The sequence below is a fragment of the Gymnoscopelus microlampas genome, assembly GCF_963454915.1.
Source record: "Gymnoscopelus microlampas genome assembly, chromosome: 8".
Classification (NCBI taxonomy): Eukaryota; Metazoa; Chordata; class Actinopteri; order Myctophiformes; family Myctophidae; genus Gymnoscopelus; species Gymnoscopelus microlampas.
Window position 1 is genome coordinate 36,505,658 of NC_139945.1, and position 71,288 is coordinate 36,576,945.

At 41.1% G+C, this 71,288-nt stretch overlaps 7 protein-coding genes across 8 annotated transcripts in view; 2 read left to right on the forward strand and 5 right to left on the reverse strand.

Annotated features, from left to right (window-relative positions):
* LOC311050562 (putative E3 ubiquitin-protein ligase HERC6) overlaps positions 1-1,386 on the reverse strand; it is a gene marked incomplete at its 5' end in the record, with an annotated part of 15,774 nt that extends 14,388 nt beyond the window's left edge. Inside the window, one exon of the mRNA XM_084064648.1 lies at positions 1,134-1,386. Coding sequence (XP_083920774.1) covers positions 1,134-1,386 — 253 coding nt within the window. The remainder of the gene's footprint in view (positions 1-1,133) is intronic.
* Positions 1,387-4,583: 3,197 nt separating this feature from the next.
* On the reverse strand, positions 4,584-16,871 carry dqx1 (DEAQ box RNA-dependent ATPase 1). The gene is made up of 12 exons (XM_084065440.1): positions 16,640-16,871; positions 13,526-13,918; positions 13,248-13,441; positions 12,275-12,731; positions 11,074-11,355; positions 10,811-10,910; positions 9,705-9,863; positions 8,484-8,675; positions 8,025-8,150; positions 7,117-7,307; positions 6,444-6,634; positions 4,584-6,029 (listed from the first exon to the last, which is right to left on the reverse strand). The coding sequence occupies exons 2-12, from the start codon at positions 13,853-13,855 to the stop codon at positions 5,828-5,830; spliced, it is 2,424 nt and encodes an 807-aa protein (XP_083921566.1). The 5' UTR covers positions 13,856-13,918; positions 16,640-16,871; the 3' UTR covers positions 4,584-5,827.
* A 1,082-nt stretch (positions 16,872-17,953) lies between these two features.
* LOC311051062 (putative E3 ubiquitin-protein ligase HERC6) lies at positions 17,954-37,694 on the reverse strand. The gene is made up of 23 exons (XM_084065439.1): positions 37,338-37,694; positions 34,684-34,840; positions 33,967-34,043; positions 33,576-33,803; positions 32,847-32,938; positions 32,100-32,227; positions 31,703-31,857; positions 31,302-31,357; positions 31,062-31,171; positions 30,889-30,948; positions 28,349-28,448; positions 27,504-27,684; positions 26,848-26,999; positions 26,557-26,676; positions 26,193-26,297; positions 25,474-25,653; positions 25,190-25,330; positions 24,409-24,575; positions 21,740-21,806; positions 20,727-20,797; positions 20,073-20,256; positions 19,747-19,849; positions 17,954-19,267 (listed from the first exon to the last, which is right to left on the reverse strand). Exons 1-23 carry the CDS (start codon positions 37,552-37,554, stop codon positions 19,047-19,049), a joined length of 3,072 nt encoding a protein of 1,023 aa, XP_083921565.1. The 5' UTR covers positions 37,555-37,694; the 3' UTR covers positions 17,954-19,046.
* Positions 37,695-38,929: 1,235 nt separating this feature from the next.
* Positions 38,930-43,209, reverse strand: mrpl44 (mitochondrial ribosomal protein L44). The gene is made up of 4 exons (XM_084065008.1): positions 43,010-43,209; positions 40,763-41,231; positions 39,547-39,725; positions 38,930-39,241 (listed from the first exon to the last, which is right to left on the reverse strand). The coding sequence occupies exons 1-4, from the start codon at positions 43,186-43,188 to the stop codon at positions 39,070-39,072; spliced, it is 999 nt and encodes a 332-aa protein (XP_083921134.1). The 5' UTR covers positions 43,189-43,209; the 3' UTR covers positions 38,930-39,069.
* Positions 43,210-43,908: 699 nt separating this feature from the next.
* Positions 43,909-45,917, forward strand: dnaaf1 (dynein axonemal assembly factor 1; the record flags this gene model as incomplete). Its single annotated transcript, XM_084064649.1, has 2 exons — positions 43,909-44,845; positions 44,962-45,917. 2 exons carry the CDS (start codon positions 43,909-43,911, stop codon positions 45,915-45,917), a joined length of 1,893 nt encoding a protein of 630 aa, XP_083920775.1.
* A 479-nt stretch (positions 45,918-46,396) lies between these two features.
* On the reverse strand, positions 46,397-56,748 carry mffa (mitochondrial fission factor a). Of its 2 annotated transcripts, XM_084065478.1 has the most exons (8): positions 56,592-56,748; positions 54,075-54,292; positions 51,818-51,996; positions 51,228-51,316; positions 50,174-50,338; positions 47,783-47,839; positions 47,439-47,523; positions 46,397-47,151 (listed from the first exon to the last, which is right to left on the reverse strand). In XM_084065478.1, exons 2-8 carry the CDS (start codon positions 54,286-54,288, stop codon positions 47,020-47,022), a joined length of 921 nt encoding a protein of 306 aa, XP_083921604.1. In that variant the 5' UTR covers positions 54,289-54,292; positions 56,592-56,748; the 3' UTR covers positions 46,397-47,019. The 2 variants fall into 2 exon arrangements, with proteins under 2 accessions (XP_083921604.1, XP_083921605.1); XM_084065479.1 differs by lacking the exon at positions 50,174-50,338.
* A 14,055-nt stretch (positions 56,749-70,803) lies between these two features.
* The window catches only part of LOC311050564 (melatonin receptor type 1A-like), a gene marked incomplete at both ends in the record, with an annotated part of 1,563 nt that continues 1,078 nt past the window's right edge, over positions 70,804-71,288 (forward strand). Inside the window, one exon of the mRNA XM_084064650.1 lies at positions 70,804-71,288. This exon is cut by the window's right edge and continues 293 nt beyond it. Within this exon, the coding sequence (XP_083920776.1) occupies positions 70,804-71,288 (485 nt within the window).

Sequence of the window (71,288 nt, forward strand, 5' to 3'; positions counted from 1 at the left end):
CACACACACACACACACACACACACACACACACACACACGTACTGTATATGCCAGGGGTCGGCAACCTTTTTTAAATGAAGTTCATGTTTTTATTTTCTTGATAGTCAGTGTCCCATATCAATATGAAATTTTATTATGACACTACATCAAGTTGAAGACTACTTTCAAAAGATTTTGATTGTCCATATACATAACAACCTTTATATTTCTTCTTCTTTTGAAACATTTTCTTTCTCATCAGGACATTGGTAATGATCATTAGACTCAAAAACCCCACCTATCTCTCAGACTCCCTCCCCAGTCAGAGTTCAGAATCTGAATGAATGTAGAAGTATGTGCTGTTTTTTTTTACTACAGTATATAATATATACATTGTGAAATAAAACTGCTCTCTCTCTCTCTCACGCTTATGCCAGTGTGCCAGTGACTTTCCTTTTTCAAGGCTAGGATGGACGAAACGAAAGTGAAACTCAACCAGCTCATGAGCTCATCTTATCTTAAGCAGCCCTTATGTTTCATGTGGGTGCGTTAACTGTACAGGAGATGTAACATGACATGCACCACCATGCGCCTTTAAAACAAACAGTAAGACGAGTCTCTTTTAAAACTGTGAGCAGTGGTGTTAAGTAGCTAAGTAAATTTACTCAAGTACTGTACAGTTTTGAGGTATTTTTTACTTTACCTGAGTATTTCAGGACTTTAACTTCATCTCCACTACATCTCTGCATACTGTACTTTTTACTCTACTACAATTATTTGAAAACTTTAGTTACTTTGTTGATTTGGATAATTATTACAAAACATACATGAATCACTTAAGCCCTAAATAGATTTAATCCATTTGAAAAGAGCCGATCTACAAGCTCAAAATAGGTAGTAGATCTGCTATTTTCAAAATATGTGTATACATTTCAAAACTTGTGAAATGGGACATTCTGCATAATGAGTACTTTCTACTTTTTATACTTTAAGTACATTTTGATGCCAATACTTTTGTACACTTACTCCAGTAAATTTTGAATTCCGGACTTTTACTTGGAGTATTGTTTACATTGCAGTATTTATACTTTTACATGGAGAGTGTGATTGACTGTGATTGTGATTGAGGAGAGTGATTGCTCATTTGACTCACCTGGTATGCGTGGATCAGAAACATGCTCTCTGCCCAGCTGTCCTCTGGAGTTGCTCCCACATGAGAAGACCTCTCCGTTCCTAGTGACAATTAAAGTGTGTTTCTCCCCGCAGCTGATCTTGGTGACATGTTCAGGGCAGCTCCATGATGACCACTGCTGCACGGGACTGGTCGATGCCTTCTGTGCACCAGACTGTTCATTTAGACCGGTATCTCCCCAGCAGTAGAGCTGCTGCTCCTGTTTCTTCTCCATGATACACCTCACTCACCCACCCCACTTTCACTGGTCTCAGCCTAATGGATCTTCAACGCTGTTGCCAGATGGTGTGAGAGAAGTAAGCAACCAGGTCTATAAAAACAAGCCCAAAAGAAGCCACATGACATGAGCACTCTCTAATGGACGTTGTTTACCAACATTGAGACTGGACGCACAGGTGATTTCACTGGTTTCAGCACACGCACACCCCAACCCCCTAGTGTGTTGGCTAGTGAGGCGCGTCCTAGCGACACCTGATAGAATGGGTTACATTGCGCGCATACTTGTTGCACGCATACTGGTTCTTATCATAGACATATCGCGACGCGTTGTGCGCATATAGATCTGCTATTTTCTAATAAAAATCTTGGTGAAAAATGAAAATTTAGGAATATTTTCAAATCCACAAAATGTTGTATGGGGATCTGGCACAAAATATTTTCAGAAGGTTGGTTGAGGGTCTACAAATATATATTAATTTGAGGGTCCTCCTTGACATGAAAGTGTTTGAGAACCACTTGTTTAAACAACATGAGACAACAAGCCCAAATAAACAACTACACTTTAGAAACAAGCGCAAAAAAACGCAACCCGCAATTACCAATAATAAACAAGGAATTTACAGAAGAACAAGCCCAAAGTCACTTATAATAAACGGACATGGCAACACTCAACACATGTCCCAGGCGTTTCTTAAGAATGGGCGTTCCCGAAGCTCAGCTGTGAATATGCTGCAAAAGGCAGTGGTGGAAAAAGTATTCATTTTTTTGCAATGTAAAATACTCTGTTATTAAAAAATAGCAGATCTACAAGCTCGCCATGATGCAACGAGTTGTGAGCTTGCAGATCTTCTATTTTCAAATTGCCCAAGTTTAAATAGGGCAGAACTGAAGTGGTTAGCATATCATGCTTTGTAATAATAAGCTTAAAAAAAGTAACTAGTAACTAAAGTTTTCAAATAATTGTAGTGGAGTACAATTTTAATGTTTGCCTCTGAGATGTAGTGGAGTAGAAGTAAAAGTACAGAACATTGGAAATACTCCAGTAAAGTAAAAGTAACTCAAAATTTAACTCATAAGTACAGTATTGTCTTGAGTAAATGTACTTAGTTACTTTACACCTTGAGGGGGGTCAAAGGGGTCCCCAGCCAAATGTGTTCATGCATCAGTTCAACCACTTTGAGCATTTATACATGTAGACTATTTCAAAAAAGTTTTGAATTGTTTAAAGACATTTTAACAACACAAATCTTGTATAGAGGTCTGTAGGCTAATACTACATATTAATGTGGGGGTCCTTTGAGAAACCCTGGGCTAGATGAAATACAGAAACATTTATTTATTTATGTATCTATCTATCTACTACTGTATCTATCTATCTATCTATCCATCTATCTACTACTGTATCCATCCATCCATCCATCCATCCCGGGTCATAGGACAGGGATGGGGATTGTTGGCAGATTTAAAAAATAACCACACACACACACACACACACACACACACACACACACACACACACACACACACACACACACACACACACACACACACTGTCACGCACGCACACGCACGCACGCACGCACGCACACACACACACACACACACACACACACACACACACACACACACACACACACACACACACACACACACAGCTATATACATACAAAACAAAACGGTGTGAATCTGCTGATCTGTAATGTGTTAAACCATACAATAGAAAGCAATATTTAGATGTTTTAATGCAAAATGTTGTTTTGTAAAGGTATGTATAGGCCTACTTGGATTCAGAAATCAGAGAAGGGGGGAAGGCTACTGAAGCCAAAAGAAATGGAGAACCACTCTGTGGGGTTCCAATGTTTGTTGTTTTATCCTTGCCTACAGTATGTCAGTGGTTCTCAAAGTGGGGACTGGGGACCCTTGGTGGGGTTCCCTATATGCATTGGCTATTCTAAAAAAATCTTTGAAAAATTTAACATTTTAATAACATAGCGGTAGTCTTTTATGGGGTCCCTGGCACAAAATCTTTTCAGATGGGGGCCAAATCCATATTAATTACATTTGGGGGTAGTAAGCCTTGCCGAGCCATGTGGCCCATAGGGCAGGAGCCTATCTCCTGTTTCTGTAGCGTGAGGCAGCTTGATGTACAAGTACACTCCTGAGTCCCTGGACATGACGCTAGTATGTCGCAGGGACTTACCCCCAATCCAACCCATTTTTATAGGGGGGAGGTCCTTTGGAGGTCCTTGACATGAAAACGTTTGAGAACCACTGGCCTATGCTGTTAAAATCTTATTATCACTTGCTGTTCCCTGTTCCCACGCTGTAATATTAAAGCCTTCTGTACTTTTTCCACACGTCTGTTGTTGTAATTCATTGGACAACTGCTAAGGGTAACAGTAACCCCTGGTAGATATCATCACATTAAACTAAAGAGTGGCATAGTCAGCCATAGGCCCTACTAGTGGGTGATACCTTTATTTCTAAAGCAGAAGCAGTGGACCTCATGCGTGCCTAATATTAAAGATTTTATCTTAATACTTTAATAAGCCATATATGCATGCATACAGTATATGCAATTACAGAGCTATTTGGGTGGGTCTACTTACTTAAAGGCAGGGCAATACATAATATTCAAATAATGTAGTAAAACAAAACCTGTACTTATCTTAGGTTATAATCTCTCATAAACAATAAATATATTTGATAAATGTTCGAAAAAGGTGTTTGAACAGCTTAATCTACCCTGCCCCCAACATTCAATAATCCCAAATCCACCAGTCCACCCTGGTTAACTCACCCAAACTCCCAATAAACAAATACAAGGATACTCATATCATCAAAACACATATACTTTAACCTTTTACAGGAGAGGCTTATTATAGCATTGCAAATATACCTAGTTTTACATGTTAGACATTTACAATGTTCATTTATAGGCCAATATTGTACTCAAAGTAGTCAATACAGTGTACATCTAGAAACTGTATTGACAGTACTTAGTGTGTCAAATGTCTAGAATCTTCCTGCACTTGTGATGTCATCACTGTGCAATAGGCCTACTATTCTGCTACCTTTTAAAAACTTCAGTCATTTCAATATATTTATTGTCAGTTTCTTTATGGAAAAATAAACTGATATTGTTTAGATATCGTTGCTGTCGGGCAGAAACCAACTAACATTTTTCAGCTCCCCCCCCATAAATCAGTGCTATTGAACACCCTTTACGTCTCTGTGTTGATAAAAAAAATATTGAACCAATGAAAAGTATTAAAAAGCGCTTCTGACAAATCCAGCTAACTCCATTGGATCCTCCAACTTTATGCTAAAGCAGCTAAGTCCACCAAAGGGGGGTGGAGTTAGCTGGTTTTGATGACTCCAGGCTCCACACCCCTTTGACCTCCAACCTCATTGTGAGCTTGGAGGTCCATTCAGCCGTTCTTATCAATGATGAACAAAAGCTCCTAACTCCACTTTTTGTTTTGTTTTAGTAATTTCCTGACAAATGAACATTTTGGAGTTAGCTGGTTTCTGTCCGACAGCAGATATGGGCTAGTATGTAAAATATCAGGTATTGTCCCTTACCTGTTTCTCTACCTTTAAATAATTAAACTTGATGCTTACATAGATATATACATTTGTTTAATAAATTATGAACATGTATGATTGATTGTGCATGGATCTTTGACCATTCATACCTCAATTGAATGAAAGGGCAGAATCAAGGTCTTAATATAATACCCACATTTTATTCAAAAAGGTATCAAAGTAGAACAGCGAACAGTGCTGGGATGTTGATCAAAGACCACAGTGAGCCCTGAGAATCACTTGTCCATCACTTGACCCGCTCTGTGATTGGACATCTGCATAGATCTAAGCTCATGCAAAAATAGTGTCTGAGTTCAATGAAGTGACACGTCATCATTGTTTGCTGAACTTTGAAATATTCTGATGAAAAAGCTTATAAATTAGATATATTATTGTTTTCCAGCTTGGTTTTTATACTCCCCGTGAAATTCCCTTTGCAATCACATCAAAACCATTAAAACTTGAGATTGCCCAGACAAACATTTGACTATTAAGAGGATCAACTGATAAACACAATAAAGCAAGAGACGAAGTTGTTGAACGTGCATGCATGCATGGCAGGATATTGCTATCGGTGTGCCTGTGAACAAAATAACTTGAGAGTGGACAGGCATGGAACTTGGTGGGAATGATCAGTAGGCTATGACCCAATGAGATGATTACCTATTGGGTCAAAAAGTCCAAAGGTCAAAGTCACAATCAAGGCAAAGTCAAAATTACATAATCAGTCATATCTAAAGGAACAAGCGATGTAGGTGAATCCAGGATTTGCACCCCCCTCCCATGGCGTGTTTTTAATTAAAATATTGAAAACATAAAGAGAGTGTCAGTCATCACAGGGAATCTCCTCACTGGAGGACACAGAGATCAGTGCTATTATGGTTGTGAGTTTCTCCAGGCCGTTGATGGTCTGCAGTTCTGTGGGAGTGGTATTCGTCTCCCTCTGAGTCCTCTTCCTGCTCCATACTGTGTCTCAGCTCCATTAGCAAAGCCTTGCCTTCGCTGGAAGGCAGGTTCCCCAGGTAGTACTGAGGAGCCAGCTCTACAAGCCTACAGCAAGGAGAGAAAGAGACATTACAATGGAAGCCCATTTCCACAACTGAATAAATATAAAAAGGTTTCTTTTCTTTCTTACTTTTTTTCTCACAATTGTGACTTGATATCTTAGATTTATTTTATTGTCTCATAAATGTAAGATGGGCAATTGAAAGAAAAAAACCCTAGTAAGAATGATGATTGTGAGGGGAAAAAACAGTATAGTTGCACATTTTGTTTTGTAAAAAAAAAAAAAAAAACTGTCTTGTATAAAGTTACTTAAAATTTCAAAGATATAAAAAATCAATTGACAACTTGTCACAATCATTAAAAAAATCAGGGCAAAAGCTAAAGACTAGGACAATATTTATTTGCAACGACACCATTTCAAAAGTGTCACCCTAACAAAATGCTCAAGAGGAAACTCACATGTGCGGGTGGACTTCTGACACGGTGCGGATACAGTTGTCATGAGAGATGGTGAAGTCGTGGTACAGGGCCCAGGGAGGGGGGCTGGGGCAGGGCTGGCGACACAGGTAGGAAGACGCGGGGTGGAGCTGAGCCACATGACGGTGAGTTAATAAAACATAGTTCCCTGAGCCGTCCACATCATGGGCCACCTGAAGACAAAAGAGCATTTCAATTCCAACAGGACCGTAAAGAAAACAATATGAAAATCATTTGAAGTCAAGCAGGATTAGCAAGTATGCGATGGAGTTACATAATCTCAGACAGCAAAGACTTCAAGGCGGGCAGCGGTAACAGATGAAAGTTTGTTTTGATATTCTATTTTGAAATATCAAAACATAACCTTCAATGATGTTAAATTGAAGAACCTTGAATCACTAAACATTGAGTTGTCCAGTGATTGTCATAATGTCTTATACCAGGACATTTCTTGATAGTATATAATAAATACAAACCTGATTTAAAACATCCATTTAGAAAGTATTCAAATAGTAATTAAAATACCTTTATTTTTACGATTATTTTTCAAAAGTAACCTTCCAACCCTTAATTAATGTGAAAGAACAGAGTGGAATGGCCACTAAAATAAACAACATGAAGGATGAATTCCATGTGAATAAAATAGTCTGTTTACTTTCAGGAAGAACCCGGAGATGAGAGCCCGCTTGATGTTAGTGCAGTTGTCCTGGCAACCGAATGCAGGGGGTGATACAGGCAACTCGATTCGCTGCATCACCTCTAGCAGCTCCGCCCTGATTGCCACAGCCAATCGTAAGGCAGCAGAATTGAGAAAGTTTGTCGCACACCATGTCTCATCCTGATTATCTGTAATGTCAATATCACACAGACGTATTATGTCCATCATAGTTAAATAAAGTATAGTATTATATACAGTATGCAGAAATATTTAATAATGAACATGAACACTTTAAAGGTCTTTAAAGTCATTCAGGAGTGAGTGTGGTATTTCTCATTCAATCCAGTGGACTTGATGTTCGGTATATTAGGCTTAATGTGACTTTTTTAAATGCAAAAATGACATTGTATTAACAAAATAAGTAAATGAATAATCTAGGATTTTTTTGTTGTTGAATATTTAAAAAAAAAACTGGTACACCAAAACCCTGCTCTTTCAGATGTACATAACATTGCCCAACAGATTTACTTAAACAAGTTTTTCGATTTTTCTAGACTATACATTTTCAAACACTGGAGTAATATACTGTAATTTTAACTATGGTGTTAACATGAAGATTGGCATTGCTTTTTAATACTGAATTTGACCTGAATTTAAAGCAATCCCACTACACAAAGCACAATACATACTCCTTCGGAAGACCGGACTTTTGTTCGGAAAGGGAGAACTTTTCCTCAGAGTATGTACTGCGCTTAACACTGTGTCCGTGGAAGGGTGCTATGGCAGCGATCACACCGAGAAGCATCAAAAAGAAACGCCATAGGTGATCAATGGTTTTGTACACTTGTAGCGAAGCTTCTCAGTGGATCACCCCAGTCTGTGTCCTTTCTTGTGCTCAGACGTACGCTCTGTGAAGGCTTTGTAAATGTTAATGAGAGTCAGGTGGTCGCCCTCTGTGTGCAGTAGAGGGCGTCGAAGATTGGCTGCGACCTCCTGTTCGTTTGGAGCTGGCTTGGCGAAGCAAGGTGGAGCTGGTGGGACACAGAGGACACAGAGTTAATGTGGTTCATGAGTCCATATCGCTGATCGAGTCATTTGATTGGAGGCATTCGTTGAGTACATGCGGTACAACCAAGCTAGAATTATTCACTGCTAGCTAGCAAACATTAGCCTGTCAGTAGGAGCTGAATTTACACATTGCTTAGCAATATTTTAGGGTTATTTGGAGATCTGGGGATTACGGGTTATATTTATATTCATCCTGTCGCTTTGTACTGACGGTCGGATCACAGCCATGCTCACAGCACAACAGCACTCCCTCTAGTGTGTGACACAGCATAACTATCAGATTTTTATTTTGTTACCTGTTAGCATGGCAGCGATGGTCAGCAGTTCATCCACACAATCGTACTCGCAGGCAGCAATAAGGGCCTTGGCCAGAGGGGGCTCTAACGGAAGTTCTGACATGATGATCCCCACCTCTGACAGATTCCCATCGTCATCCAAAGCTGCCAGGTAATCGAGGTCCTCCAGAGCCTGCATTAGAGCCTCAGGGTCTGGACATACAACAAATACACATCTACCTTACAATTGGAATCTACAGTCATGCGCGAGAATGTTTGTACGGCACCAGTGTTGCCAGTGTTGCCAGATTGCGCGCGAGCAACAAGCAACCAGCTTCATGCAAAAACACCGCGCTGCGCACTGCGCATCCGTGGACGCACTTTCCCTAACCAATTACACGCCACTTCACGCTTACAACTCCTGGACATGGCAACCCCGGCAACCCCGCCCCCCATCCAAATACTGTCTGTCTGACTCTTTGGGAGGGTTGAACGCAGCGAACGGCGTCTCGCTGGGCTGAGCGGGCTGCTTCATCAATCTGTGCCGCACATTCTGATCCTGCAAGAGCCTGTGTCAATAGATAGATACATGAACGGGTGAAATGTGTCCGTCTCTCAGTTTGCTTTCGTTTTCGGTTTGCGTCTCGAAACAAACACTGCTGTTGCTCTCGCTTTTGGTTTGCGTTTCGAAAACGTCTACAGCCTACTACACGAGAGCCTCGCGCCAGCGACTAGACGGAAGGGTCGCGTAGCGACCCGCACCTCTAGTTATTTAACACTTTGGCAAGTCTGCCCTGTGAAATAATAGAGGACTGAACCTAACTTGATATTTAAGCATTATTTTCATTTTAATCCACTCATTAATGTCAGGCATACCATGAGTCAATGTCAGTGTACTCCAGGGACTCTCAACCTTTTTTACTTCAAGGACCCATAGTTTGATATGCATTAGGCAACGGACCCCCATTTGAAACGATTCTCATCTCTGGGACCTCAATCTACACTGGAAAATCATCTGTGTTTATTTGACTCTGAGAGTGTACAACTGGAAGCAAATGGACCTGTAAGGGTTCATTTGGTTCCATTTGTTCATTCTCAGAGTTACAGACTCATAAGGGTCCATGTGGACTCCTGGTGGTCCCCGGACCCAGCGTTGAGAAACAGTGGTGTACTCAATATAACAGACCACTGCTAAAAGAAGCTCAGCTTCTTATTTGAAGAGATAGTAGCATTGTAAGGTACCTGGTCTGTCCAGGAACTTGCACTGTCCCATGTCTGCGATGTCCAGTCTCTTGAGCAGCAGCACTAGGTGGCTGAGGTTTTCCTCTGCCACACCTGGACAGCGAGCGTCCTTCATTCCCTCCTCATACAGTGACTTGGGGTACAGACGTAAACACAGTCCTGAAGAAGAAGAGTGGTATTAGACAACAAAATCCAGTGTGCTAATTGAACCATTTCTACAATCTCAGAGTTAAATGAACCCTGTGAGCTGATGTTTATATTTTCGTGGATAACACAATTGAACAGTGGACATTTAATTAAACAGTGCACATTAAAGTCAGTAAATATCTATCTAATTCAGACTTGACGCCTCGCATTGCAGGCATCACAAGTGGCTGCAGACCGCTTTCACTTTTATATCTGGCTAGCTCTTTCTGCAGTACCACACATTTGCATTTCAAACATTTCATCTTAGACTGTCCTGAGTTCCCTCTGATGTCAAGCGTTGAGACTTTACTCCCTCGTTTTGCAACAGAGATTGTCGACACTAAGCTGAACCATTTTATTTTCATTTTAATTCAGAGTAGCCAATAATGTTTTACCCCCCTTTTCTCCCTAATTTAGTCGTTATGCCAATTGATTCCTCCCCAAACACATTTCTGTGTTCTCACTGCTGTTAGTGTGTGTGCTGTTAGTGCTAGTGAGGAGCCCCCATCGGGAAAGCCTTCGTCCTACTCCTCCCGCCCAACAATACCCACTGACAGATGCCGCCCCAGCCCATAGGAGTACATGCAATGTACCAATATCTCCCTCCCCGCCCGGCTTCCATCCCCCAACACGGGCCAATTGTGTTCGCAAATTCGCATAGATGCTCGACAAAGCCGGTTGCACCACGGTGGATTCGAACCCACAACCTGGTATTGTTGTCTCTATTTTTATTCCTATTTTTTTCCTTTCCTTGCCCCCCCCCATCTTCTTTCTTTTTTTCTGTTTCTGGAAACAATCAAAACGATGGAGCTTGCACAAAAACGAATGTCACCCACATGTGACAATAAAGGTGATTCTAATTGTGACCATATTCCAATGTGACTGCCATGAAAACCATGAATTCTGAATTTCTGACGTACCTGGCAGAAGACTGTTGACCCTCTGTGTGCGGATGTCTGCCTGGTGCTTGCTGATAGGCTGCAGGACCTGAGAATTTGCTCTTATTTGTGGATTGTAAACCTATACAAATAAATAAATAAAAAGTCAGTCATTGGTCACAGATAACAAATCATTTTTGATTGTATCCTGGAAATGCTCATTTTTGGGCTCACTGTAATCATGTGAATAATTTGTATTACATTGCAATATAATTGATTTTAGTCATTGATAAACATGAAGTCACCGTTCTGAGCTGAAGGCCTGTGTCTATGACGTAGCGGATACCGGTCAGAGAGAAAGACGCCTCAGCCAGGGTGTCTGAGAGAATAACCCTCCGTCTAACGCATCCTGCTGGGTCTTCAGAACTTTCCGACTCTCCGAGGAGGCTGGCGTCAGGCTCCTGCTCATAGACTCGCTGGGTTGCAGCGCCCAGGCTGGCATGGAGGGGCATGATCTTCAATGGACCCAGCTGAGGACTTAGTGCTATAGACTCCTTCTCTAGCAGTAAACCGCATTCTTCTATTTGCTGGTGTAAAGGGGATCAGATGAAGAGGAATCGTTGTTTATTCAACTGGTTCTACTCTGTATTAGTTTCCCATATGGGAGAATAGGATTCATATCCAGGTGGTTACACTAACCCAATTTTCAAATGCCATTTTTTCTATTTCCGCATAGATCAAGCATAGATCAATACTTCAAGCCAGATGAATAAAACAATCAATAAATAAAAAAATGAATCAACCAGTTACAGTAAATCAACCACGTCAGCATGGGAACTGATGTCTAATAGTCTGATCACGTTGAAATATGCGTTTATTATTGCACTATAGCGATGGGTCGTTCATGATCGATTCGTTCAAAAGAACTAGTTCATTGCCGTGAACGTGAACAAGCTCATTCACTTCCTTCAACTGTTGCGTTCACGCTATCGTTCATGCCCCCCATCCCCTCCCCCATACACAGGACGGGAGGGCGGGCTGTGCGCGACATAATCCCTAAACACTATCGCTCCCGCATTAGTGTTTTTAACTAGAAAATAGCGCTACTGAACGAGAATGTGAACAAATCATTTGAACGAATCATTTCCGTGAACGTGAACGAAATCGTTCGTTCGCTGAAATTAACGTTTTTTCCCACTACTATGCACTAATACCCTAATATTTGAACATTTACTTCATAAATAAAGCTTTACTCCAGGGAGTAATTTCTCAAAAAATAGTCAATCTACAAGCTCACAATGCATCCCAGCACAACACGTTGTGAGCTTGGAAATGTTTTATTTTGTTTTTCTATTTATTTTTTGGCTGTAATGACAAAAAAAAATAGATAAGCGGTTAACATATCTCAAAGTGACATAACTAATAAAGAAAATAAAGACATAATGGTGCAATGATATTTAGTGTGCTGGGTGACCTATCTTAGAAAGTGTCTGTGCGTTGCTTTACCTGTCTGCTTGCCAGGAACACCATCACGTCTCCTGCCTCGCCCCTGCGGTGCACATCCAGCACAGTGTGACAGGCTGCAACCAAGGGTTCTCTCCCCTGTGGGGGCTCACGGTAAACTATCTCCACCTCACGTGACCCCCCTACCGTCCTTTCTGTGGCCCCAGTGTCCACCTCCCCTCCCTGGTCCCTGGCAAGCAACTCAGTGCTTAAAGTGTCCAGTGTGAGGACAGGGACGGCTGGCCCCAGGAACGTGGTAAGGCGGGGGACCAGTGTCGGGTGGCTGAGCAGGACCACTCGGAGGTTGTGGGGCCTCTGATTGCAGACGTCACAGAGCAGGCCGAGGAGGACATCGGTGGGTAAGGTGCGCTCCTGGAGTTCATCCAGCACGAGCACGCCGTACTGCCGCAGTAGTGGATCTGACATCATCTCCTCCAACAGAAGAGAGTCTTTGACAAACCTGAGTGCGAATCAAAGACGAGAAATAAAGAGAAACAAGAAAAAAGATGATATAAATATATATAGCTAAAACTCATTGTCGATTTGTTCATGGCAAGAGCTGGCATCTCTGATTGGTTCACGTATTAATTTGTTTTCATAACGCATGTGAAAAATAATCTTGAGTCCCTGGTTTTAGAAGTTTCAGAATTTGAGGTAAGACCATTCCCTGAGATCTAAGAAAAGAAAACATAGGTAAGACATACATCTGGGCCAGATGCCACAATATGATTTGGAGCCAAATCATGCAGTAATGTTTTTAAATCAGTGTTAAAGTGCTCAATAGGGGGGCGACCCGATGTGGATACCATATATGCACAAAATACCCTGATCAACGAGATCCCTTTCTGCTTCACGTTATTAATTCCCCCACTCTCTCCGCTATCACTGTCAAATAATGTCTCAATGCTTTATATGGTTGGATTGTTCCTTTAACACCGCTCTACAGTACGTCAAAGTATTGACTACCCTTCCTAACCTGAGCAGAGTGTCTGGTGTACAGCTGTCGTCATGTGGAAGCCTGTAGCCCACCTCCAAACCCAGGCTCAAGTCCATCTCGTCAGCCACTCGCAGTGCCAGGCTCCCGGCCGCTACAGAGTACGGCTGCGAGCAGCACACCAGCCCCTGAGAGAACTCGTGGGACAAAGCATACTCTACACACCACTGGGGCACCTGGAGGAAGAGGAGGGAGACCATTAGTTCAACCTGAGTGTAAACGGCCAGCATGTTACTCATCTTACGAACATCCTGCCTTACCTGGGTGCTCTTGCCGGCGCCGCTGGGTGCACTGAGCAGCACCATGCTGTGGTCCTCCAGGTGCTCCAGCAGGCTACGCTTAAGCTTCGACACGGGCAACCGCTGCCTCTCTTCCAACAAGGCGTAGTAACGTGACGAAAAGGGAAGGCCGTCATACGGGTTCACCTCCAGATCTCCAAGATCATCCTCCTCCTCCTCCTCGCCGGGGCCTTCTCCTCCGCTGCCGCCGTCATCGTCGAAATCCTTAGAGAGCAGGGACGAGACGGACAGAGAGTCCAGAGGCCCGGGATGAGCCAGTGAAGTAGAGGGGCTTGCTGGATGCAACGACATCGTCGGCAGAGAAAATTAGAATATGGATAAAAGGAAAGGCCTCACAGAGAGACTTAAGATTACCTGAAAGAAAAACAGAAAAAAAGTTTGTTTCCAACAATTGAGTGATCACTCGTGAACTTTCAACCTTTCAGTACTCTATCGCATGCAGCCGTCATGGCTGCCATTGCAGGAGAGAGTGCTGCAGGGGGTACAATTTTGCCTCAGGCGGTACATCATCTCAGGATGGCAGTAAGGATGTTCATCTCAATGCAATATCGATCCAAGTCATTGAATATTTAGTACAGAGTCTGAAGCTGTTTTTTTTAGGATAATTGTGTAATTTGAACTGATTTGTTTTTAATCAATGCAACTTCTTGCTACGATACAATCAGCAAAACCAACCCAAGCTAGTAAAGATAAGCTAAATATTAAATTGTAATAATTGCAGTTTTATTAAATGCAGTAGATACACGAGACTGACGTTGCCAAACAACTGGCCTAATGACAGTTTAGTTTGTTAATTAGACAGCTTTGTTGAATGCTTGATTCCAATTGGCCAATCAAGCCAGACATTCTGTAATATGTTATTTCCTTATATCAGACCTTTGCTCTCAGTTAAAGACCACTGCTCTGCCTGTATTTCACATCACATTATTGATTTTCTTCGTAAGTAGCGGTGTAAAAAGCAGGATAATGTAAGGTGAGGCGGTCATCATTGGACAATGTGGGGACACGTGAGGCCTCTTGCATAGAATCAATCCTACAAGTCAGTATAAGGACAAATTAGGAAAACATTATATTCCTAAAATAGTATCTGTGCCTATAAAATAACAACCACAAGGTGTACGTGCTTGAGTTCCTCAAATCCCACCCCAGTAACTCCCACTACACATAGGAAGTTGAAATGCCCTTCAAAATATTTACATCCACATGAACCTGTTGTTAGAAATCTCCGAATCATGAGTAGACAGGTACACGGAACCATGCTCACTGAGTGGATTGGTTACAGATGGGAGCAGACTTATTCATGACAGTTTTAGTGTTAGTGTTGGTTGGACTTGCTGTGAGAGGAAAATAACTATTCATTTTTCACCTATATATGGTCAGGTGTTATATCACGTTTTATTAAACCACAAAGTCATGGTTGACAAAGGAATATGTGAAAATAAACCCACAAAAAAGAGAGTTAAATATCCTCACATCTACTGTGGCTAGCCACTTTTCCTATGGAAGAATATGGGGAGAGGGCAAATTTGACTCTGAGAAATACACTTTCTCTTAAAAAGTGCCAGGCTAAACTAGACCACAGAACAAGTTCAGCATATATGAAAGTTCTGTATTTCCACAAATTACCACTTTATATAAAATATATGGGGGGGGGGCATTGCCCAGGTCATAACCAGCCTTTAGAAATAGATGTGAGCAATGGAGTGACCGCCGAATGGGAGGAGGTTGCAGACCAGCAAGGAGTGCGTTACAGTCTCTAGTAGTCAAGCCTGCTGATGACTGAGGCTTGTAAAGAGCTGCGTAGACTCCTTTTTTCCCTGTTGTCATTGTGATTGTTCAGAATCAGAATGAAAGGGATTTGGATTTATATTTGGACAGACCAACAAGGAGGACTGAACCTAATGATTTGTTGATCTCAAAAGCCAATGCCATAAAAAAAAAAACAACAACACATGCCTCTTTGTCAGTGAACTGGGATACTTAAAATGATCCTACCGTAATCTGCTTTCTGTTTTTACAGTCTATCTTACAAAAATCTGAATTGCAGCGAAACTCATTGGATGGTCTAAAAATGCATATTATACAGGTTACATGTACACTATAGTCCCGCATAGTGAATGACAATGACAGCCTTTGGTGCAAGGGGGCAGAGATCACTGTTTCACAAGCCTTTTACAACACTCTTTATCTCTGATGGGCGACACAAGCATCAAGGGACTCCAGACAGAGGGACAAATAAACGCCAGCTACCCTCATGATGTGATTTCCTGTAATGATGTCACCAGTCCAGTGAAACTGAACTGAACCTTTTAGCTCGAAACCCAAACTAGTGAAAATAGCAGATCTACAAGCTCCTAACGTGTCAGAATGTGACGCGTAAGGAGCTTGTAGATCGTCTATATTCACTACTTCTTTAAACATTTGTTTTCTAATTTGTGAAATTTCTTTGCGCAAAGCCAGTTGAGTTGACTGTTGTGACCTCACTTGCCCTGTTAGGGTTAGCCTATCAGTGGTCACTATGGTGAACTATATAATGTCTGCATGTATGCCGCCTCCCTCTCGATTTAATTTTTTTAATGACATTTAAATACAAAAAAGCATTGAATGTTTCTAATTAAAAGAAACAATTCTAAAAAAAAATGTTTAGTTTTTCTTTTTGAAAATGTTTTGAAATAATAATTATAAAAAACTAAATATACAGGAAACCAATAACAAATTATGGGATATTTATTTTCTCGTGACCCATAAAAATGTGTCCGCGACCCAAAGATGAGTCCCGACCCACGGTTTGGGAAACAGTGATCTGGATCATACACATTCATGCACGCGCACACGCACCATGGGCGCTTTTCATCAGGATAGGGTGCAATCATTTGAGCTTCTTTAATAGTACGTCTACTGACTGGTTGCAGCAGCAGAACAGAACAAACATGATACACCATTCGTCGTCCATGCACGCACGCACTGAAAACAAATGTTAATGCAATTGTGCTGAACATTGCAGTGTTTTACAGATTATGTATCGGGTCTCGGGACACCCAGAGACCAGGACATCCCGGACAGTAATCATCATACCTCCGGCTGTCTGTCTTGTCTGTAGAAAACAAACAGTGGTGTGATGTTGATCTTATAGATCTGTTGTCATGTGACGTCTAGAAGAGCCATGACGGGAACAACAACCACCGGGTAATCTGTCCTTCACGCTCCCGTTTGACCATTCCTTGTGTGTCCGTGCAGTTCACCGCTGAGATCCATTAAACGAACAGACCGATCATAATCGTTGATATTGTCAGGGTTTCCGCCATGTTTGTGGTGCCGTGTCACACGCGTGACGCGTCGTGCGTGTCACAGTGGGGCAGGTGGAGTCCACAGTGGAATGGGTGGAGCTGTGGTGTAATGTTGTTGTGACCGTATCCTGGGAACCTGATGAATCTGCGGGCTCAGGTTTCATTTGCTCTGATGCCAGGGGCTACGGTTTTCCCCCAGATAAATTAACCACATTCAACCTGCGCGTCTATATTTTGGTCTTACGTGAAAATGTTAAACAAATGTATTAAAATTAAATAATGAAACTAGAAACAAAATGTCTTATACATTTTAAGTGGTTTGACTCCCTTTGATTATTTGTAAGTACTTTTACTCAAATACAGTACAGTAATAGTACACTGCATCTGGAGCAGCAACAGAATACATAAAAAAATATTTTACTTTTTATTTACTTTTAAATATTTCTTGCTCAATTTATTTACAAGTATTTTTTACTAATTTAACTTTCAAGTATTTCTACACATTGTATGCACTTTTAAGTATTTTTTTTACTGATTTTAACAACTTACGTATTTTTACTCATTTTATGCACTTTTAAGTTCTTGTAAGTACAACTACGTTTACATTTTATCCATATTTGGGAAGTGTGAATTTATATTATTATGAATAGGACAGGGTTCACGCTCAATATTCTCACATCTACCTACAGCCATCTTTTCTATATCTAGATGTGTATATTTATTTAGAAATATTTGATTAGCTTTTAACCAACCTATTTTGAAATGAGTACCACCATATCTCGGAAGTCCCTTGTGACAAGTTTGACTGTTTCAGTACCAATTGTATTTGTGCCCACTGCCCAGGCAGTTCAGAGGCGGGCACACTCGATTTTATACCACAACTTTCCGGCCACAGCCAACTCGGCGTACTGTATGAGTAGCACGGCTTGGGTAACAAAGTCATGCAGTGAATACTGGGAACTGATGGTAGGTGTGGCACTCCATCTCAGCAATCCGTCTCCCAGGGGTCAAGTGCATTGTCTTACTTGACCTATTTATGGTGTCAATACAGAAAATATGTGCAACAATTAAATAAAGAATACATGATGCCATTTTTCCCCAAACTTTTATCAAGCAGTTTATTTCAAGGTACAGTATAACTTCATAAAAAAAATTGAACATGGGTCAATGCAGTGTACATCACAAAAAAAAAATATTAGAAAAAGAATTGACCCTAACCCCGACTGTAAAATTTGCCTAAATACTCCAGGCCATAGAGAATAAATGTTTACATTTACTGTATCTTGTTCCGTTTATGGCACGTTAACTCAAGACCGATGAAGCTACTGTACTTGATTTATCTTTTATTCTGAGGCCTTTTCACATGGAGGCGACGATTTTCAATGAGCGGCATGTGTTCAGGTAGGGAGGCGTGGGTAATCTTATAGCATAGCGACAAGCGGGTTCACTCCAATGAAACAGTCACGTTCGTGTTTATCTCACGCACACGCTCGCCTGCCTGCGGCTAGAGTTTAAATGCTGAACTTTTTCTATCCCAGTGGTTCTCAAACCTTTCAATTTCAAGGACACCCAGACCTGTAAGGGTCCATTTAGAACCCCCGCAAGGAACGCTGGACCTCACTTTGAGAACCACTGTTCCAGGTGATGCGTAGAAACGCATCTATTCACATGTGAACGCAAAGGAACGGATTGCTCCCCAGCAGATTCAAGTGAGTAGGCAGACATAGTGTCTGTGATAAGGCCTTTATTTTCCTTCCAATACAGCAGAAAAATGTTTTGTCCAACAGATGCTAGGAATCATAAGTAAACACAGAATGATAAAAAAACTAAAACAAAAAACATCTTATACTTCTGAAAGATATGTGCATCTTCATTATCCATAAAACCAGGCTTCCCTGGTTCAGTGGTTTCAACATGACTGTCTGGACACCGTCTAATCTCTGCGAAAATTTCTAAGCTTATATGGCTAAACTATAAACTCAATTATACCACATCATAAACATAATGGAATAAAATAGAAAAATGTCAGAACATAGAACATGTAAGTGTGCAAGAGTGTGTAAGTGTGCAAGAGTGTTATCAAAGGGGTCAAATGTTTGGTCAAATCAAATAAAGCTTACAATGACATCTGTAGCTTCCATGATATTGTGTTTTCTCAATGACCCTGGTTGTGATTTGACTAATTCTATACGGCATCATTCCATCCAGATGCCTCTCTTGTGGTTGATAGCTACCATAAGTCTGTTATGCAGTGTCCTCTTGACTGGGTATCTCTGATAGATGGGCAGTAGCAACAGGGAATCACAAGGGAGGGATTCTGGGAAATGTAGTTCAAAGGACTGGGGCCGGACAGCAATTTTCATCTTAATCTGGTCCATACCCAGAATGGGTACACGGTCACAACCTGTAACAAACACTGGGGACAAACAGTGGAATAGAATATTACATATTTCAATATCTTAAATTTCAGCAACAACAACTTTTAGATCAATGACTTTACCGGTACAAGTAGGGAGGGATGTACACAACTCAAAGACTTTTGATGGTTGATTAATAAGTGGGGGGTATAAGCTGGCTGCTACAGTGCACTCACTAACATCAATAGTGTATTATTGTGTAGCAAGCATGCATTTTGTGACTGGTGGAAATCTAATAAAATGTATAAAAACAAGGATTAGTGGAAAATATTATTCATAATCATTTGTGAGTGCGAGCCCCACACTGGTCTATCAATATATGCGATCCTAGAATAGAGAGAAATTGGGAAATGCAAAAATAAATATGTTGGAGAAGTAAGATTTAAGGAGAGGAGATGGATCTTACTTTTAAACATGAGGAAAACCAGAGTTACCATTGTTCAAAGTAAATGAAAACTACAAGCAAAATTATACTTACAAAGGAAACCCTTCTTCTGATCTTCTGTGAGTTCTTCAAACACCTCCCAGAATGCGATAATGTTGGAGTGTTTGGAGTGATACTCCCCTTCATATTCAGTGGTCTAGATGGAATCACAATAAATTATAGCTATTATTGCCTTAAGTTTAATTCAACATCGTCAGTATAATATCATTCAAAATCTAAATCACTATGAAGTCAAGCTATTTTCACTGAGCTATTAATAAAACCACCAGAGGACAGCACTATATCATAATTACCTCCCCATTATACTGCATCTTTCCTGCCTCAAAAGTAAGACGAAAACAGCTTGCAGTCAAACTAACCTTCTTCAATACATGCCAGTCGTAGGTTTCTTGTCCCACCATCACTGCTTGTAACTCATCTGGTTGGAATAATTCCACTGCATCTCTGTCACACACCTTGTAGAAGCCCCTCTTGAACTCCTCGAAGACTTTCCCCACAGATGTGTTGAATGTGTAGTTGACAAAAGCCTCAACAAACTCCTTCCTAGTAAACAGCAGACATAGATTGAAGTCAATCAAAAGTCAAGGGATCAATTCAGAATAACAAAATATAACTAAGTAAATGTGTCAAAAAGAAGCTGTCAGGATATGAGTATGTAAGCTGTTGGCGTCCAAAGAAATTCTTAGTTGACTACTAGTCAAGGATTTTATCGACTAATCAATGAGTTAATTTAATTGACAAATCTGTAATGAGTTTGCAACGTCCAATAATGTCTAAGCATCTCCTACTAGAAAACCCCCCATATCTACTAGAAAAAGTGCTTATTTTTCAGGAAATTTAAATTAGTTTGCTTGGTGATTTTGTCTGTAAACCAGCATATACCTTGTAGCAGTGACAATCAGCAAATGCTGAAACTATGTGATGCCCGTCTTAGTAGTTCTTCATTCAGATAAAAGAAAAGCTGGAATGAGCCTTACGGAAATCTCCATATCAATCACATATTCTTTACATACTTGTTTGCGCTTGTGACAGGCTTTCCTTTTAGTTTCGGATCAAGTTCAACATTACCGCCGTCCCACGGAACCTAAAGAATAAAATGATTAGATGTACAAACAAAAGGACCATTGCACCAATCTAGTATACCAAAGTTAGTGGAATATATCACCTATTGTGTTACAGTAAATGCACAAAAGTAGGAAATCTATCTAGTTACCGTTAACATTTCCCAGTATCGTGCTAAAGGTATACTGTATATTCCCATAGTAAATCTATAGATCTACAGACTATATTTCAATCGTTTACCAGATACAGCATTGAATGCTGATGAAGGCTTAAAGGAGGAGTTCACCCAAAAAATGACTTATTTTCTATTAATTGCACACCCTATGAAGCCTTGAATCCATGGATTCTTTTTTGTTTTTGTCGCATTCCTAAGCTAATAATTTGATTCCCGTCTCCTACCGGCTAAAGTATCCGGTAGGAGACACAAAGTAGATTATTTGTGTCTCCTACCGGAAATACACACAGTCATCAAATTATTGTCTTAGGAATGCCACAAAAACAAAAATAAATCCATGAAATCAAGTCTTCATGTGGTGTGTAATTGATAGAAAATAAGTAATTTTTTGGGTGAACTACTCCTTTAATACCGAAATGTATACGTGTTGTGCCCTCACCCATGCCAACTGAATAAAAGTGCCATAAGGACATTTCTGGGAATTCTGGCATTTCCTCTTATTGTAAGGAAATCTATCTCCCTGTAAATTTGACAGAATCACATCTCCCAGTAACACATCTCTAACGGTAACCCCTTACCCAGCAGGTCCATAAATGTACCTACATTTACCAAGGGAAATAATCATGTGGGACATTTACTGATAAATCAATAAACGTACATTACCATGCCACTGGTTAATGTACCCCTTTCCCAGTATATCTATAGATTTCCTGCTTTTCTACTGTATATTTACTGTCACATGCATAATAATCATATGTACATGATTGATGAGAAGACAAGTCAACCTACCGTGAAAGTCATCAGCATGTTATCAACGACATTGCCAGTGTAGTCCTCCAAGATGCAACGCAAACTCCTGAAGGTATAGAAAATGTTCAAACAGAAAGAGGTATTCATTATTACTTCTGCTCTGTGGGGGGCCACATTTACTTCTACATGACAGAAATACCTTTATTGCATGCACAATAAATTATCTCAATTGTGTTAGGTTGTGTTCAACCTTCCCCTAAGCCCTAACTCACAAACATCAATAAAAAACGTTACCAGGTGTGAGGTTTATGAACAAAGCACCAAAGTTGTGCTAATGTGAGTTAATGAGCATGAGGTAAGCTGTGATTGATAATACACACATTTTCTTGTCTTTTCTAATTATTAGCTGTGTCACGGCTTGACCTAGCTAATATGGCAGCCGCAATAGAGCACCGAAGTCTGACGTCACTGCCAGTAGAGGGGCAGTAGAGGGCGCTGTTTCAGGGTTTGTGGCTTTATTTTTTGTGTTGAAATCCCCATTTGGGAATCTTAGATCACGTCATACAAGAACTGTTCCAAACATAAACACACCACCCTGGCGTTTTTGTCAGGGGTGTGGCTCTGCATCGTTTATGATAGTCTTAAGAACTACTACTTCCGGGTCTGAAATCACTGTCCCCACAGCAGCCACGTTCATGGGAAATGTAGTCTTTGGGTTGTTTGACTCGTTTCTAGTGTTTATATTGTGCTACTCTTTGGGTAAATGTGTACATTTATACCTTCAGCCGATGCTTCATATCCATATGAGTAAAAACGCCAGGGTGGTGTGTTTATTTTTGGAACACAGTTCTTATATGAAGCGATCTAAGATTCCCCAATGAGGATATCAATACAAAAAGTAAAGCCATGAATCTGCGGAATGCGTCCTCTACTGGCAGTGACGTCAGGACTTCGGTGCTCTATCGCTCCAATGAACAGCAGCGGCCAATGAGGCATCTATCCTCCTATATTTCTAGTAACCTCACGATGGTGGCGGCGGTGTCTTGGTTCGTGGTTCGGGGGACTCTTGATCAAACTGCGCATGCGTCGTTGCCAGGTTTCGCGAGACAGACAAGCAGCAAGGTCTATGAAAACGAGGCCAAACCAAACGAACCCTATACCACCAACATTGGCCCTACAGCGCTTACAGTAAGCCGACATGGCAACACCGAGACCCCGCCCACTCTCAGCACAATTCTTTCTGTGGAAAGTAAACACACCAGACGGACCCGCGGCGGGCGAGTAACATGCCTACGCCATTCTCCGTGCTGATATATATATGTATATATATACACAGAGATGCTCATAGGCCTGCGTCCTTTTTTCTGTCACCAACAGAAAAAAATATGAAAATAATTTGCGGTAAAATATTTTTTTTACCGCGAATATTTTACAAATCCATGGGACACCACCATTTTGGATGGCCACATCCTACTTTATCCTACTTTATAAACGATAAAATCCACGTAGAAATAGTCTTAGAAAGACGATACAAATGATAATAAGGATCCATGGGAGCCGCCATTTTGCGCATGCTCATTGCTCAGACCGAATTCTTTGGGTAACGATTTTGCGTGTAGCACACACCCACAAGGGCCGTCTGTTGCGGAGTTGAAAAGTGACGTCTCTGCCATGACGTAGACCCGTAGCAGACCTGATGGTTAACACGTTTGAAAACAACACACTTGAATTAAAAATAAACGATACAAATAAAAGAAAAAAATAATAATGTTAGTGTAAAATGGCACCAAAAAAGATTCTCAAGCCTGCTGCAGGGCAACAGAAAATAGCAAGCCTATTTTCTAAACCCAAATCAAGTACTGCTAATGATGATGACCCCATACCTACCTCCATGACTTCATCCTCTGTATCTACCTGTGATTCTACTTCATCTCAAGGTAATAGTTACATAGATACTGTACATGTTCTACATGAATATAACCATATAAGATGAAACACGAGTTAAACGCTGTGCATTTTTGTGGGACCCATAAAATGTCCCTGGGACCCATCTAAAAGACCACCCTTGCATCCCAGGACCCATTACATTGACAACCTAGCAACATCACTGTATATATATACGCCCGTGGGGAGGGGTGACGCAACGCTACCCACGGGGGGGAGGAGGTGGGAAGCCACGACGGGGAGGAGGGGGGGAAGCCACGACGGGGAGGAGGGGGGGGGGGGGGGGGGCGCCACGACGGGACGCGAGCGGGGGAGAAACCGCGCGACAGGACGTGCATTAACCCCAACTTTGCAACTACTTTCACCTGCGCCTTTCACCGGGTATGGTCTAGTGTGTATAAATCTATGGGTGTTACCGCATCAGCTGATATGCCATTGACTGTGATCAATCTGGGAACCCATTCGGTAAAACAAAAATCTGTCTTGAGAGATTAGCTGTGATTAGTCTACTTTTGTGGGGACATGAAAAATAAATCTCCAATTAGCTCATTTGAAAGTTTGGGAGATTGTCCTCAGTCTCTAATTAAGTGAAGCGTTTAGAGACTGACTTGTGAGTCTACCTTGATGGTGGAATCCCACTATTTCATAGATATTACCGTTTAACTTCCCTTCTTTAGATAGACACATAAAGCCTGTACCAAATGTGTGCCTGTACCAAATTTGTGCCAGGTAGAATAAAATATATTTGTGTCATCTAGTCTTACTCTGCAACTGCAGGTTCAAACTCCTTCATGTCATCCAATGAGGGTTTGATGTACAGCAGCTTCTTGAAGAGGACCAATGGGAAGGGCAGGTGAAAGAGAATGTTGTTGAACATAGCCATGCCAACGAGAACCCCTAACAGGTAGTAGCTCTTCACCTCAACTCTGGGCTGTTGGCATAGATGTAGAACATAATTAATCAGGGAAAGCAGTAATAGGATTTTTTAAATTTATATTTAGAGGCAGAATATCAGACAAAACTAATCTAAGGAGGCAAGAGAATATTCAAACATACATAAATAAGAGAATAAATAAAAACAAATGACTACTGTAAATGACAATCACAGGCAAAAATGAAAAAAGCATATTAGGTGATTTCAAGCATGAATAATAAGTATTATTTCCAGGCTAGAACTGTCAGACCAGCTGTTCTTAAATGCTCCTATTTGGAACCTAGATACTTCCTAAATGGTTCTCTGAAGAATCTAAATCTTTCAAAACAGCGTCATGGTGGATATATAAAGTAACAGCCCACTTTACGTTTTGGCTTATACGTCTTGAACCATAAGTTCTCACCAAAATGTTCTCATTGTTCTCTGGATTCCTTGGTGCATGACAACTTCCCATAGAACTTCCTTGGTGCATGGCACAACTTCCCATATAGGACACAATCACACCCATTTCACCTACTTAGATTTTTGGATACGTTTTGAGTGTTGAATGACGATGTTGGGCAAAAATAACAGCCACTATGTCAGTCTCCCACTCATCATCTAGGTCTTACCTTGATAGGGAACCAGGCTAGTGTCTGCGTCTCATTGTACATGAACATCTGGGACTCAGGAGCCATCAGCTCATCAAACACATGGAAGAAAAAGTCTCTTCTGTTGACTTCTGTCAGGTTCAAGTCCTCTTCAAACTGCACCTATGACAAATACATTTGTAGTGGCAGGTGTGAAGGTGATATCTCCTATCGTTACCTTAAATTTGAGTACTTGGCCTGGCATTTGCAAAGAAAATGTTAGATTACCATGTCAAGTCAAAAAAGTAAAAAACAAAACAATTTACCATTAATTCGCCACGGAAAGCAGTGTGGTCAGCTGCACCTAGCAGTTTGAAGGTGTCCTCTACAAGGTGTGGCCGTCTCAGCTTCAGCTGTAAGTCCGGGGCAGGGGTAGCATCTGGGATATCTGGTGATGCTCCAGCAGGCCACAATGAAGACCATTTATCAACCAGAATGTGAACTCTCTATAATCACAAAGAATGACAATTATTAATTTGGAAACATTACGTATTTCACTATGGGAATGCCCCCTGCGTGACCTCATCAGAAGCTTTATTTAATCAGCCAGCTGTGAGTGACGGCATTGACTACGACTACAGAGGGATAGACACTTCTCCAGTATTTTTGGCAGACATATCATCATCAGACACAGGTTAGCCTGATGAGCTAATCTGTGGCGAATTCAACAGTTGTGGCTAATGTGTCCGAGGCACATTTTAGGGGCCCAGGCAAACCATGAAGACTGGGTGAGTGAGTGTCCTAAACAAATATTTCATAGCTCTAGGGCCAGGTTCACACCTGGGGGTTCAATTTAATTACCTTTTATAGTGTCAAATCACAACATGTTGTCTCAGGACACCTCACATACGAAAAGACCCAACGTCCCCCTCCAATCATGATATTCATTCAGTCATGCTCAAATCAGGACTCGAGTTATATCTTTACAGTAAGATATTGAGTACTACTGTATGGTTTACAAAATATTTGATGTGTTTCATCATACCTTATACACCATTGATCGGCGTGTATCAATATTGAAGACTGCAATCTTGCATCCAGGATTTAACAGAAATGGGTAGCGGCAAAAGATGGCTGGCGTCAGTTCATCCTATAAAAAAAATGAAGACATCCATCATTTATCATCAAACCAACTTCAAGTGAAACACCTGTAAAGGGTATTGTATTTTAACCATTAGATGTTTTTTTTCTGCCCCCCCCTCCCCCAATTCTCTTATGAAGCAGCTTTTAGGTCCTTGATAATATGTTCTTAAATATGAGTTACATTAATTTGTTTTGGTTGGCCAAGTCCCAACATCAAGAGGCATTGTTAGTAGTGATGATACCCTGAACATGTTATTTGTTTTTACCTTCCAACTTGCGCACTGACGCCAAGCAAAGGCATCTACAAATGGATCCACATTACCAGCGATTTCCTCCACATAAAAGGCACTCAGTGGGACCTTTGGGTACTTCTCACCTTTGTTTGCCTATAAAAACGAAACAAAAAAATAACTAGCTATAGTATGAAAATGCAAAACAAGTCTATTAATTGACATGAGGAAATACGTTTTTGTTACATGGATAAAAGGATTTATTAAAATCACACAGAATTTCTCAAACATAAATACTAAAGGGAATGATGAGAGATGAATACTGACTTTGTAGACTAGTTTGAGGACTTTTAGCAAGTATTTGATCCCTAGGTTGTTGGTGTGCAAAAGTCCAGTTTTCAGCATGAAGGCCAGGGCCTTTTTGAACACCAGGATGACCCTCATCAGGTTTGAGGGTTCTAGAGATGCCCACCAGCCTCCTGTAGGACAAAGCAACACATGTACCTGTTACACAAATAATTCTGTACTGATGTTGAATGTCTGGTGAGCATTATGCATTTTAGATTCAGTAATTAATACACCCTTTAACCTCTTAAACCCTGTAAACTTAAACCGAGTTGGCTCTGTACTTTGTCCACTTTCCCCCCGCTCTACACCAGATATCTTCACCGAAGATTGGTGACCTACAAGCTTACAACACATTATGTTGCGACGCATTGTAGATCTATTTTCTGCGAATGTTCTCCCCAGAATAGGGATGCTAGGGTTCATTACTCAGCGAGTCAGCGAGAAATGTAAACAAAAAAAGAAAAAGAAAACAGCTCCGTATGTCATAAAATCCCTATTCTATCACCCTACGGAAAACAGATCTGTTGTAAACCAACTATTGTAAACACCTCAAACAGCAGTTTCTCATCCTTACTTATATCCCCCAACCTACAAAATCAATATACAAGGGAAAACAAGACTCATGAATTGTTTACTTAGCGTTTCCAAAGTCTTCTCATTCAGGTCTATTATACAGATGGCCAGGGGCACCACGAAGTTCATGACGTTCTCATCAACTTGGAGAAGTGGACATGTCAGAAGAATCATGAAGATCTCTGGTGATTTCATGACCTCTCTTGCCTCTATGATCAGATCCATTATATGAGCAAACTTTATCTACATGGGAAAAAGATTAACAGTAAGATTAGACAACAGCGATTTGTATATGCCTATACCAATATATGGAATGATGTCCAACAGCATTTCTCAAAATATAGGATTATTAAGGGCCCAGATGGGGTAGAGGTACAACTCTCCCCTAGAGGACCAGGATCCCTGGCTGTGGCGCCTCTGGCTTGGCCGGGCCCTCCATCGAACACAATTGCCAGTATTACTTTCCATGTCAGAAGCCAGCAGGGGATTGCATCCTTGTTGCTGCTACTGGTTGGACTGTTAAGTGGAATGGGAAACTGGAGAAGATGGTGTGAACCTCCAAACACTATGCTCTAATTAATTAAAGCAAATCTCATGACTGAAAGGTTTTGTTAGGCTGTCCCAATCTGTGATTTGTGAAATAGCGTGAAAGTAGTCCCCCACACTAGCACTCTGTTTCTTAAACACTTAGTTTAAACAATATGTAGAATAATGCACCTATGTTCTTGCTGTTCTACATACTGTACAGCCAACATTTGAAGAAATTGCAGATTGAGGCTTTTAATCTTTGCTTTTATGAAATATCTGAGACCATTAGGGTTTTATAGAAGATGCTTCTGAACATGTATTCTATAGCTAGTTTGGCCCATTCTAATACTCTTTAATCTTATAATAAGTTGTACTTAACCTGTTCTTTGAGCCATGGTACTCTCAACATCAGGTCAAAGGTCTGGTTGGCAATGTCAACATCCACTGTTAAGGCATCTATAGCTGGTGGCGGGCCATTGCTAAGAGAGAGCAAATAACATATCAAACACCAGCCAGCAAATATGTGCTGACTAATAATTGTATCCACTCTAGGGCTGACCTTTGATTATGATTTTAAAAACCGAAGTTTTAGGCCAAAAAACGATCAAACTTCGAATAATCGACGGGCGGGTGGGGGGGGGGGGGGGGGGGGTGAGTCGGGTTGCTAATCTTCCATGAGCGCAAGGCTGCGCTGGCCTGCGCTGTTGCCCTATCTCTGCAGTCTGCAGCCAGCGAAATTAATACATTTTACATGCATTGCTAGGTTGGATTGGATATGCTACTTGTCTTAGTTCGATAAAACCCAAACAAGTAGCTCAATATTAGCCACATATTCTTCTTGCTAGTCAAAATGATCTCCAAACTACAAAGCATCCATCCATAGCGACCTGTCATAAAGATCAGCTGTAGTAGAATGCTGCTCCACGACCCGGCAGCGGATGTAACCCGACACCCAAGTCCTCAGCTATACTAGTTGTGTGTTGGTGTTGTGCGCAGTAAATAGCAGATCTACAAGCTCACATTGCGTCACGAATAGGACGCGTTGTGAGCTTGTAGATCTGCTATTTACGGCATGCAACAACAGTTTGCAATTAAGTATGTTGTGTTCCGTTCCCCCTCTCATTAATTTATGACTTAAAGTAGCACGGATTTACCACTGTGAAGTTATGGAAGACACTGGAGTTTTACATCGAAAGTGAATTACGCCACGTAATGGGTAGGATCTAATTATTTGTTGACATGGAAGGACCAGCAGTAATTGACAATAATCGTATGCTCAGGTTCTTTTGCATTAAAATGAGCAGCGGAACACTTTTTGTGTTTGTCAATTGGAGATTCGAGAGGATTTATTTGTCAGTCACAAAAGTCGTAGTAAATGTATTTTATCGAGTCGTGACTTTTATTTTCGTATCTATGAGTGTCTTAGCGACCACCCCCCCAGTTCGCCCTGGAATGTCACCAGTAAAGCCTGTATTTCTCCAAACATGTACAAATGCAAAATATAAGGTGCTTACCCACTTGCCTCAATATATTAGTCCATATTTTTCAATTAAGAAGTGTTTAAATCCCGTCTGTGACCGATTCTGTCGGCGGTAGTGACGGGGCGCATCCGGTGAAAGCCGGAATTCCACTCAATGTACACAGGTATTAAACGAGGGGGGGAAATGGCGTTCGTCCACAGACGGGATTAAAACACTTCTTCATTGAAAAATATGGACTAATACATTGCACAAATACTCCGGAAACCTAGTTAACATTTGGGGCAAGCGGGTAAGCACCTTATATTTTGCATTTGTACATTTTTGTACAAAGAAATAATCAAATAAAAAAAAAACGGCCGATTACTCGATTAAAAAAAAAAAGTTTGAATCTTGTGCCATCGAACGAAACTTCGAATATTCGAGTTATTTGGGTCAGCCCTAATCCACTCTCAGTCAGTGTATAAGCAATCAGTTATTGTTCATTTAAAATGAAGTCTTGTAGTCAAGCGCAAATCAAAAAGAAAAAAGCTCTGTTCAAACAACAGTAAAGATACAAGAGCTCATGCACTTCCAACTCGCCTTTTGTCAGGTCTAAAAAGGCCTAATGAGGTGATGCATCATCACAACTACTCTTCCAGATCCATGAAACATATCATGGCTGTCGGGCAGAAACCTTGTATGTCCAAAACTGTTACTTTTAACTCATTCAGTGCCACTGGACGTCTAAAACATCCTGCTGATATAAGCCTGGGTGCCACTGGACGTTTAAAACGTGGGGGAAAACGTGGGAAAAACATGTTCAGAACCCAAGATATGATGATTTGAAGATTTGCTGCTCCATTCACTCTTTGTTTAACTTCTTACTGAAAAAGGCTGTATCTCGGCTCCTAAGCACTTTCTTTTTACAATGAATTTTGGCTGTGGCACTCGGAGCCAAAATTCCATAAATAAGCTAGGCACTGAATGAGTTAAGGAAATGTAAAAAAGAACCTACGTTCCAATGTAGATATTTAGTCACAATTAGCCACTATTTAGTCACAGTCGCTGTTGTTAATAATTTTCATTGGTTCATTATTTATAAAAACGTACAGACATACTCACTTTGACCTCCAAAATAGCAAATCTACAAGGATACAATGCGTCACAATGCGACGCAAATTAGTGCAATGTGAGAGCTTGTAGATTATCTATTTTCACTACTTTTGTGTAATTGTTAAGAAGTAATTGTATGATGAAGTAGGGTATTAATTTCCTGGGAAAAAAACTAAACATTTAAATGATACAAGGTTTCTGCCCGACAGCGACAATATACTCTTCTGGTACCCTTTACAGTATCCATGATGTGCTTTGCTTGTCTAGTATGTTCAAATTGTATGAATGTATTCATTATTGATTATATTTTTCTATACGTCTCTTCTAATTATAATGAAGACCTTACCTGAGTTTTGTGAAGTTAGCAACAAGGCACGAACTTGTATAAAACATCATGGTTAAGTATCTGTTGGTTTAACAACACAATGGACAGCTCTGTGAATACTGCAGTGATGATTAACTGATATTCAACTTGTGCACTGTTGAAAAATGAAGTAAAAAGATGAAAAAGGGTTGAACCTTATTGCCTCTTCACTGCTTTTGCCCGCTATCACCCATTTCTGAAACTTCATCTGCTTAAGCTTCCCGAGTGGCTTCTGCACCTCCCAATTTAATACCTTAATATAGTCCTATAATAATGAAGAAAAGAAAATTAGATATGCAACCAATCTGCAGTCAATCTCAACCAACAGTCATTACATTGAACTGGAAGACATTCATATAATTACTTCTTAAAATATGTTTACAGCAGTACAGTACCTCAGCAAGTGCACAACAAATGTAGTTTGTATTCCATCCAGAGGCTAAAACCATGTCTGTTAAAACAAATGAAAACAAATAAAAAATGTGAATCTTAATAACCTTCCACCAGTCTTGGGGAGTGCGTAGACAAGCTGCTCTTATTCACATGCATTCACCAGCCACTTCTTTTTAAAAGATTGCCATCCCCTGCCAGCTTCCCACCCACAAACATGGCCGATTGTGTTTGTTGAAGCGCCCAGCTAAACCAGAGGCACTGTAACTAACATGTGTTCGGAGGAGACATGTGATTGTCTCTACACCATCCCCAAGACAGAGACTATACAAACATGGGGGGAATTGGCTACGCCAAAATATTGGGTTTAATTAACGTTATAACAGAAAATGTGACCGATGCCTACCTTTGGCTTTGATTGTGGGTTTATCAGTGGTCCACGGCAGCTGAACCAGGTTGGGTGTCAGGCTCCCTTTCAAGCTACCAGTTCCAAGCTGACCTTTGTCCCCATTTCCAAAAGACCATAGTTGGCCTGAAGACACCAATACAACAGTGTGGTAGCTGGAAGACCAAAACCACAAGACAACAGGATAAAATGTAGATATACCTTAGTGTTCCACATTATCACTACATCCAAGGGACTTTAATAAAGCATTCAAAAGTGGTATGAATACATTAGGGTTATAGTAAACACAGTACAAGGTTTGAGTTTACAAAAGAAAAAAAAAACGGCTTGGATTCTCAAATAATGTACACGTATATGATAATAACGCTTGGAGGTGCAGTGAATTGTTACTACATACCTGCCACATTTAATCTGCACAGGACGGCCATCAATACCCTGTACCTGTCTGGGTATCAGTTCATTAGCAGTGGAGTTGTGCCCAAGCTGACCTTGACTTCCCTCTCCAAAGGTGAATACCTTGCGATCCTAGGGTACAACAATAGGAACCAGCAATTACTGGAGTGTATTGCTAGATGTCAATGTTCACACATGCATAGGGGAAGGATAGTTATACTGGAGTGTATTGCTAGATGTTGATGTTCACACATGCATAGGGAAAGGATAGTTAACAACAAAAACGCATTTAATAATAATATTAATTAATTAGATTCCATAGGATTTCACTTCAGTGGTTGAATATGGTGCAACAGGGATGATGTCTTATTGTAAGCGGGAAGTTATCTTTGATATTTTTCAATGCATTGGATTTGTTAAAAGTAAGAAATAAAGTTCTGCACCAAACATAGGCCTGTGATATTACACTTCTCAAAATTAAACCTTAATTAACCTTTTCAACAACATTTGAACCACACAAGCAATTAAAAAAAAAACACAAAATAGTTTTGTGGATAAAATATGTAAGTAACTTTTGTCAAAGAACAAAACATGGAAACTCTCTCAGGCTTATGTTAACCATAGGCCTTATTTTCTGCAAATCAAAAACCCCGTGGTTTAAAAAAGGAACCCATGGTTAACTCACTTCTGGGTTTCAGGACTACAAACTATAGCATTCTGTTGGAATGAAAGGAATGGTGAAGTGCAATACCTTTGTTAAGATAGCAGAGTGTGTATTTCCACAGCTCATGAAGGACACTTCTAATGCTCTGAGGGCAGGTACTACACACAAATTGAATCTACCTGAAAAAAAAACCAAATATATATGTAGACAGAGGACATGATCTTTTCCCCCCCAATAATAGTACAGTTCATTCATTAATACATTTAGTTAATACAATTATAAGAAAACCAGGCTAAGTGTCAGGTGAACACTGAAACGAAAAACCCTGGATCAACTTACAGTGTAAATGAAAATAATGACAGATTTTCAACAGTTTCAAGTACAGACATCATCTTTTCATGGTGTTATGGCAATCAACAACTAAACTCTAGTCCACATGATGCTTTGCCAATCAATAACTGAACTCCATCTACTCCAATCTGTTACTGCTCTGTAGTGTGTACGATACATTATGGACTCATTGTGATCTGGGAATTGCGCGTAGTGATAAGGGAACTATAGCTATGCACCAATGTTTAGAAAAATAAAAATCAAATACTCTGTAGTTGCCAAGAGAGTAATTAGTCAATTAGCTGACAATGAGCGGTAAACCGTAGCCTTATTCTTTACTTCCTGCCCCTTTGTTTATCATCCCAATCAAACGTACTGCAATTCCATCAGAAACATGTTACTAATGCCAAATTTAAGACATCATTCTTTAAATCAGCAATGGTATATGTGCGTGTTTGAATTCAGTCTTAGTTAAGTTGTCTGTACCCTTCTCATCCACCCGGTTGAGCCCAAGTTGGCCGTATTTGTTGGCACCACAGCAGTACACCAAGCCTGGAAGAGTGAGGAACAGGCTGTGCGACCCTCCTGCTGAAATCCGGCTCACCGCTGTCCCACTCAGAGAGAGAACCTGGGAAGGTGATGGCTGCAGTGAAACGTCCTTCCCCAGACCCAACTGACCATGACTGTTCGAGCCCCACGAGAAGACATCTCCCACTGGAAAATAAAGCAATGAATTAAATGAAAAACATATATTAATGCACTCAATTTTATAAGACGTAACACAGACTATTTGAGCTAGAGTACACAAGGAATTTGACCAGCAATGGTGAACAGTATTTTAATGACCTTTTGTACCTAACTGTGTTAAGTTTCTTACTTATAGTTAAAGCCACAGTATGGGAGGTCCCGCAGGAAACCTGCACCACCAGCGTTTCCAACATCATAGGGACAGGTCTGTAAGTTCATAGAAATATCTTAACATGTTAATAAAGAAAATGACATATTGTATATCACATGTTTGAACTCAATCTAATTCAAAATGTTATACCATTGTTTTAGTACATTTTCAAAGAAGGCAAAAAATGACAAACATTTTCAAAAACAGCAAACAATGCAGGTCTACAAGCTCACAGCCCATTGTGAAGTGTTGAGGGCTTTAAATAGGGCTTAAGTGGTTAAGATGTGGTATTTCAAGGCAGCCATTTGCTTTTCAATATTATTATTACTTTAAAGTACCTTTGCCACTTTAAATAGTAAACGGAGTGTGCCCATAACCTGACTCCGCCAGATGGGGGCGATTCATCATGGTTGAATAGTATACAAAAGAACTACTGCTAGCGCAGGTACTACACGTCATGTAGACACGTCAATATGATTGGTTGGAGTTAGCACACCCAGATGGTGACAGACGGTCCCATGCCAAGTAGCTTGAAGAAAACGGACCGCCGTCTTGCAGCGGTTTGGCTACCGAGGTCCCAGATGGAATTAGGGCTGTGAAACAAATGTGTGAAGCAAGCTTCTTCCATCTGGCGGAGTCCGGTTAGTGTGCCCGTCCTGGGGGCGGCATTTGTAATATGATGAACTTAGGTCTTACCTTGGTGTGTGAAGTTTGAACGGACAACTGGGACCAGTGCCCAGTTGTCCATCAGCTCCGGCCCCCCAGGCATACACATCTCCAGAGCTGGTCAGCGCCATAGAGTGATCCTTACCACAAGCCACTGACACAATGTCATTAAGACCCTCCACACGGCCTGGGGAAAAAAAAACAGAAACACACAAAAATGTACATCTTAACCACTTTCAACCTGGCATCCCTATATTGGGCATGTCATTAGAGGCAAAACAAAATAGTCAAAGAAAATTCTGCCATTTTCCCGAACATAGCACATCAACAGTGTTTGTATTTAAAATATTAAATCAGTCACACCTCCCTCCCTCAGCTACAATGATTTCACTGATATACATAGAAAGCCCCTAGTACATCCAGAACATAATAGAAGTTGTCCGTAGAGGTACTGCTTGGAGACAGAAAGTCAAAAGGACTTCAACAACTAGCGCAAAACACAAAGTAAACAAACTCATGCTGGCATCTTCCCTGTCACACCATGCATCCACAATGGTTGATTTGGTGGTGGAAACAATACTAAGTACCAATACTGGAATGTAGAAATACTCTGTTACAAGTAAAAGCCCGGAATTCAAAATTTACTTGAGTAATAGTACAAAAGTATTGGTATCAGAATGTACCAAAAAAGTATCAAAAGTATAAAGTACTCCTTATGCAGAATGTCCTGTTTCACAAGCTTTCAAATGTCTACAAATCTCTGAGATGTAGTGGAGTAGAAGTAAAAGTATTGACAATTAGAAATACTCCAGTAAAGTAAACATACCTCAAACTTGTACTTAAGTACAGTACTTGAGTAAATGTGCTTAGTTACTTTACACCACTGTTGATTTTTGAGGCGGTCATTTGGTTCGTGACTAGAGATGGAATGTAGTAGGCCCCAGATTTGCCTGAACTCTATTAATACATACCAGTAAACTAACTACACGTTCAGCCCACCGACCGTTATCAAAGCTGGGATGAAGAAATTAAACTCAGCTAACGTTGTAGCCCTGAAACATGACTGTTGTGACTTTGTTGGACTTTGATTGAAATGAAATAAAAAAAATGTGTCGACGCCATGCAGTCTCGTCGACATGTTTAAAGGTAGGGCAAGTGATATTTTTGGGTTAAAACAAAAAGTATTTTGTTAAAAGGTTATATTCTGATAGTAAGCATTGCTATAGAGTGTTTGTTCAGTAACAGGAGTCTCCCCGTCTCTCCAGCTCTTTAATAAACAGAAAATACATTTTTCGGTAGGTGTCAAAATCTCAGCCAATCAGCAGAAAGTACCCATTTTTAAGCTTCATTTTTATAGTGTTCCAGTTCCAATTTTGCCTGCTCATTTCTTAGTGTCATCACTTCCAATTTCACTTGTTTAATCTACATCCTGATTGAGTTCTCTATCCTGATTGGATAAAATTGGAAATGAAACTGATTCGAAAATGCATTTTCAGTTTTATAAAGAGCTGGAGAGACAAGGAGACTCCTTTTACTGAACAAACACTCTATAGCAATGAGTACTATCAGAATATAGAGCTATTTAACACTTATTTTAACCAAGGAAAATCACTTACCCTACCTTTAATCTTACATAAATAAATCATATAAGAAAAGCGTCTGTCAACGACTTTACCTGTACATAAATAACATACATGAAACCAAGCGAATCTTAAACTACGCCAGTAATCTAATGATAACATGTAACATGAATTGGACGTTATCTGATCACCATGTCGTGTAACTGTTGACAAACACAAGGCAGGCAGTGACTCAGTGATTTAAAGTACATTTACTCACTGTACTTAAGTACAGTTTTGAGGTATTTTTACTTTACTGGAGTGTTTCCAATTCTCAATACTTTTACCCCACTACATCTCTAATATTTGCCTCTGAGATGATCTCAGAAGCAAATATTAAACTTTTACTCCAATACAATTATTCGACAACTTTAGTTAATTTGTAGATTTTATTATTACAAAACAAAACACACATTAACCATTTCGGCCATTTGAAAATAGCAGATCTACAAGCTCACAATGCCATCATGTGAGCCTAAGTTGCTTCTTTTGGGCTAGCCCCTTTCGGGACCCTGTTTACCTTTTTTTGTATTTGGGAAGGCGGTATCCCGCCTTCCCAAATACAAAAAAAAGTTAACAAGGTCCCGAAAGGGGCTACTTTTGGGCTTGTTTTCCTAGAACTGGTTGCTTATAGGCTCTATTCACGGCAGCCATATTATGAAGACATTCACAGGTGTTACCAATGATATTAATGAAGGCTCTGTTCCATTCTGGTCAAACAGAGTCAAGGTGCTGATATTGTGCATGTTGGCTCATTGGAAACACTCTGCTACACCAGTGGGTCTAAAGTTGGGGTCCAGGCAGGGACCCTCGTGGGCTTCCAAATGGCCCCTTGTGGATGTGTAACTCTGAGATTGTACAAATGGAACGGGTCCATTTGGTTCCATTTGTACACTCTCAGAGTTATGGGGGTTGTGGAAACCACTGTGCTTACACTAAATGGAACAGAGCCTTCATTAGTATCATTGGTAACACCTGTGAAGGAAGTGATAATATGGCTGCTGTGCATAGAGCCTATTATTTCTCTCACAACAAATGGAAACACTGTTTATGACGATGACTCACCTGGTGCCTTTGGATTGGACACATGCTCTCTGCCCAGTTGTCCTTTAGCGTTGCTTCCATGAGACAAAACGTTGCCTTTCCTGGTGAGAAACAGAGCGTGCTGCTTCCCACAGGCGATGTTGAGCAGCAGCTCAGGTTTGCTCCAGGTCCACGGTACGGGAGTCGACGATGCCTGGCTCTGTCCAACCTGTCTGTCTCCCCAGCAGTGCAGCTCCATTTTTACTTTAGGAACTTCCTAAAAAAAAGGTCCAAAAACGACTTAACTACTAGGATAAAAACTTCAAAGCACAGGCTCAGCACTCAGCAGGGCCAAAGATGGCCGAGACCAGTGGATCGTTGACGCTAGACAAACGCATTGAACAATCCGAGCCAGAGCCTGCGTGGCTTTGTTGCGGGAAATCAAACACGTGGCGTGGTGACGTTTGACGCAAACGTGTGCTTCAGTTGGTCACGTGACTGGTTTGCCTAGAAGCGTTTTAGAGCTTAGATCGCCATCCTGTGGAATAAATGTGAGTGACATCGTGGTGGAAGAAGTACTCCGAAATGTTACTTAAGTAAAAGTAGCAATACCACAATTAAAAATCAATCAAAGTAAAAGGCCTGTGTTCAAAATGTTACTTGAGTAAAAGTACAACAATATTATCAAAGTAGCATCAAAATATACTTCAAGTATCAAAAGTAAAAGTACTAAAATGTTTTGAAAATAGCATTTTTTTAATGTATAAAATAGGGCTAAAGTTGTCATGTATGTTTTATAATATTTTATAATATAGTCACTTATATCTGCAAAGTAACTAGTAACCTAAAGTTTTCAAATAATTGTAGTGGAGTAAAAGTAGAAATACTCCAGTAAGGTAAAAGTACCTCAACATTGTACTTAAAAGGAGTAGTTTTCACCCCAAAAAAATACTTATTTTCTATCAATTGCACACCCCATGAAGCCTTGAATTCATGGATTTATTTTTGTCTCATTCGTAAGCAAATAATTTGATTACCGTCTCCTACCGGCTAATGTATCCAGTAGGAGACACAAAGTAGACTCTTTGTGTCTCCTACCGGAAATACACCCGGTCATCAAATTATTGGCTTAGGAATGCGACAAAAACAAAAACAAATGCATGAAATCAAGGCTTCATGGGGTGTGTAATTGATAGAAAATAAGTTTTTTTTTTGGTTGAACTACTCCTTTAAGTAAAGCACTTGAGTAAATGTACTTAAGTTACTTTACACCACTGCCATTTACAAGGCACATTCAGGTGTGTTTTAATTTGACAAGTGGAGTTTTAGTCGTTCTGTTACAGTGATTTTGTAAACACTCTGTTAAAACCTTGCTCTAAGGACCTTCTATAATAAAAAATAGTTTTCCGACTTCAGCAAAGGAGCAACAGGGTGCGCTCGGAAATTGCGCACCGGAGCGCACTCGCCTATTAGTTTGCATTGGCCAGTGCGCTCAGTGCTGTACTTCCGAACGCACCCATAATCTACTCACTCACAGTTACTCTCACAGTTTATACTATACTGTCTAGATGAGTAAAATACAGATGTTTAACTCTTCTTGGTAAAGACATGCACAGAAATATTCACGATGTAGAAATGTTTTATTACTTATCAACAACGTGGTACAAAGACAGTCATAACATGACCGTTACAGGTACATTTGGTTACATTTTGTACATTCTCAGAGTTAACACTGTGGATTTTATTGTGTGCACTCACTGCACAATAGCTGTGTTTAGGTGCTGCTAGATTGGATTGCTTGCTGTTGAAAGTTCTGTGGTGGAGAGAAGTCAGACGGTCTACGGTTCTCAGTGAAGCCGTATAATTTCCTCAGGGCCACACAAGCTGCTTCCTCCTCCGCAACCAGAACAGTCTCTCCTGGACCCTGACCCAGAAGCTTCTTATCGCTGAAAAAACATTTTGGCTATTATTTGGCATTTTGTCGATATTACACGACTATCCGTGTATCACAAAAGCTACCTTGATAAAGAATCTGACGAAATTTTATTTTAAGTCGAACCATTTATTTGAGACTTCATCAGTGGTGAGCCTTTTGCCGTCAGTGTTGACAGAAATTTCTTACCATGTTTTTTAAATCTGTCCTTTCATTCCACTACATTTCACTCGATTCTCCCACACACAAAAACAGTAAACGAACAGAAAATGCACTCACTGACTGCACTTCACCATATGTAAAACACGTTTTACGTACCTATACAGGCCCACAAAGTAGAGTGGGAGAACTGTGCTGGCTCCAGCAGACCTGATGAGACGGGGCTCTGGAAGAGGAAGGTTCTGCCGTGCAAGTTCCTCCACCAGCAGGGCCATAGGGTCAACCACCATCCACATATCAAACAGGTCCTTCCCTATCAGCTGGGTGGCCAGGAAATCCTGAAAGGAAGGACGGTGAAAAGATGAATAATACAGTGAGAGAAATAACCAATATCATTCAGATGCATACAGTACCAGTCAGACGTGTGGACAGCACACACCTACTCATTGAAGGATTTGTCTTTATTTATTTATTTTACTTTTTTCTACATTGTAGAATAATAGTGAAAATAACATATGGAATTATCTGGTAAACAAAAACGATTTTTAAAAGTATCCCTGTTTGCTTTTATGACAGCTAAGAGCTTGGCATTCTCTCAACCCACAAACACCAGTAGGTCACCTGGAATGATTTTCAATTAACACAATGTGCCTTGTAAAAGTTAATTTGTGGAAGTTAAGGTTGGTATATACATTAAAGCCCTATTTGGTAAAAGGCCATCATTATATTAACATCTTATCTAAGCAAAGACAAATGTTAGTCTATTAGTCAGTAAATACAGAAAATGTCAAGAACTTTTAAAGTTTATTCAAGTGCAGTTGGAAAAAAACAGCGCTATGATGAAACTGGCTCTCGTGACGACCACCACAATAAACAAAGACCCACAGTTACCTCTGCTGCAGAGGATACGTTTATTACAGTTACCGGACCAATCACCAAAGAAATGCACATCAGACAATAGGGCATCGCAGTTCCCGCCCACTTCCTGGTTCCACTGCATTTTTCCCATTGACATTTCCAAAAATATTTATATCAATTAATTTAAGCCTAGAATCAAGCTATCCAGGGTCCTGGTGAATCATGACCATAAAACGTTTGATTCTGTGAAAAAAACTTTTTTGAAAACGGCAAAACAAAGGGTATTTATTAAATATAGTATATCATATAATTAGATATAAAATAAAAAAAAATCACAGAAAAAAATGTTTAATGGTCATGATTCACCAGGACCCTGGATGGCTTGATTCTAGGCTTAAATTAATTGATATAAATATTTTTGGAAAAGTCAATGGGTCAATGGCCAAATAAATAAGATGCATCTTAATATAGCTCAGAGGAGACTCAATGAATCAGACGGAATAAACATGACTTTTACCCTGAGGAAAAATCCGGCTTGCTCTGCTCCACTGCTCTGCTGGAGTGCTCCAATTACAGCCATGAAGGTTGAATACACCACGGCATCAGGGACAGGAAACTCTGCACTCATGGTGAGCTCTTCCACACCCAGGTTCCTCGCCACATGGCATATGACTACAGAACTGGTCAGGTGACTTGCAACAGCAGTCAAACCCTCATTTGGCAGGCTTGGGAAGCTAGCTTTGCACCAGTCAGTCAGGAAGCTTTGAGTGAAACCTAGACCCTGTGCACTCAACTGGACATTGTCCCCTAGGACGAGAGCGGTTGCTTCTGTGTCCATGCCTAAGGTTTGCCTCCTCTGTTGCTCTGACTGCACGTAACACGGATTGACAAAGGCCGCCTTCAGAAGCTCCGAAGAGAAATCTTCGTGAAGACGGCTGCTGAAAGCTTGGACCTCAGCATGGTAATCCCAGTTAGGCTGCTGAAAGCTGGAGGATAATGGGACAGGAGTGGACAGTATTAATTTTGTCAGGTCTAGCTAAACATTTACAAATATATCACAACGAGAAACACAAAAGAAAACAACAATAACACTTAGTGTTAGATGCTGGCTACACTGTAAAATCCTAACTCTGAGATTGTACAAATGGAACTTAATGGACCCTTAAAGTTTAATTTGGTTCCATTTGTACACTAATAAGAGTTATATTTCACATTCAGGATTTAGGGACAAAATACATTTCTGGTCTTCAGCTACATCATGAACCATCCAGACCACACAGGTCGTCTGGACCAGGTCTGCTTCCTGAACCAGAACTAAATGTAGAGAAATAAAGGTCAGTTTTTATGCAACAATACATACAGTATCTGGAAACTAGCCGCAAAAACTCAGATGCTATAATGCCATCTGGCATCTAGAGTTGCAATATCAACCCTTGACATTAAACAACATTAAAATCACCAAGATTGCAGCTGTACAGAAAGCTTGGATTAACATCTTTGTATCTGTCAAGTTTTTGTTTCATAAAAATCCACCGTAGACATGTTATGAGCAGCTTTCTGTCAATACATTCTGTGTAGGTGATTATTTTACTATGTGTCAGAATTTGGCATCGCTCGTTATCAATAACGCAACGTCCTCCTGCATTATGTGACATTCAGGAGGCAGCAGGACCTGAGGAGTGATTTCCAACGAGTGCTTCCAAACTCGAACACTTAGGGGAAAAAAATCACTTGCACAGAATTTATTGACAGAAAGTTGCTCCATAACGGTGGATTTGTATGAAACAAGACTTGACAGTACAGACTTTCTGTACAGCTGCAATCTTGGTTAGTTTAATGTTGTTTAATACAATCAGACAGGAGTTTTCTGTTTGGATGTGGGCTGTTAAGGGTTGGTATTACCAACTCTAGATGCCAAGATAGCATTATAGCATCCGAGTTGCTTTCGGCTAGTTTGCTACAACTCTGTTCTTTTAAATCAAAGCTAAAGACATTTAATGTTGCAGCATTTTTTTTAAGTTTGTTTATTTTTGTTTCATTATTCTGCACCGTAAACGTATTCTCTTCTGTTTCATTGTAACTTCTCTTCTTATTGTATTTAAATGTACTGTTATGTTTCTTTTGCACTCTATTAATGCTCTGTGTCCTGATTGCCTCAATGCTGCGGACTTTTACATTGCAGTATTGATCATTTTACTGATCACATTATTTTAATAATGCGAGTACTTGTTCCACCACTATATATAATACATCATTATTGTAGATTAATTGAGTACAAAGGACAATGGAAACTAGCCATAAGTGCTTTCTTAAGGCATTGGTTCTCAAAGTGGGGTCCGGGGACCCCCAGGGGTCCTTGAGGGAGTTCCAGGGGTCCCCAGCTAAATGATAGATTAGGCACCAAATGGACCCTTATGGGTCTGTAACTCTGAGAGTCAGTGTACACAAAATCTATGTCAATTTAACTCTCAGAGTTAAATTGACATAGATTTTACAATATAAATTGTGGTCCAAGTGATAGAAATGCCATTAAATGGGGGTCCATAGCCCTAATGCATGTCAAACTGGGGGTCCTTGAAATTAAAATGGTTGAGAATCACTGCTAGAGCCGTAAAAAATCTTCTCTTGTGGGGGTCCCTGGCATATCTTTTGAAATGGGGGTCCGCGGGCTAAGAAGTGTCAATTTGGGGGTCCTTGACATGAAAAAGTTTGAGAAGCACTGCAATGGCCTTGAGCTGATCTCTAGTCTACAGTGAACTGTTACCGTGCTTTTGGAGCTGGAGGTCCTTCCAGCTTTAACTTCCTCGCCATGATGCGGGTGTATGCCTTCATCCATCGCTTCTTTCCTCTGGTCGGTGTGAATAAAACATTTCTACACACTTGCTGGTAATGAAAACCTAGTGTTCTCACACCAAGATTTACAATGTTATATCCAGACGCCATGACACTTCTCACTAGCAGTGGTGTCCCTATGGTGGTGTCCGACAGTGTTGCCAGTTCTTTTTAGAGAAATAGGCAACCAGCCCTAGAAAAACAAACCCCAAAAAGCGAGCCCTTCGCCCTTTAAACATTAGCCGATCTACAAGCTCACAACGCGTCACGATGCAACGCGTTGTCAGCTTGTAGATCTGCTATTTTAAAAAAAATCTTGGAAGAAATTTTAAGAAATGTGAAATATTTATTTGAAACATGTTAACAACACAACTCTTGTATGGGGGTCCCTGGGCCCTGGCATAAAATATTTTCAGATGGGGGTCCGCACACAAAATACATATCAATTTGGGGTCCTTGACATGAAAATGTTTGAGAAAGGAAGCCCAAATAAGCAACAACTACACTTTAGAAACAAGCCCAAAAAACTGCAACCCGCAACTAACGAATATTTACAAGCGACTTTACAGAGCAATAAGCATAAAGTCGCTTATAATAAGCAGACATGGCAACCCTGGTGTCCGGCAGTGAAAACAGTCCGTCGCGGAACAAACTCATGATAGTACCGGGCCGACCGTTATGTATGGTCCTATGGTGTGGATCAACGTTACCATGGAAACAAAAAGACGCGTTACCAAACAACAAACAGACAAACGAATAACAGCTCGTCTGACTACTATCAACCATTCTTCTGTGTTGTGAGTTTTGGACAGACACAGATATAAATATATAATGGCAACTCAACAACTTCTTGAAGCTCGAGATGACGAGATAGTAAATGATTCTCCTTTCATAGATGGAATAGAGGACAAGGCAGGAGTGAACAGTGACCATTCAGAACAAAACAGCAGAAATAGCAAAACATATCAAGATAAAAAGGACAAAGAATCTGGACCAAGGATCACCAAGAAATTCCTGAAGGACCACTGCAAGGAACACAAACTTTATTTGACGCCTTACCTGAATGATACATTATACCTGCACTTCAGAGGTTTCTCTACTATAGAGAACTTGGAGGAGTATACAGGACTGAAATGTCTCTGGCTGGAGAGCAACGGCCTGCGACGCATTGAGCACCTGCAGGCCCAGACTGAGCTGCGCAGCCTGTTCCTGCAGCAGAACCTTGTATACAAACTGGAAAACCTTGAACATCTGAGCAGACTTTGCACCCTGAATGTCTCCAACAATTGCATACGAACCATAGAGAACATCTCCTGCCTCCTTGAGCTGAGCACTCTGCAGATTGCCCACAACAAGCTTGAGACGGTGGCCGACGTGGAGCATCTGAGTCAGTGTCCCTCCATCAGTGTCCTGGACATGTCCCACAACTCGTTGGACGACCCGGAGATTCTCTCTGTGCTTGCGTGCATGCCAGAGCTGCGGGTATTAAATCTTATGGGTAATGAAGTGGTGAAAAGGATTCCCAACTACAGGAAGACTGTGATTGTACGCCTCAAACAGCTCACGTACCTTGATGACCGACCTGTGTTCCCAAAAGATAGAGCATGTGCAGAGGCATGGACAGCGGGTGGGCTTGACGCCGAGCGCACAGAGATGGGGTTATGGGAGACACGCGAGAGGAGGAAGATCCAAGATGGTTTGGACACCTTGGCAGCCATTCGAGATAAAGCCCTGGAGAGACGCCGTCTCACAGAGCAACAACAAAGAGGTAGTTGACAGTTTTTATTTGTACCCCACACTCCCCCAACACACACACACACACACACACCCCCCCCCCCCCCCCCAAGTGTCTCAGCCTTTAAAGTTTATTCTGTTTCATTATAGGTCAACCTGAGGCCTCGAGAACTCCAGAGTCTCACAATCCCAGTGAGGGGGGTGAGACCCAGGCTTTGAGCTTATCACAGGGAGCGGGTATTCAGGCATCTGTGCAGGACAGCTGGGATGCTAATGCAGATTTCCTACAGAAACAGAGAGAGTCAACAGAGGCCTCATATGACGATAAGATAGACAAGGAACAACTTGAGGGAGAGTCATTAGGAGAGTTAGACATAAGCCAGCAGCTAGAGAATCATCTACATGATAATTCAGAGACGGAGCATTCTGTCCAAGAGACACAGGCAGAGAACTTAGGACAGAAAAGGCAACCAAACGAGGCACAGAGCATGGCAGCAGTGTTGTCGAAGAGAGAGCAACGTCCTGATACAAAACAAACATACAAGATCCAGTCTGTGAGAAAGCCATTGGTGAAAGATCAGGGGAATGATGGAAAGTTTGAGAAGAAGCAGTCAGAGCATAAACAGCCTCTTCCTACCATGAGACCTAACTCTGAACCAGATGAGGAGGTAGCAGTGCATGGTCCTGGGCCCCTGGTTACAGAAATGGAAGCAGCAGAGCACCTGGAGACTATTCACCTGCAACCACATAGCTCTCTGTATATTGATGATTTGCCTGATCTGGAGGAGGTTGACATGGATAATCCAGACTCAGACGCTGTCTTCTCCTGTAAGCAAATATCCAGGCCAAAAATAGAGGTTATATCAAGAGATAGCGATGACGATGAACTAGTCAAATATCAGAGTGTGACAGAGCTGGCTTGTAAGTCGAAGTCTACTTCTGGCCCAGAGAGAGATTCAGTGTTCATCAAGAGGAGTGACTGCAAGGCCTCAGTTGAGGTCGTCAACATTTCCTTGCATGGTGATCATGACCCAAATGCGATTTCAAAGCCCAAACCAAAGCAAGGGTCCTGCCCACCCCGCTTTTTGATTGAAGAGATTGACTAATGACCTTCATGCAACGGAAAAGGCAATGTTATAACTCAAACAGTACATTCAGAAGGCAGCCGTGCTGCTTACTTTGAAACCTTTTGATTAGTGTGTGTATTCAAATGAGACTGCAGTGTACAATGAGTGAAAGTGTTGATTTTCTGTCTCTTACCTTCAAGGTACAGGAATTGTGGTTAGACAAAGTGCTTTTATGTTAGTAATCGAATACTTTCAAAATCTGGTATTTGTATATGTGTATGTTTCGAAGTAAATCTTCAGGGAAAGGCCTTTCGTATTTAGTACAAGAGCAGAAATGTTTTCTTTCGCCAAAGCCAAATATAGTAGCGTGTTACATCACATATCTATTGACTTTTCTGAACATTTAGTGTGAATATTTGTAAAATTACTATATTTGCAGAAGCTATACATTCACTCATCAACAATCATTCCATTATAATGAACAGGTCTAAGAAATAAGTGCTAGTGCCACAGTTAACTACAGCAGCAAGCATTTATTAAAATGAAATCTTTCATTTTAATTCATGAAATATTATTTATATCCATAGGATTGATGGCTATTAAGGTCCTTATACAATAGCAAAATAATGGCAAACCAAAAACGCATTGTCTATTGAATTCAGCATATCTTTAAAAATACTATAAGAATCCTCTTACAATACAGCAGTACAGTTCTCAGATTTATTCACATATTACTCTGCTCCCAATAAATACATTCTGCCCATAGGTATACATCTAAAATGTGGCTCAATTTGTCTTTTCACTTACTGTATGTTGTACATCTTAGGATCATTGACTACCACAATTTAGAGTGACAGAAACAAATATTTACAGCCAAACGTGCTTAGCAACATTAAGAAGAAAGTTGTTCATGAAACAAAACAGAATGGTTTACATACAGAACTGTAAAAAATAAATGTACATGTATACAATAAATGAAATCAAAATATCCCTTTGTGCAATGGGTCTTGTTTACACACAGCTAGGCTTTGCTTGTATGGGGGACTGAGTGCAGTGGGTAGGGTTTTGCTAACATTTGACACAGAATAAGAGAGAAGGTTCGTCCTTCTCTGGCGGTGTTTAATTATAAGGCGGAAAAGCTTTAACGGCGGAACCACACCCAGCTGTTGATGAGCCAGAAAGCTACTGTAACCGAGTACAGGATCATCTCACGCTTTGCTCGCTCCTTGTTCTCTTCTTCCAGGAGCTGGAGTCTCCGATTCAACTTGATGATCTGTCAATAAAAAAGGAAAAACAATATCTTATCGAGGTGCAATCAAGTTAATCAATTTCATATAGTATAAAGAAATATTGATTTTAATCAAATAATAATTTTCCAAAAATACTCAAAATAGGCGATCTACAAGCTCACAAGGCGTCATAATGCCACAAGTTGTGAACTTATAGATTGGCTATTTTCCATATTTGAGATATTTTTAGTTGATAATTAAAAATCTTCCACATTGATTTGGTTCACAAAAGGTAATTTAAACTGAGGCAATATATTTGCAAATGGCTAACCTGACGTCTCAGGGTTGCTGCATCAACCACAGCCATATCATCTGACCCTCCATCCATAGAGGCGTCTAATGTAGATAATGCAAGCCTTGAATAGAGGGGAGGAAAATGTTAGAGGACTGTAAACTCACAAATGGATATATAATGATATTAGAACTGATGTCTACTTTGCACACCAGTAATTGATTTCCTTTGAATCTTTTACTACCAGCTAATTTCCCAAATGTGACTGATAACCCTTTTTATTGTACTTCCTGATCTTAAATGAGAATCAAGGACAGAAACCAAGAAAGAAGGAAAATCAAGACAGGAAAAGCTTGGAATCTCTGAGTGCCAGGTGGAGTTACCTGGATTCATGCAGGGGGTTGGAGATAGATGCCGACCCCCCTCGCAGTGATGGTTTGCTGAAGAGGTAGGGAAAACGGGAGGAAAGGAAAGACAAGACAGAGACAGACAGTAATAGTAGTGCTGCATACATGTACTGTAGCCTCATCTCAGATCCCCCTCCTTCACATTCATTGTTTTTCTGAACACTAGTTCTTTAAAAAAAAATGTGGACAGTGCCTTGTAACACAATGTATCACAATACTAGGGTAAATTAGGTTCTGGCTTTACAAAAACAAAACTGCAACAAAAAAGAAATACAAAATATATTGTGGATGGTAAATTAAGGTAAGGTAGCTCAGTAGCGGCAGTGGTCACAAACAAGTCACAAAGTAAACTCAAAATCTGTGATTGACTGCACTATTAGAATCAAAGCTGAGTGTGGAAGGTTGAGCCAAAAAGCCAACGACTTGATGAAGTAACCACAAGACCACAAGACCACAGGACCAGCTACTTATAGTGCCATTTACATTTATGCAGGTTCCCGATGGCATCTATCATATTTGATATGAAGTACAAGGCAAGTATCACTCACTACACTAGTATTATCACTTTTTCAAGACAGCGTAAGATGAACTTCCACAGCAACTACTTTTAGAGTAGAACAGACATTTGTTAAGGAGGCTTTCACTTCAATGCATTGAGTCAAACACAGAGAAGCCATCGCTTAGAAAGGGGAAAGAGTGCAAATTAGACTACTTTTTCAATCTGTGTAATTAACATGCAATATTAATAGTGTTAGAAACATTCATGTCAATTGATTTTATGTGGTTTGCTAGGGATGACTTCAAAACGCTCCCAAACTTTCAACACACCTAATGCAGATGCATTAGATTATTCACTAGGGGTGCCACAGAGCAGGGCTTGAATCCAGAATTCACAGTGAAAATAGTAAGACTTCATGGCCCTCATTTAACAAGGTGGTGTAGACCAAATAATGGGCGTACGGCGAGATCACTGCAATCTTCGGCATTTATCAATCTATCATGACTTTGACTTCAGCGTACAGCCCGCTCAGATCTCACGTCAGGTCTGAGGGCGTGTAGACTTTGGCTACACCCGTTTGTTCCATCCTAGACCTGCGGAGCAGCATTGTCTGACTGGCATTTTGACACATGTATCCACTCCAAAATGTATATCTAACACACTAATAAATAATCCCTGTGAAAATATAACATATTATAAACTCATTTAAACAAACTGCTTTAACAGTCATTCAGATAAGATTGCAGATCTGGCTGCATTTGAAAATAGCGATCTACAAGCTTGCAGATCTGATATTTTAAAAATATACGAGCGCTTATGCAAGAGCATTTTCTGGAGTTTGGACCGGCACGGCTGCTGTAATCTTTTCATAGACAGTGCGGTCTCCAAATTTACAGTAGCGTGTCCTATGGAGTTATATGCAACCTGGGTTCAGGATATAAACCCGATGCTCCAAACCTGTGCCCAGCGCAGGTGATCTTTCATGCTGTGGATTTATTTGGGCCACCGGGAGATCGGACATTTAATCATCCCAACACACACCAGCCTTCATCAATTAATGTTTATGCATTCATTTATCAATCACTCCATAAACGTTCAGATTATGAGTGCCTCTCCAGACTATCTCTCAGTCATTAACGTGCCGGCACGGGACTGACTGCAGCCTGAGTCTCACGGGGAATAGCCTACATAACTGCTTTATTTTAGTGTAACTCGGACGCGCACTGTTCGGTATGAGTCAAATAAATTAATATACAAACGTATTTCATTCATGGCGATGTGATTGGTGTCATTCATGAAGGCTACTATACAAAGATTGTACCGTAACGGAATACATGACAGACACAGTTGGGCTTGCAAGTAGGTGCGTATGTGCGTGGGTGCGTGTACGTGCGTGCGTGGGTGCGTGCGTGCGACTTGACAGGTAGCAAGGCCGGCGGGGGAAACTTTCTTATTGGCTTTCGATGCGTCGTCTGGTCCTTCATGTTGTAAAATCGGGGCTTTTTGAGAACAGAGAGAATGCATGTTATTTAAATGACGGTCGGTTTCAGCCGTGGCATTTATCAAAGCTCCGACCAAATGTACGCTAGAATTGGCTGTATAGGACGTTTTTACACTCCATTGACAAATGAGGGCCCATGTGTTTAAAAATGACAACTGATCCCAGATAACTTGTGCAATGTTTGACAAACTTGCCAAAACCAATTTATACAGATAGTATCACTTAAATAAATCGTTGTATTGATCCTAATGTAAAAAAGGTGGCTGTAGGAACGGGTCGGTAGGTCAATATTTCGTAAGGGTGTGAACAGAGAGGGAGTGCTCCGATTGCATCACGGTCCTAACAGGAGGGGTGATTGACAGATCACCTGCTATGGTTCTCGTCCAGGACCTCCAGGACCTGCTGGTAGGCCCGGCGTGTAGTGGAGTGGAGGTAAGACAGAACGCCGCTAGCGCTGTACAGGTTCTGTTCGTCCTCATCCACGGTGAGAGGGGGGCAGGGGCGGACAGGGGCTGGGGGGGGTAGGGTCGCGCTGCTCGGTGGCCGCCAATAGGAGCCGGCCAAGCCAGAGAGAAGAGATACAGGTAGAAGACAGTAGAAAAGGGATGGAGGGAGGGGAGGCAGAGAAGGAAGAGATACTGTCCTCAACTTTACTGACTGTACAGAGATAGCCACTAAGTGAAATAGTAAACCCCGAAAAAAGAAAGAAAATCTGTTAATGATGAAGGAACACTTAACTTGCCAATCAATAGAGGTGCTCCACTGGCCTACACCCAAGCACTCCGACAGGAATGAGAAGATAAGCAAGCATGCAACTTTTGATTAAAACTCCAAAGACCATGGAATTCAACACAGTTGGTGACTTGACTGTTCAAAGGCATAACCCTGTCATTTGACATGAAGTGCTTTTAATCAATAGTTTCAGCAGCACAGCATTAATAAGTTAATGACTTGCACACCAAGCGTGGAGCAGATTCTAACGCTGATGGCATCAACAAACTTACAGTAGCAAGACCACAGCCTCAACAATAACGACACCAACAAGCGATAACAGTGCAGTTTTATAGAGACAGACACCAAATTAAAGGCAAGTAACCAAGTAGCGCTGTAACAGTTAATCAAACTAATCAATTTAATTGATTATAAAAAAAATCTATTACATTTCTTTGTGTTGATGTGTTGATATAAATACATATTTTATATCAAAACAATGTGCTTCTCTATCATTCGATTAATCAAAAAAGTAATCGAAAGATTAATCACTACGAATTATATAATCAACAGTTGCAGCCCTATAAAAGCAAACTTACAAAGAAAGGAAGGAAAGATAAAGCTGCAAGATGACAGAAAAACATGCAAGATGATAGTGTGTAAAAGAGATAAGATGGGGCTAGTGGTGGTGTTGTCAATTGATTACTCACATGGAATCACTTCCAGACAGCTGGCCATTATGACGGATGGTTATGTTCTCACTGGACGAGCGTTCCCGTCGTAGTCGTCCTTGGGGCCGCTAATAGAAGGAGAAATAACACTTTAATCGGCTATTATTTCCTCCTAATTTCCACATCTTTAGTCAATAGGGTTGATTTAACCACATGAACCCTAGCATCCCTATTCTGGGGATGTCACGTGAGCTTGTAGATCAGCTATTTTCGGTGAAGAGATTTGGTGTAGAGGGGAAAAGGATGGGACCAACAAGTATAGACCCCTGGGGGACCCCTGTTAATGAAGTATATAGGGTTTGAAGTGGTTAAGTCAAGTAACAAATAATTTATAAAATTATATTTATTAGACATCATGTATTTAGTGACCTTTTAATCTGAACATGGGCTTTTATGTCCAATAAACTGAGCTCAGCTTACGGTACCAAGTCTGTCATAAACCAAACATTTTAACTTTTGGCTGACCGTAAGTTTCATATGGCAGTGGTGCAGAATTCTAAGGTGCTGCAGCACCTCTATCCCTTACTGGAGAGAACCATAACCACCCACAGATTTAAACAGCTTCTTACCTCTTCACTGGGTAGGGCTGGGGCTGCACTCCGCTCCATCTCCATGAAGTCCAAGGGCCTTTCATTGAGGGTGAGAACTCTGGGTGGGGTCTTCAGTGACGGGATCTCTTGTAAAGTCGACTGGATCAGGTCCAGGTCCCTGGGTCTTGAATACTGGGAGTCATCACTGTCTCCCAGTCCTGATGGCAAACAAATGAGGATCACAATTCACGAATGGGATCAATCTCTTAATGTTTCAACCCACTTCAAGAGGGGAAGCTCCTTGAAACTCTAATACAGTCCACATATCCATATACAAAACATACAGAATTTCTTCATTGATAGCGTAGGCTAGCTTAATCTTATTTTTATAAACAACACCTACATTGGTAGTAAATGAACCTCTTAACACATCGGGTGCCAGCATTTTTTCATAACAACTTACCGTGGGTGCCAGCATTCTCCCCATTGACTGCGCTTTGCTGTTTAACGTTTCCGCGTGCGTTACAAGCAAATCCACGCAAAAAAAAGCATCGATTCATGTTCTGCCATGAGCCTAGCTACAGGCTGGAACCATAACATTCCCCTCGCGGGTTACAACGGGGGGGGATCGCGCATCGCGCATGACCGTTTTTCCCCACAGGAAACAAGATTCGGAGATATAGGCGTTTCAAAGTAGGAAATAGACAGGAACCGGATGGGGGGAAAAAAAGTGTTTCCGGTGAGCGATCTGGCACTTCCTTCGCAGGATTACAATGGGTGCTCCCAGAGCTGCTCTAGCCTCGCCCGCGCGGAGAAAAGCGAAAAAAACAAAAAGACTGAAATCACGGTTCAGACCGTGATTCGTGAACGGCACCGAAGCTTCGGAACCGCCACTATGTAAACACACGGTTCAGACCGTGTTTGGCACCCGATGTGTTAAGTGTCCTGACCAAACAGATATACAAAGTCTAGACTCCAGAACAACACATTGTCATGCTCCCTGTCACCGTGATGTCACCATGGCGTCTAAGACCCATGTGACCCTACAATCCTTTGTCGGACAGTTACGTCTCTGATGCATAATATGAATTATACTTCATAATATGAAGTAAAAATAAATTATACATTTATTTTAGCAAACATATTTGTTAGACTTCATGAATTAAGAACGCATTAAACTCACCATCTATGCATCCACAGGCTGCATCCTACCTTACCCTGCTAAACCTGTTATGAACAACAAATCTGTGTTGAAATCATTCCAGCGGACGTCACCATTTTGCACAAACTCAGACTCATTTCAATGAGTAACAAATATCGACACAACACCGGATTACCACCGTTGCACAGACGCAAGGGTTAACACTTTTCAACATAACAGCGACCTGAGTTGTCTGTGCCATGACTTGGCAAGTGCACAATCACCTAAATTGATGGCTTGTTAATAATTCATGATACTAAATAAATGATGTACAGTTATAGTGATATAGATACAATGTCAACAAAGAAGTTGAAGCCTGTTGCTGGACAACAAACAATTGCAGGTATATTCTCGCTACCAAAGCTACCTCTGGTGGCCCCCTCTCTGCCTCAGCAGCCTGTGCTCAGCCTACCATCTACATTGCCTGTATCCATCTCTGCTTCCATTTCTGTTACATCTTCTGCTCCTACATATACAACATAATATATACAGTAGATACTGTAATTTGTGTTATATATACCGTTATAGGTATACTTTATGTTCCATATTTCTTTGAATATTCATTTTAGATGAGAGATGATGTGACATTTGCAAAGTTGTCTTTCCTTTATGAATACAATTTTCTAATTTGGCACATTAATTCAACATACATGTCATAAATATAACCATAGTTATAGTCCTTTGCAATCAAAGCCAAAAATCTAAAACAAACACACAACACATGTTACTGGGGACCCATTCAATTTCCTATTTGAATGACCACCCATGGGTCCCGCCGTCCCGGGAAAACAGTTCAACATCACTGTTGTTTCTACAAAATACTTTGCCTTACCAATTTCATTTTCAACTTAAACTTTAATGTCATCACAATACAGGTGTGTAAACAAGTGAAGAGAGTGCCTCGCCCAGTGTCCTGCACACCTAACACACACAGAAAATATATCAGAAGTCCACCAATGGCTCTGAGAAGCCAAACAATAACAAGGTGAGTCATGAATGATGTACAAGAGCTTAGCATTCAACATCACCATGTTGAAGGGTGTGGTAGTTGCAACACAAAGAGTGAGAGAGTCTAACTCTAAAGGCCTACAGTACCTGACATCACAATCCTCTCTGGAACTTGCATCATGGCAGTGTGAAGGACCTCGTGCATGTCAGCTTCAGGACCCTCTGAGCCGTACGGGGCTACTTTGAGCATCTCCGGGATTCGCATCCGTTGGCTGATGCCCTCTGTGTACTCCAGCTCATAGTGGATACGGTTCATCTCCGCCATCTCTGAGGTGGGGGAGGGGAATGCTGCAGCATTCATTTGGCTGTAAAAGAACACAATGTCAGCATGGCAATCACACATAGCTTAGTGGTGACTAGTGAGTCAAACAAGGATCGATTAACCACTTGAACCCTATACACTTCATTTGTTGTTGTATTCTCATAAGCTCCACTGAAGCCACCTTGTTGAGCTATAACAGAGGCCCACTACTAACTGAGCCTAAAAGATTCGGCGATTGTGCACCAAAGGCCGAACCACTGGGACAAGTTGCTGGAGTGTGCCACTGCCAACCCACAGACCGGAGAGAGACAGGTTGCGTGGCAAACTACCTAACGTAGGAAGTCAACCGGTCAAGTCATGCAGAAAGTATGCTTGACCAGAGACCAAACCTTTAACCTGGTTATATCCTATCCCCCACCCTTTTCCCTCTACAACAAATCTTTTCACCTAAAATTGCCCATCTACAAGCTATTTTCACTGAATGTTTGCCTATTTACACAGAATGTTCACCAATGGCATGCTCAGATTCTGATTCTGAAAACGCCTTCTAAATCCTGACCTGAAGTTTTCTGAAAAACTTCTGATTTTAATTAAAAAAAACTGATATGTTACTATATATATATATATATATATATATATATATATATATATATATATATATATATATATATATATATATATATATATATATATATATATATAGCAACAGCTAATGTTACTCAAAGGGGTTCCCTGATTGAAAGGTATAACGACGTATTGGTGTTCCAGGTCTAAGTTTAAGTCTGTCTGTAGGTTTTATAAATATTTAACCAATGAGAAGTATTAGCAAGACCTTAATATGAATAAATAATAACTACATTGGGTCCATTGGAACACAGGTTATTCTTTTCCTGCGAAGTAACAGGTATGAGCAATAGAAGGTTTCCACCAGACATACAGTATGTCTCCTACTGCGTGTTTAGAGTGACACCTGTTCAACCTACAGTTACTTTATAAAGATATTTTAATCACTTAAAGGACCTCAGAAAAGAGCAGCATGTGATGAAGCCAGAGTTATAAATGGACAAAGCTCGTGATGCTGTCATATGATGATAATAACAAGCCTAAAGTGTCTCTTGAGTCTGTTGTCAGACATGACATCACCAGTTGGTCCGGAAACCTGACGGTAAAGTATAAATCTGAAATCCTTAGATTAGTCAAAATGACAGGGAAGATTATGGGTATGTCCACACCCCCCATTACCCCCCAGGTCATTTTTGAGCAGTCCACCATTGGGCTGGCTAAGAACATTGTGTCTGACCCCTCCCATGTCCTACACACTGAGCATATTACTGCCGTCAGGTAGGAGGTACGGGACCAATGCGTTCAACTACAATAGGTACAAGTACTCCTTTGTCCCTATATGTCAATTACACTCTGAGGTGGTTATTATTATTTATTATGGAGGGTGATGACCAGGAAAAAACAGATTGTACATGTCACTGTGTGCTTATGTTTTGTTTTTGTCTTGTACTGTATGGTATTGTGTATGCTGCTGGTCTGTGTGTCCAAGACAAATTTCTCCCACAGGAGACAAAATAAAATAACCTTGAACCTTGAAAAAGAAACTGAATGTACAACAAAACGAAAGTTGATTCATAGCTCTACTGAGATACTTAAGAAATAAGCTCAAATTAGCTAGTTTGCAGGCAAAATGATCATTAGTTGAACACACTAATACCCAAGTACACACTGAAAACAACATTTAATGACTGGAGGAAGAATAGACCAGGGGTGGTTAGTGGGCAACCTTTTTGGGAATAATGATCACTAAGCCAGGAGTGTTCAACGTTTTTCAGGCCAAGGACCTCCTAGCTGAGAAAGAAATGAAGCAGGGAACCCCACTACATATTGTATTGTATCGTTAATGTGTATTTTAATTTAACAACCCTCAATACTTGGTCTGCTCTTTCTTCCCTCTACAAAAATGAAAATAGCAGATCTACAAGCTCACAATGCGTCACATCCATCTGCAATTTTCAAAAGATTTTTTTTTAAATGTCATACATTTGAACACTTGTGAAATGGGACATATTCTGCATAAAGTACATTTTGATGTCAATACTTTTGTACTTGAATTTTGAATTTCGGGCCTTCACTTGTAACAGAGTGTTTCCACATTGCAGTATTGATACTTTTACTTAAGTAAAACATTTGAGTACTTTTTCCATCACTGGTGCTGTGGAACAAAAGGTCTTGAGCTACAATCGACGTGCAGGAATAGATGTCAGTTTAGCTTAGCCAACCAACACATTAGCATGACCATTTCTAGCCTCCAGCTGCTATGTGAAGCTGTAACTTACCCGTTGGTGATGTGCTAGCTCCTCTTCAAATAGGATGTATGTACATCCAGTTCATACAATTCACGTGAATGTGTTAAAAATAATCTAAAGAGGTAAATGCATCATAGAAGCATCATCCTCTACTGTTGATGTCTGACTGAGTGACAATGAAGCGCCTCCTCAGTGTTGCCAGATTTTGTGAGAGAAATAGGCAACAAGGTCTAAGAAAACAAGCCCAAAAGAAGCAACTTATTCAAAAATAGCCGATCCATAAGCTTGTAGATCAGCTATTTTCAATAATCTCATAAATGCTTCCTGACACAAAACATTGTCATGAAAATATCTGAGAACCACTGGTTTAAAATAACAATTAGACATTTTTGAAGTAAGCCTAAATAAGCTAGTATACTTTAGAAACAAGCCCAAAAAAACGCAACCCGCAACTACCAATATTTACAACTACAAGCAACTTTACAGAAAAGGAAGCCCAAGGTCGCTTATAATAAGCCGACATGGCAACGCTACTCCGAACAGGAAGAGTCGAAGGAAAGAGGAAGTTGCGTCGTTGAAGTCTGGCGCCGCCTGGCGCCAAAGAACAAAATCTTCCTTGCTGAGCGCCCGGATACAAAATAACAAAAGGAATTGGGTTGATATGATTGGTTGAGTCAATTTAATTTATTTTGGCAAGCTAGAACAGTGGTTCCCAAACGTTTTAGATCGAGTGGTGTGTTCTACCGTCAGATGCTGTGTACGGCATACACCTTGAGATTATTTTTCGTCGCCATCGTATACCTTCAAAAACTGTTCAAAACAGCGCATCTGATACGCTGTGATACGCTAACTGCCCAAGGCAGGGGGGGCAGCAAGAATGTGGGCTAACTCTGAGTTGATGGCTTATCAAGTGTGAAGCTATTGTTCTTGAGGTGATAAATAATGGCTGCGACGGAATTCACACATTAACAACGACGCGAATACTAATGAAGTACTTTAATCAGGCGCGTCTGATGCGTCTCCAGAACAGCCTCCGTCTGCTGCACCAGAGGCAGAGACACGGCCACTGTCCCGGACAGAATCGCTCTCTCTGCTCTCATCTGTAGCCCCATATAGTACCTCTCCCTCCGCTATGTAGCTCCGAGATGAGGTCCTATATCGTTTTTTATTTATATTTTAACTCACCATAAAATCTAACAAACGAGTTGAAAAAAGTGTTTAAATCGCTTCTCTCCTGAGCCGGTTCAATAATATTATGCATTAGAAGATGCAATTCAACATTTGACCAGTAGGGTAATCAGTAATGTTATCTCTATGGGCGCAACTCTTGCGCAATGTCTTGTAACCGGCGGAGGAGAGAGGCGAATAAAGTGCTTTTTTCAACTCGTTTGTTAGATTTTATGGTGAGTTAAAATTTCAAACATCTGTGATCATTTCAGAATACCTTTACTTTTTGGATACGATGTGCAGAAAGGGGTAAGAAACATGTAAAGTGGCAAATGTGCGGACATTTTTCAGCCGAACGGCAGAGAACGATATGGAACCTCATCTCGGAGCTACAGCGGAGGGTGAGGTTCCGATTGGAGCTACTCTCATCTGCTGACACTACACTCAATAAGGAAAACCAGCCTGTCGATTCCAGCGTTGCTCTTGTTTTCACATTCAATATTTTTGTGGGCCACGAAAATGTTCACATTAAATATTTTTGTGGGCCACACACACCTCAAGAACAATTCGCGCGCGTGCAATTTTTACATTTTGTGGGAGGCAGGGAATAATCATAGTATACCTTCAAAAAAAAAGTAGAACACAACACTGAAAGGACCCCCAGTTTGACATCCATTAGGCTATTGACCCCCATTTAATGGCATTTATATCTCTGGGACCCCAATTTATATTGTAAAATCAATGTTAATTTAACTCTGAGTGTCCCCAAATGGAACCAAATGGACCCGTTAGGGTCCATTTGGTTCCATTTGGACACTCTCAGAGTTACAGACCCATAAGGGTCCATTTGGTTCCTATCCATCATTTAGCTGGGGACCCCCTGGAACCCCCTCAAGTACCCCTGGGGGTCCCCGGACCCCACTTTGAGAACCAATGAGTTATATCACCACTTTTAACAGCCTGCTCAGGGACTACAGATGAAAGCTAGCTTCTGGCTAACTCTGGTTCATTACACGGATGTGAAAACCAACATGTTGATTAATGTGCACTGTGTCCCTGGTAAATAAATAAACATGATAGCAATACTGTTGATAATGTAATCATTTAAAACGTCACTGCCATGCAGAAGTTGTAGGCATACTTTTATAGCCGTTAGCACTGGTTAGCCTAGGTTGTTTTTAACCCAGTTTCAGAGGCTGCTTAAAGTTAGTTTTAGCAGATCTACAAGCTCAATTTTAACAGACAAGATATAACAAATGCAATGTTGATTAAAAGCTGCATTCTGCGTTGTATAATGAATTGTTATGGACAGGTCGATTGTGACATAAGTTTATGAAAACAAACCAACAGAGTCCTGGGGCCTGAAACAAACGTAACCTGGCGTTTGCACTTAATTCATTTAAGGCCCGTACATGTACATAAACGTTCAAATTTCAAATATAAAGTTCTTACCTCATGGCCACGGATGTGACAATTCTGTTCGAGCCCTCAGAAGTAACCGTATCTTCAGTATTGTTCAATAAAAAGCATTTTAATCCGATCGGTGGCCATTTTCTCAGCATGTCCGCCATGCTTTCAACTCCATTACCCATCGGTTGGTAGGTGTACTGCACTCTGATAGACTGTGCCAGCTATGAGCAAATGGCCACCGATCGGATTAAGATGCGTTTTTATTGAACAATACGGAAGATACGGCTATTCAATTCAATTCAATTCAATTTTATTAAAGTGTCAAATCACAACAAGTTGTCTCAAGACACTTTACATGTAGAGAAGAGACCCAACATCCCACCCTGAGCAAGCAATTTTGCGACAGTGGCAACGAAAAACTCCCTCTTAATTCAACAGGAAGAAACGTCAGGCAGACCCTAGGCTCTAGGGCGGGGGCCTTCTGCCTCGACCGTGTTGGGGGAAAGAAGAGAGAGAGAAAGGGAGAGACAGAGGAGAGACAGAAAGAGATATAGTGCAAGCAGTAACAATAACAATAATAGCAAATATAATAGTGTAAGATACTAGCATATGATAGTATAATATAGTACAGCAATAGTGTGTATGCAGTATATAATGGAATAATATAAAAATGTTTAAGATAATATAATATGCGGTATAGTGTAGTGTAGTAGAAGTCCACGGTCGTGTCCAGGTCGTGCTCCATGGAGAGAGGCCCGGTCCGGTCCGCAGTCACAGTCTTGAGCCGCAGCTGGGGGTCCGTAGTAACAGTCCATAGACTCCATGGAGAGGCCCAGGCCCGGTCCGCAGTCACAGTCTTGAGCCGCAGCTGGGGGTCCATAGTAATAGTCCATGGACCTGCGACGTGGGTGGTAGAAGAAACTCCGGGGAACGAGTCCCCGGTTGTAGAATTAGTGGCAGGCCTTACTAGAGCGTGAATCCGTACAGGGTTAATTACGATTGTACCAATGGGACACAAACCCATACAACCAAAGGGAGGACGGGAAGAGAGAGGACGAGGGGAGAGGAGAAGGGGAAGGTGGGGGAGAGAGGATGACTATAGGGGGACTGAGTCTATACACTTCGGCTATAGGCTTTATCATAGAGAAAGGTTTTTAGTCTAGTTTTAAATATACAGAGTGTGTCTGCTTTACGGACTGAGACTGGGAGAAGGTTCCACAGCTGAGGTGCTTGAAACTTAAATGCTCTACCTCCTGTTCTAGTTTTTTGGGGGTTTACTGGAACCGTAAGCATTTTTTCATACTGTGGACGCAGTGGTGTTCTGGCTGGTTTACGGGGCTCGATGAGTTCTTTGAGATATACTGGTGCCTGTCCATTGAGAGCCTTGTATGTGAGGAGGAGAACTTTAAACTCTATTCTGTATTTAACCGGGAGCCAGTGCAAAGAGGCCAATGAAGGAGTGATATGATCTCTTCTTCTGGTTCCTGTCAGTATGCGCGCAGCGGCATTCTGGACAAGCTGCAGGCTATTTAGGGACTTACTTGGGCAGCCTGATAGTAAGGCGTTGCAATAGTCCAGCCTAGAAGTAACAAATGCGTGGACAAGTTTTTCTGCATCATTTTGGGACAGAATGTGCCTAACTTTTGCAATATTACGCAGGTGAAAAAAGGCATTTCTTGAAATTTGTTTTATGTGGGACTGAAAGGACATGTCTTGGTCAAACGTGACTCCCAGATTCTTTACAGTGGCCCTGGAGGTCAAGGTAATACCATCTAGGGTAAAATTCTCATCGATTAATTTATCTCTGAGGTGCTTAGGGCCGAGTACAATAACTTCAGTTTTGTCCGAGTTGAGGAGTAGGTAATTACGGGTCATCCAACTCTTGATGTCTATAAGACATGCTTGAAGTTTAGCCAGTTGATCTGTTTCATCTGGCTTCATTGATAGATATAATTGTGTATCATCTGCATAGCAATGGAAATTTATAGAGTGTTTCCTAATTATCTCACCTAAGGGAAGCATATATAGAGTGAATAGTATTGGTCCAAGTACAGAGCCTTGTGGGACTCCGTATTTAACCTTTTCGCGTAGTGAAGGTGTATCGTTAACGTTTACAAATTGAAATCTGTCAGACAGATAGGACTCAAACCAGTTCAATGCAGCACCCTTAATGCCAACCAGATGCTCAAGTCTCTGCAACAAAATATGGTGATCAATAGTATCAAATGCAGCACTGAGGTCCAACAGAACCAGTACAGAGAGAAGGTTACTTCTGAGGGCCCGTACATAATTATAACATCCGTGGCCATGGGGTAAAAACTGTGTTTGAAATCTGAACGTTCATGTAGTCCAAAAAAGGCGGGAAAAAATACAAATAAAGTAATAAAGGCGGGAAAATAAGTAATATTACTCACCTCAGACAAAAGACGACGAAATGAAAGTAGATCAGTGATATATGAACCGAAATCAAGTAGAACAGTTTCCATAGTAATCTATCATCGACCGGAGAGACCTAGTATCGAGCGACCTAGCATCCGCTGGAAACCTTGAGAAGTGAGCCGAGCTCTGCGGGAACGGTGGATTTAAGGGGCGGGACAAACCAACAAGGGCTGTGATTGGTCTGACAAGCAGACATGCGTACATGCAAGAGGGCATCCCCGGGAATGCCCTCTCATGTGTACGCAAGCACAGCCCCCCCCCGCCCACACCCACACACACGCTGTTACACGCACGCACATGCGCACGCACCCAAACAACTCTATGACGTGCACACACAAACACGACACGAACACGACACAAGCCCCGCCCCCCTTCCCCACACACACACACACACACACACACACACACACACACACACACACACTCTATTACAAGCACGCACATGCGCACGAACCAAAAATAGATACATTTGTTTTCAATGCAAACGTCATTTCACTAATTTAAAAGTTAAAGAGAAGAAGTTAGCGAAATATATAACAGCAATAATAATAATAATAATAATAATAATAATGAATATTGATAATAATAACATTATATATATTGTTTTAAATAAGAAATACATCAAATTAGAATTAACAATGCAAGGAATAAATATAATAGCAACAGAATAAGAATAATAAAAACAACAAAGCTAAAAAAAACAAAACAACTGGGGAGCAATTCATCTTTGGAATTATTCAGTAGTAGTATTATCTGATTATATGATTGAATATTATTGAATAAACACTGGTTATTGTGTTCAATCATTTTAAACAGGGCAGTCATGTTAAAAAAACATCAACAGTGGTGGAACAAGTACTCAACTGTTTTGCTTAAGTAAAAGTATCAATACTGCAAAGTAAAAGTACTCTGTTATAAAAATATGTGCTGACCGATTGTGAGAGACCACTGTTGTTATCAATACTGTACAATCAATTGAAAAAATAGCATACAGATGTGTCTACAGTGCCACAACTGTACAGTTAAGCCAGATCAAAGTGAAAGTATCAGTAGTTAAACCACTGTGCACAGTAGTTGAGATTTAGACCCAAGACCTGATCTGTGTGTGTGTGTGTGTGTGTGTGTGTGTGTGTGTGTGTGTGTGTGTACATCTCTCACAGACAGACATCTCACTCATTGTTTTTAATCAGTAATTGTGCAATAGTCTGTGTTCTTATCTCTCTCTCTCTCTCTCTCTGAGCCCCCCCCCCTCTCTGAACCCCACACCTCCCATTGTTTGAACAAACCTCTAATTTGCATGTGTAAGGAACATTCCCTAGCAGAGAAAAGAGAGACGTCCAGGTATCTTAAAGGCATTTTAAGGTAAACAGTCCTCTCCCGCATTCATTGAAAAACTCCCACCAATCATTTATGTTAGGTGGGTGTATGCCTTGCCCATGTATCCAGGTATATCACCTTTTTCACCCAGTACTTCTTCACAGCTTGTTCTCAGCAACCAAAACAAAACCATCTGGAAGGAAGTGAAAATTACAGAACAGGAAGCAGTTGCTGAATATATAGAGAAAAGTGTATTGCGCCCTCTGGTGGGAACAACATGCTACAACACCTCTAAAGTTTCCAGTAGCCCTATGACTCATATGGGTATAAATGACCATAACAATGATAAGATCAGAAAATCAGAATATAGAGCTTTAACGTACGGTAGGGTTAAAACAAAAGGTTTTTTGTTAAAAGGTTAAAGCACCATATTCTGATAGTAATCATTACTATAGAGCTTTGTTCAGTTACAGGAGTCTCCATGTCTCTCTAGCCCTAGAATGTCTGTGATCTTACATACATTTCAAGTATTCCAAATACACAGTCATAGATTCCCCTCGTAGGGGCGCTGTGTAGTGACGATCTGCGCGGCCGTAAAAGTGCTCTAAACTCCGTCTGTACTCACCCAATAATTAATTCCTAAGACTTGGGGTCATTTTTTGTCCTCTAGTGTCATATCCATTTGAAAGTTCTGACAGAAAACGTGTGTTTAGTCAAATATCTCCACTTTTCCACGAGCTTCACACGGACGACTGTCTGGATGCGCTAGGGGGGCCGACTTGAGTGACGGACCCACACAAGTAAATCGGTCCGTCACTCAAGTCGGCCCCCCTAGCGCATCCAGACAGTCGTCCGTGTGACGCTCGTGGAAAAGTGGAGATATTTGACTAAACACACGTTTTCTGTCAGAACTTTCAAATGGATATGACACTAGAGGACAAAAAATGACCCCAAGTCTTAGGAATTAATTATTGGGTGAGTACAGACGGAGTTTAGAGCACTTTTACGGCCGCGCAGATCGTCACTACACAGCGCCCCTACGAGGGGAATCTATGACTGTGTATTTGGAATACTTGAAATGTATGTAAGATCACAGACATTCTAGGGCTACATGTCTCTCCAGCTCTTTATTAAACAGAAAATACAATATCAGGTAGGTGACAAATTCAGCCAATCAGGAGAAAGTACCCATTTAATCAGCTTAATTTTTATAGCGTTCCAGTTCCAATTCTGTCTGCTCATTTCTTTGTCTCACCACTTCCAATTGTTTAATCTATATCCTGTCTTAGTTCTCCATCCTGATTGGATACAATTGGTATCCTGACCTGAACATTTCTAAGTGAATAAGTGTACATCTGGATACAGTGTCTTCATATACATTCATATTCAGATTGAAGTAATCTTTAAATATTAGTTAAAAGGTTGAAGCTCTATATAGTGATACATACTGAGATAGGATGATGCCTGTATAATGCATGTAACAATTCAATGTCAGAGTTCAAATATAAACGCCAACACAATGAGTAGGGCACAACAGGGAATCGAACCCCATCCCAGTAAAACCAGGAGCTCCATGCCTGTGCCTTTGTTTTGTGTTTTTTTTTTTTTACGCGAACGACGCGGCGCAAATGAAACGCGACGCAAAACCCCTAGCAGCAGCAAAAGGAATAAAAACATGGTTCTTACCTTGAACACCAATCTTCACTGCATAGAGGCAGCTCTTCACTGCAGCAGCAGCATAAGAGTTCTTACCTTGAACACCAATATTCACTGCAAAGAAGCAGCTCTTCACTGAACAAGCAGCATAGTTCCTACCTTATGTCTTCTTCTGGTGAATTTTCTTCTTCGACTTTATATCCTGAAAAGACAGAGGCAAAAAAAAGTGTTCAGTTGTGTAGGCCTACATGACCATGGTCACATTTAGGAAAACATGTTTGCACCCTTGTGGATGTAGCTTTGCCAGCCCCATCCACACTTCTAATTACCAGAGGTGGAAAAATAGCTAAAATGTTACTAAGTAAAAGTATCACCAAATTGTAACCAAATGGACCCTTACTGGTCTAACTCTGATAGTGTACACATTGTAACCAAATGGACCCTTGCATTGGTTCACTGGTCTAAAAGGAATCAAATGGACCCCAACAGGTCCATTTGGTTCCAGTTGTACACTGTCAGAGTTGAAATGTAAACGTTTAAGAACCATTGGTTTAGATGACACTATAAACCATTGGAACAGAGTGCAGATTGAAAGAGTTTTCCTTCACTCTGTTATGAAATACAATTCCTCACTTTGTCCATTTCAATGTCACTAATTAACGACTAGTTCTCCAAACTGAATTATTTTAAACAAAGCTGTTAAAAGTTGGTGGTTAATAATAATCTTTAGTTACCTGCTTGCCAGTGTGAAGGGCTGGAGTTCCATCTGAACTGAACCAAACGGACACCTGGAGTCTGTCTCACACCTGAGCTCTATTTATACCCAATTAATCACTGCTCACCACGCCTAGAGCCCGCCCCCCTATATAGCTCACTGTGTTAATGTGCTCTCTACACGCTCCAAAGGTCCAAATAAGCATTTTGAAGATTTTTTGGGAAAAACCTGTTGAACACAACTATGGGGTCCCCCTGACAAAGCATCTTCTTCAGATAGGGGTCCAGAACCCGGCAAAATACACATTAATTTGGGTGTCCTTGACATGAAAATGTTATAGAACCACTAGTCTGGTAGGAAGGGGGGGGGGGGGGGGGGGGGTGGTCACATGCCCCCGAAAGATATATATTTCTAACCTACCTTTTTAGAATCCTTAAGGTGTCTAGTTAATGAATTTTGATGTTACCAGAGACAGTTATTGTCCATATGTTTTTGTTTTTTTATCATATGTTGTGTCCATCCTGGATTTTCGGCTGTGAAAAATAAAAACTTCAAATCAAAATCTTCAAATCAGCTCCTGAACTATACATAATACATCCGACAGAAACGATTCACCCCATTTTATTTTCGTCTTTTCATGACAAATAGATTGATATGTAGATGCCATAGTTCCATCATGTTTAGTGCATAAAAACCCAAATCAACACAAAGAAATGTTAAAATTCGCCTAAACAAGATCACAACAACTCCTCCCCCATGCACCCTATTGATATATTTTTTCTAACATTTGCATTTTTACAATCTTCAAGATGTGTAGTAAACAAATGTTGTTGTTCCCCACTTGAAATATTGTGGGTTGGATGTTTATTCTGGCATATTGGATGCTATAGTGAATTTCCACAAATGCAAAAAAGAGAATGTAAAATTTACATAAGGTCTTAACTATACATTATTCTGAGACAAATGTCCCATTTTCTGTTTCATTTTCGCATGAGGCATTGAGGGAGATGGCTAGTGACATAACAGGAACATTTATGGAACATTAACACTAAAGGAAATGCTAAAATGTGGGCAAATCAATAGGCAGAATTGGGCCAGAGGACCTTTACCTACTAGAGAGACAGTGTAGTGTCTCAGTAAACTATAGGATCATAGAATACAGAGAGACAGTGTAGAGTCTCAGTAAACTATAGGATCATAGAATACAGAGAGACAGTGAAATCATGTCTCAGTAAACTATAGGATCATAGATGTCACGGTCCGCTCCTCGGGCCGTGTCTGGCCGCGTACTCTGTCATGTTTATTTGGACCTTTTGCCCTAAGAGTGTACAAATGGAACCAAATGGACCCGTTAGAGTCCATTTGGTTCCATTTGTACACTCTCAGAGTTACAGACCCATAACGGCCCATCATTTGGTCCCTAACTATGGCATGGCCAGAATATCACTAGTGTAGTCCAAGGGGCAGACTAATGTCTCCAAGGGGCAAATAAAAAAATGCCTCTGGTGATAAACCCGCCCCACATTTGCATACTGGGCCCTGATTGGTCCCTCACAACTTCGGAGGGAGAGAAATCCAATCTCTATTGAGAGGGGCCAGACGTAATCTGCCAAGGGCATTTTTTTTTTTGCAATGGCACTATGGCAGATTCGTCTGGAACCAGGCTATAACTACCCATCATTTAGTTGTGGACCCCCTGGAACTCCCTCAAGGACCCCTGGGGGTCACCGGACCCCACTTTGAGAACCAATGATTTATGACATCAGATATCTTCATACATGCGTATTTATGGATTTATGTATTTATGGGAAACCGCTGATCCGGCCGATTCCCCACCAGGCAACGCACTTCTTTGGCTCCTTTGGGGTACACGTGCCAGGTTTGGTTCTCGCAATACACGGGTAGTTATGTCAGTTATTATGCAATACTGTACCTGTTTCACCCGTTGTCAGTGTACTTAGGGAAACACATTGATTAACATTGCACTTGGAGGCCCGTCTATGACGTCAGCTCAAGCAGTGATCAAGTGAATGGGGAAGCCATATGTTTAAAGGGACGGCCCTGTTGAGAGCACGAGCTGAGCTGTGATTGTTACGTAAAAGCATGGCTGATTAGAAACACTTATTCAATGGCTGATTAGAAACACTTATTCAATGGGCAGTCTGACAGACAGCTGATTACAGCTGGGGTGTGTACAGTAGGCTATGACTCCCATGTCCTACGTAAACTAACGCCATCCATGCTGGATGCGAAAACGAAATAAAAACGAAATAAAAACTAAGCTACGATGACTAAAACTAAGACTAAATATATTGTCAAATATATAGTCAATCTACAAGCTCACAACGCGTCACGCTGCGACGCGTTGTGAGCTTGTAGATTGGCTATTTTCAGCATGCAACCAAGTTTAAAATCAGCCATTACGACGCCATCAAGGCACCGCCAAAATACATTTTAGTCGACTAAATCAACTGTACATTTAGTCGACTATATCTTATGATATTTAGTCGACTAAAATTAGACAAAAACTAAAACATTTCAGATGACTAAAATATGACTAAAACTAAATGGAATTGTATTCAAAAGACTATGACTGAAACTAAATCAAAATTTGCTGTCAAAATCAACACTGGCCATGCCTCATTTCTTAACCACCTGAACTCTTGCCATGATGAGGGCCACTCACTCCCTCTCGCGCTATCAGCCATATATATTTTTGGCACGCTCTATAGAGCGTACCAACGCGGCGTCACCACGGGGAGCGTTGGCATTGGGCGTGGCATTGGGCAATGTTAAGTCAACCTGGTTTTTACCCCTCAAAGATGTCCGCCGCTACCAAAAGACACTTGTTGACGCCCCTTTCAGGAATTTTGGCACGCTCTATAGGCAGTGGTGGAAAGTAACTAAGTACATTTACTAGGTGCATAATGATGAGTAGCCTACTTTCAACTTTTGGTACTTTAAGTACATTGTGATACCAATTTTTGCACTTTTACTCAAGTAGGCCTACATTTTGAATTCTGGACTTTTCATTGTAACAGAGTATTTCTATATAGCCTATTGATCAGTAGCAGTATTGATACTTTTACCTAAGCAAAACATTTGAGTACTTTTTCCGCCACTGTGATGTGTTCAGTGCAGGATACCAGCGCTTACAGTCTAGTCTTATTATAGCCTGGTCCTTGAAATGAAAAACTTAACACTGTGTGTGTGTCTGCACAAACTAAAAGCCACAGCACCTGCTATGACCAGCGCCAAAAAAAAGACCTCGGCTTTCCAACAAGCTCTTCAGCGAGCCAGGCTTCAACCAAGGTCACACTTTAATAACAACACTTGACACATTGCTAATTACGGTCTAATCAACCCGTTTCTTTGCCCAATCAGCACAACACACTCATACCCTTTGACGCATGACATCCTTGAGTCAATTATTTCTATAGGCACAGTTATCAGATCATTTTGCTGTGGCGCTGTGACGCGTTGGTAGTTTATTCCTTTTTTTTAGCAAGCGAAAATTCGGCTTGTAGACTAGACCAGGGGTCTTCAACGTTTTCAGGCCAAGGACCCCCTAGATGAGAGAGAGATGAAGCAGGGACCCCCTCTATATTGTTAAAAAAATAATATAAAATCACACCCAGTGTGAAGTGGGCGGTGTGGTCACAGTGGTCATCACAGTGATGGAAGTTCACTTAAAGAAAAGTAATATTTCTGAAGTGTGTGGTGATATCTATAGTTATTAATTTCATCATGCGTCTTGTTAGCTAATCACAGTACTGGGTTAAGGGTGTGAATAGAGGTGTACAATGGTTGGTCCACAATGGGTGATTCACTTAAAAAAAAAAACATAACTGTGTTTTTTTTTTAAGTGAATAGTCCTATTTATAGGGCTATGCACATGTGTCATGTGTTTCACTAGCCAATCACAGTCCTGAATAGAGGCAGCCAATAAGGTCAGCCAATCATATTACAGCTAGTGGTCATCACAGTGATGGAAGCTCACTTAAAGAAAAGTATAGACTTGCATTGAATGTGTAGGGGTTAGGGGTGCACAATGGTGGCCAATCACGGTGCAGGGTTAGGGGGGTACAATGGTGGATAGTATAGATTTGCATTGAATTATGTAGGGGTTAGGGGTGTACAAATTGTGTTTCAGATTAAACTGTTGTTTATTTGGTCTGCTCTTTTTTCCCTCTACACCAAACACCTCTTTGCCCAAAATAGCCGATCTACAAGCTCACAATGCCTCGCAGCGTGAGGCATTGTGAGCTTGTAGATCTGCTATTTTTTGGCTAAAGTTCTCCTCAGCATAGGGATGCTAGGGTTCAAGTGGTTAAGGTAAAAAAAAATATCATATCACACAAAGATTTGGCGGACCCCTGTAGTAACTCTGAGGACCCCCTAGGGGTCCCAGACCCCCTATTGAAGACCCCTGGACTAGACCTCAAGTGACAGTTATTGTGCTGTAACTTGTGCTATAATAGCAGACATGATTAGCTCGTCTTTCCTACATCAGACAAGACTACGAATTTAACACAGTAGCCTAATAGGCAATACAGTGTCTTTTGGCTGATACAGGGTCACTTTAATTTGACTGAATGAATGCATGCATTCTTCTATGCGCACAGCAGTGGTGGAAAAAGTACTCCAACTTTTTTTTTTACTTAAGTATAAAGTAACAATACCACAATACAACACAATATTGTTTTACTCTGTTACAAGTAAAAATTCGATATTCAAAATTTACTTGAGTAAAGGTATAAAAGTATTGGCATCAATGTACTTAAAGTACCAAAAGTAAAAGTACTCATTATGCAGAAATGTCCCATAGAAATGTCCCTTAGAAATCTTTCGAAAATAGCATTATCTACAAGCTCACAACGGCATTGTCGGCAATGTTCAAATAGCCGCAGTATAGGGCTGAAGAGGTTAACGTATGTTTTGTAATAATAATACAAATCTGCAAAGTAACTAAAGTATTCAAATAATTGTAGAGGAGTAAAACTAAGTACAGTAGCCTACAATATTTGCCTCTGAGATATAGTGGAGTAGCTTATAAAAGTAAACGTATAGAACATTGGAAATACTCCAGTAAGTAAAAATACCTAAAAAAGTACAGTACTTGAGTAAATGTAAATGTACTTTACACCTATGATGCGCACAGACCCGATTCCGAATGACGTCGGCTTCATATCCCAGCGACGCAGAGACGTCCGAGATAATAGTTAATGAAACTTATGTACACACAGTACACAGTTACTAAAGAACTCGGCTGCTGCTCGGTAAATGACCAGCTGCTCCCGTGGGAGGAAGGAGGAGAGACCAGTGGTGTGTTCTACCGTCAGATGCTGTGTACGGCGTATACCTTGAGATTTTTTTTCGGCACTACCGTATACCTTCAAAAACTGTTTCATCCATTGAAAACGCGAGAGCGTATACCCACGACCACGCGCATCGTATCGTAGCGTATACCTTCCGAAAAAAAAATAGAACACAACACTGGGAGAGACGGTAACACAAAAACACGGCTGAGAGATCATGATGGATCCGGATACTTTTTGGAACGAAACGGCTGCCGCGCGCGGCGACGAGGCGGCAGACGACGCGACCACGGACGCGATATTCCTCGCGTTCAACTGCGCGATCCTGAGTTTAACCCTGGTCCTGGGTTTACCCGGGAACCTGCTGGTGTGCTGGGTGGTGTACCGGACCAAGAGCCTGCAGAACTCCAACAACGCGCTGCTGGTCAGCCTGGCCGCCAGTGACCTGTTGAAGTGCTCCGTGGACACGCCGCTGTTGCTCTTCTCTCTCCTGCGCTACGGCCAGGAGGGCTCGGTGTCGCCCGCCCTGTGCGCCCTGCAGCAGTTCATCTACGCGCTGTGCAGCTGCGTCCAGCTGCTCACGCTGGTCGGCATCAGCGCGGAGCGCTTCCAGGCCATCGCCCACCCGTTCATGCAGACCGAGCGACGCAGGGCGAGGATCCGCCTGTGGATCCTCTCCATCTGGGCGTGCGGGCTCGTCCTGGC

Coding starts and splice junctions, on each gene's coding strand:
- dqx1 (XM_084065440.1), bottom strand. CDS start 13,855: ATGTCGTTGCATCCAGCAAGCCCCTCTACTTCACTGGCTCATCCCGGG. Junction 11,356..12,274: donor TGTTCCTGGCAAGCAGACAG/GTAAAGCAACGC, acceptor CCTTTACACCAG/CAAATAGAAGAATGCGGTTT. Junction 9,864..10,810: donor GGTCAACAGTCTTCTGCCAG/GTACGTCAGAAA, acceptor CTTCTTCTTCAG/GACTGTGTTTACGTCTGTAC.
- mffa (XM_084065478.1), bottom strand. CDS start 54,288: ATGAATGCTGCAGCATTCCCCTCCCCCACCTCAGAGATGGCGGAGATG. Junction 51,997..54,074: donor AGAGAGGATTGTGATGTCAG/GTACTGTAGGCC, acceptor GTTTGCCATCAG/GACTGGGAGACAGTGATGAC. Junction 47,840..50,173: donor CTGGACGAGAACCATAGCAG/GTGATCTGTCAA, acceptor CTACCTCTTCAG/CAAACCATCACTGCGAGGGG.
- LOC311051062 (XM_084065439.1), bottom strand. CDS start 37,554: ATGGAGCTGCACTGCTGGGGAGACAGACAGGTTGGACAGAGCCAGGCA. Junction 32,228..32,846: donor ACTCTGCTATCTTAACAAAG/GTATTGCACTTC, acceptor GTTGTACCCTAG/GATCGCAAGGTATTCACCTT. Junction 31,172..31,301: donor TTTGTTGTGCACTTGCTGAG/GTACTGTACTGC, acceptor TCATTATTATAG/GACTATATTAAGGTATTAAA.
- mrpl44 (XM_084065008.1), bottom strand. CDS start 43,188: ATGGCGTCTGGATATAACATTGTAAATCTTGGTGTGAGAACACTAGGT. Junction 41,232..43,009: donor CCTCCAGCTCCAAAAGCACG/GTAACAGTTCAC, acceptor ATTATCCTCCAG/CTTTCAGCAGCCTAACTGGG. Junction 39,726..40,762: donor AAGCCGGATTTTTCCTCAGG/GTAAAAGTCATG, acceptor CCTTCCTTTCAG/GATTTCCTGGCCACCCAGCT.